At 47.6% G+C, this 68,101-nt stretch overlaps 5 protein-coding genes and 2 long non-coding RNA genes across 11 annotated transcripts; 3 read left to right on the plus strand and 4 right to left on the minus strand.

Annotated features, from left to right (window-relative positions):
• Positions 1–7,386: 7,386 nt before the first annotated feature.
• Positions 7,387–9,186, plus strand: LOC101162107 (olfactory receptor 142-like). The gene has a single exon (XM_004086600.3). The coding sequence runs from the start codon at positions 7,851–7,853 to the stop codon at positions 8,778–8,780; it is 930 nt and encodes a 309-aa protein (XP_004086648.1). The 5' UTR covers positions 7,387–7,850; the 3' UTR covers positions 8,781–9,186.
• A 395-nt stretch (positions 9,187–9,581) lies between these two features.
• On the minus strand, positions 9,582–13,776 carry pgm2l1 (phosphoglucomutase 2 like 1). Of its 4 annotated transcripts, XR_002874460.1 has the most exons (15): positions 13,169–13,776; positions 12,824–12,991; positions 12,539–12,645; positions 12,183–12,267; positions 12,008–12,091; positions 11,735–11,931; positions 11,471–11,660; positions 11,305–11,402; positions 11,056–11,236; positions 10,888–10,981; positions 10,688–10,817; positions 10,420–10,609; positions 10,192–10,325; positions 9,931–10,118; positions 9,582–9,867 (listed from the first exon to the last, which is right to left on the minus strand). XR_002874460.1 is itself a non-coding variant. In XM_023961702.1 (14 exons), exons 1-14 carry the CDS (start codon positions 13,271–13,273, stop codon positions 10,016–10,018), a joined length of 1,839 nt encoding a protein of 612 aa, XP_023817470.1. In that variant the 5' UTR covers positions 13,274–13,776; the 3' UTR covers positions 9,582–10,015. The 4 variants fall into 4 exon arrangements, 3 of the variants coding, with proteins under 3 accessions (XP_023817470.1, XP_011471543.1, XP_023817471.1); XM_023961702.1 differs by having other exon boundaries at positions 9,582–10,118; positions 11,471–11,633; XM_011473241.3 differs by having other exon boundaries at positions 9,582–10,118.
• Positions 13,777–14,756: 980 nt separating this feature from the next.
• Positions 14,757–15,235, minus strand: LOC111948445. The gene is made up of 2 exons (XR_002874456.1): positions 15,184–15,235; positions 14,757–15,009 (listed from the first exon to the last, which is right to left on the minus strand). It is a non-coding gene; the product is annotated as an uncharacterized LOC111948445 (long non-coding RNA).
• A 7,733-nt stretch (positions 15,236–22,968) lies between these two features.
• Positions 22,969–25,316, minus strand: lipt2 (lipoyl(octanoyl) transferase 2). Of its 2 annotated transcripts, none has more exons than XM_023961659.1 (3): positions 24,926–25,316; positions 23,997–24,355; positions 22,969–23,927 (listed from the first exon to the last, which is right to left on the minus strand). In XM_023961659.1, the coding sequence occupies exons 2-3, from the start codon at positions 24,303–24,305 to the stop codon at positions 23,532–23,534; spliced, it is 705 nt and encodes a 234-aa protein (XP_023817427.1). In that variant the 5' UTR covers positions 24,306–24,355; positions 24,926–25,316; the 3' UTR covers positions 22,969–23,531. The 2 variants fall into 2 exon arrangements, with proteins under 2 accessions (XP_023817427.1, XP_023817428.1); XM_023961660.1 differs by having other exon boundaries at positions 22,969–23,733; positions 23,801–23,927; positions 23,997–25,036.
• A 357-nt stretch (positions 25,317–25,673) lies between these two features.
• On the minus strand, positions 25,674–26,919 carry LOC110014512. The gene is made up of 2 exons (XR_002289549.2): positions 26,420–26,919; positions 25,674–26,289 (listed from the first exon to the last, which is right to left on the minus strand). It is a non-coding gene; the product is annotated as an uncharacterized LOC110014512 (long non-coding RNA).
• A 102-nt stretch (positions 26,920–27,021) lies between these two features.
• Positions 27,022–33,364, plus strand: rnf169 (ring finger protein 169). The gene is made up of 6 exons (XM_023961658.1): positions 27,022–27,345; positions 30,850–30,917; positions 31,042–31,134; positions 31,224–31,324; positions 31,837–31,930; positions 31,997–33,364. The coding sequence occupies exons 1-6, from the start codon at positions 27,120–27,122 to the stop codon at positions 33,056–33,058; spliced, it is 1,644 nt and encodes a 547-aa protein (XP_023817426.1). The 5' UTR covers positions 27,022–27,119; the 3' UTR covers positions 33,059–33,364.
• A 3,302-nt stretch (positions 33,365–36,666) lies between these two features.
• On the plus strand, positions 36,667–59,889 carry ano7 (anoctamin 7). The gene is made up of 24 exons (XM_023961888.1): positions 36,667–36,948; positions 37,135–37,238; positions 42,584–42,635; positions 43,118–43,245; positions 43,429–43,536; positions 46,240–46,376; positions 46,460–46,517; positions 48,244–48,354; positions 48,428–48,593; positions 48,672–48,762; positions 48,865–48,961; positions 49,523–49,666; positions 49,738–49,875; positions 51,185–51,283; positions 51,360–51,462; positions 51,654–51,765; positions 51,846–51,900; positions 52,909–53,006; positions 53,551–53,684; positions 53,936–54,141; positions 54,208–54,353; positions 58,007–58,097; positions 58,189–58,308; positions 58,382–59,889. Exons 2-24 carry the CDS (start codon positions 37,155–37,157, stop codon positions 58,550–58,552), a joined length of 2,649 nt encoding a protein of 882 aa, XP_023817656.1. The 5' UTR covers positions 36,667–36,948; positions 37,135–37,154; the 3' UTR covers positions 58,553–59,889.
• Positions 59,890–68,101: the final 8,212 nt, after the last annotated feature.

The raw sequence follows: 68,101 nt of genomic DNA on the forward strand, positions 1-68,101 counted from the left end.
ACAAAGGAGCCAAAACAATTACAATCTTCTCATTTTAAGAAGGCAATGGAGCCAGGATCGTCTGGACCCACTGTTGTGGAATGGGGATGTGTGTGTGCTGAGGCCACGCGCGCACGCGTTTGTGTAAGAGACAGGAAAAGAGCGCGTGCAGCGAGAGAGAATGGGGGGGGCAGTGTGGGCGCGCATTCATGTTCAAATCTTGCATTCACCAAACTTGCCGGCCAACGAGGCTCCTCACTGGCATTACAGCCATTAATACATAATAAAGCTTTCCCCCCCCTGGCTGGGGGGTGAGCATCTTCAATGATTGGCATTCAAAAGGGTTCAAATTTGTGGGTGATTTATTTGACGGAGGAAATATCGCCTCATTCTCACAAATTCAAATGAAGTAGGGGATTCAACGCTACCAATTCTTTGGTTTTCTTCAAGCCAGACATTTCGTGGAATCGTTATGCTCACTCCCACTAAATAACCAATTTAAAAATCCGATAGAAAGCTTCATGTTGGACCTTATTTCTTCAGCTGCTGACAAGAAGTTCATCTCCCTCTTTTATAGAAAAGTGCTTTTATGTGATAACTTCCAAGACTCTCGATCAGGAGTGCTGTGGAAAACGATCTTGGGATTGATTTAGATGATGGAAGGTGGTACAAGGCCTTTGAATCTGTAAATAAATTATTGTTGAGCAACAGGCTGAGAGAAAACCAGTACAGAATATTGCACAGACTAAAATGCAGCCCTTACCTTTTACATAAAATCTACCCCCAGATCCCCAAAATATGCATCAAATGTAAAAAATGACAGGAACCTACTATCACTGTTTCTGGCTGTGTGCATTAATATCTAAAGTCTGGAAAAACGTTGCAGAAGAACTCACCTCAATACTACTCAAAACATTAAAACTAGATCCGGCCCTTTTCCTTTTGAAGATACCTCAGAAGAAACTTCCTGCTCCTGGTGAGACGATGTGTTCTGCTGCAGTGGATCAGAGAGAAGCCTCCCACTGTTACCCAATGGTACAAAGAAACGGTTCAGATTCTTCCAATGGAACATCTTAGTGCCTCCTTAAGGGGGAATGATGAGCATTTTTATCGCATTTGGAAACCACTTCTGAACTATCTTCCTGATGACCTTATTGGTCTGCTACAAAAGGGATGCTCCTCCTTTGTCTTCTCAAGAAACTGGTGAGGAGGTGAAGCAGTTTAGATCAGATAAAACAGATGGTGTTAAGTGATGTCCATGTGCACTCCCTATCTTTCTCATTACTACAACTTGTGTAGCTGACTGAGTTTACCCTGTGCCGACTGGTTCATTGTTGTGTTATGTAAAATTTTAATAAAACACTGTTAAAAAAACAAAACAGCAATAGTGGTGGTAAATATATCTGGAAATGTTCTTAAGTGGTTTTACTCTTACCTGACAGATCGACACTTTTATGTAAGTATGGATACGTGCTCTTCAAGAATCCACGAAATAAGTTGTGGGGTTCCCCAAGGGTCGATTTTAGGGCCAATACTTTTTAATTTGTATATGTTGCCTCTTGGGGAGGTCATCAGGAGACATGGCGTTGACTTTCACAGCTATGCTGATGATACACAGCTTTACATCGCCGTGTCTCCTGATGACCTTGAACCTGTCAACACTCTTTTAAACTGCATTTTAGATATTAAGTCATGGATGGCAGAAAATTTCTTACAGCTCAACCAGGACAAAACTGAAGTTTTAATCATCGGTTCTGAAGACAAGAGAGAGATGATTTTACCACATCTTCATAATTTTAAATCTTCTCAATGTGTGAGAAACCTGGGCGTACTTTTTGACTCTGAGCTAAATTTTATCACACACATTAAAAATGTCGTTAAGACAGGATTTTATCATCTCAAAAACATTGCCAGAGTCCGCCCGTTCCTCTCTCTTGCCAGCACAGAGGTGCTAATGCATGCTTTTATTTTCAGTCGTTTAGATTACTGTAATGCCCTGCTCTCTGGTTTACCCATAAAGTCTATTTCAAACTTACAACTTCTACAGAACTCAGCGGCAAGAGTTCTGACGAGGACCAGAGGGCGGGAACACATTACACCGATTTTAAAATCGCTGCATTGGCTCCCTGTGCGTTTCAGGATTTAAAATTCTTTTAATGGTTTATAAATGTTTTTATGGTCTTGGGCCTTCTTATTTAAATGATATTATTTTAAAATATGAGCCCTCGCGGACCCTGAGGTCCTCCGGTGCTGGCCTCTTAGTTGTTCCCAAGGTGAGGACCAAAACTTATGGTGAGGCTCCGTTCTGCCATTATGGTCCTCGCCTGTGGAACGGCCTTCCGGAGAGCCTCAGGGCCGCAGAGACTGTAGAGGTTTTTAAGAAGAGGCTCAAGACCCACCTTTTTAATTTAGCTTTTAGTTGATTTTAACTGCTAATTTATTCTATTAGTTTTAGTATAGGCTATTTTATGTATTTATTTTAATTTTACGCATCTTATTCTCAATTTTATGTTTTTTTTTCTTCTTTTTTATGTTTTTAATTTTAGCATCTTATGATTTTAGCCCCAGTGTTTGTTGAGGGGATCTTTTCCTCCAGGGATGCCGGTTTGGTCAGCGGTTGTTGCTGCAGTTGTTGCCCTTGCTGGGGCGGCTGGGGTCTAATTTTACAGCTTTTGGCTGTGAGGGGGACCCCGGTGTTGTCCCGGTCTGGGTGGGCACTGTGGCGATGTTCCGGTGGCCGGGCTGGCTCCTGGTATGAAAGGATTCCCAGATACTGTTTCCTCACAGCAGAGCTAAGCCATACTTGTTTATTTATTTATTTATTTATTCTTTTACAGTTACATAGTCATATTTCATTGTACGTGGGAGCCATGGGTCATGTGGTTTAATGGAGGGGAGTGGGAAGGGTGAAGGGTGGGTTGGGGTTTTTATTGTAATGTTGTGTGTTTACTGTTTTTAGTGTTAAAGCGCTTCGAGCTGCACAAAGTGCATGAGAAGCGCTATTTTATAAATAAAGTTTGATTTGATTTGATTTGATTTGAAATATCCTCATCATCCTCCTCTTCCTCCCTCTCACTCATGGTGCAGAAATAATTAAACATAACTCGACAAAACACAGTAAAACAGCTAAACAACTAAACACATTTGGTCACAAAGCCACACTTAAACCCAAATCTGTCCAGACAGGCAAAGGGAATGGTATCCCACAATCCTTTGCGGTGCTAATCTAACAGCAGCACCAAAGTTACACCTACTTAATTGAATTAATTTGAGTTAAAGTAAAATAACTGTCTGATAACTACGTGTTATTTTTAAACTGACTTAACTAAAAAATGATTTATCTTAACTGAAGCAAATAATTAAGTTAGATCAAAGTAAAAAAGTTTCTTTCCAACATCCATATGTGGTCTTATCACCCTCTCACGGTGGAAAAAGTATTATCTGAGCTTCTTCATCCACTAAATCATCTTCAAATGGACACGCCATGCTGCTTCACCTCTCTGAAAACAAACTAACCTTCAACTAAACCTGCTCCAGACCAGGTTATGTTCAGAGCATGAGTTGCTATGGCAACTTGACCTACCCTGAAACATACCTCCATTTCTGGAACCAAAAGCTGAGGTTATCCACTTCCTTAGCCTCAAACTTACCGTGGGAGCTAGCATAACCTGCTTTCTGGAATCCCCCCCTGAGTAGATCCTCATTCAGTTGAGTTCATTCTATTCAGGTTGTTGGTAAAACCGTTTAGTTTGACCTTTTCTCCTGGAGATCCTGGGATCCAGACGTCACCCGGGTCTGCAGGCTAGAGAAGAACAGGACTACATAAATGTCTTGAAAGGGGGGCCCTTTGTCTTCACCTGGGTGGGGGGGGTAGTCTAGTCTTCACTGCTCTCCTGGGTGAAAACAGGATTTCGAAAAAGGGTACTTGAACCCGTTTCTGCTCCAGAACCCACAGCTTGTCCTGAACCTGCTACTGGTCCAGAACCTGCTGCTGGTCCAGAACCTGCTGCTGGTCCAGAACCTGCTGCTGGTCCAGAACCTGCTGCTGGTCCAGAACCTGCTGCTGGTCCAGAACCTGCTGCTGGTCCAGAACCTGCAGGTTTAAGGCTGGCTTCAACGTACTGTTAAAGGTCCTGCTCAGCTGCACTTCATGCTCTTCCCCCGCACCAACAGGTTATCTGATCACTGGGGCTTAAACTTCTTCCATCGTTGCACCAAAGCGGTGGAACGCTGCTGCACGGCAAATCACAGCTGCTCCTTCTGTCAGTATGGAGGCCTCTCATCCTGAAACTACTGTACAACCATATATAGACTCTCTAACGCCCTGAGTTTAAAAAGACATTCAAAGAAATTATTTTCACAAAAATAGTCAAAACACAATGCATTGTGGTCTTTTTTCTTCAGTCTAGTGAGCGTCAATGCACTCTTTGCAGAGGCTTCTGGGAAATTTCTAGTGACTGGATTTTGGAATTGTAGATTGAGACGGTTCTACAAAAGGAACGCCAGATAGTGAGTAGTAAAGAAATGTGGACTCACCTTTGAGTCTGTTTGGGTTGATTTTCTTGGTTTTTCAATAAGTTTGAATGATTTTTTGTGTCCCACAATCCTATAATTTTAGATGATCAGAAGTTAGGCCACACCCCTTCTCGTGTGAGGGGGTGTGGCCCTGTGGTAAATAAGAAGCTCAGCTCTCAGAGGGTAGTTGGGTTTCTGCTGCAGGAGGTTGAAGTCAGAGATCATGTCTGTAGAGCGATGCATCACTCTGACAAAGATCCACTGTGACTGAACATGAAAGACCACCTTGACCTGCAGGTGTGCGTTTGTCTGCAGGTGTGCGTTTGTGTCCAGATGTTTGTCTCCAGGTGTTTGTCTGTTTAGCTGTAGAAAACTGAATCTTTGTTTCTGGCCAGACTGAACGGATAAACTGTCTGCAGTTTAAACATCTTTTTTTCACTAAAATGTCTTCTAAGCTCGATGGTTTGTCGTTTTGTGAGTCCAGGTTCTGTTTGTGGGTCTTCAGAACGGTCTTTGTCATGCAGAAGCCACTTGTTCATGTCACAGGGGTTCTGCTAAGTGGAACTGGGGACACGGCGTCAGCGTTCCGTCAGGTCGAGTTCTTGTGTCCTTCATGTTCTCCAGTCAGCTTCAGGCCTTCAGTCTCCTTCCAAGGAGCCAAAAACCTGCAGGTTTCTGACATTTTTCTGCACAGGATGCTGCTGTTCTCCCAGAGCTTGTCTGAAGGTTGGTCTGCAGGTTCTGGTGGTCTTAAAGTCTGACCCTGTCTTTGGTTCTTCCTGGTGTCTCTCCTCTGAAAAACGCCAGCCAGGTGGAAAATGTTGCTTTTATTTTGAAAAGCAGCGCCCAGCTCCACCGCCGTGCGTTATGAAGGGCTTGGAGACGATGGTCCTCAGAGATTAGGAGCCGCTGACAGAACGACAGAGGGAAATGCTGGCATTGTGGCGCTGGTGTGGTCTTTGTTGCCATGGCGATGACGAAAGAGGCCCTTTTGGATGTTGGTAAAACATTTTAGAAAAGGAGGTTATGTGATGACCAGTGGGATGTAGAAAGGACTGAGGAAGGTAGACAGGAGTACAAGGAAGCGCAGCGTAGAGTGAAGAGAGAGGTGGCAAAGGCCAAACAGAAAGCTTACGATGAGCTATATGACAGGTTAGACACAAAGGAAGGAGAGAAGGACTTGTACAGGCTAGCCAGACAGAGAGACAGAGATGGGAAGGACGTGCAACAGATAAGGGTGATTAAGGACAGAGATGGAAAGGTGCTAACAACCCAAGAGAGTGTACAGAAAAGATGGAAGGAGTATTTTGAGGAGCTGATGAACGAGGAAAATGACAGGGAAAGAAGGGAGGAAGATGTGGTTGTTGTGGAGCAGGAAGTAGCAGAGATTGGAAAGGATGAGGTTAGAAAGGCTCTGAAAAGGATGAAGAGCGGAAAGGCCGTTGGTCCTGATGACGTACCTGTGGAGGTATGGAAGTGCCTAGGAGAGACAGCAGTGGAATTTCTAACAAGGTTGTTCAATAGGATTCTAGAGAGTGAGAAGATGCCTGAGGAATGGAGGAGAAGCGTTCTGGTCCCGATCTTTAAGAACAAGGGTGACACGCAGAACTGCAGCAACTATAGAGGAATAAAGTTGATGAGCCACACAATGAAGCTGTGGGAAAGAGTAGTGGAAGCCAGGCTTAGGAAGAAGGTGGAGATTTGTGAGCAGCAGTATGGTTTCATGCCCCGTAAGAGCACCACTGATGCCATTTTTGCTTTGAGAATGTTGATGGAAAAGTACAGAGAAGGTCAGAAGGAGCTGCATTGTGTGTTCGTAGATTTAGAGAAGGCGTATGACAGGGTGCCAAGGGAGGAGCTGTGGTACTGTATGAGGTCGTCTGGAGTGGCAGAGAAGTATGTCGGAGTAGTTCAGGACATGTATGAGAGAAGTATGACGGTGGTGAGATGTGCTGTAGGTCAGACAGAGGAGTTCAAGGTGGAGGTGGGACTACACCAAGGATCAGCTTTGAGTCCTTTTTTGTTTGCTATGCTGATGGACAGGCTGACAGACGAGGTAAGACAGGAATCTCCCTGGACAATGATGTTTGCGGATGACATTGTAACTTGCAGTGAGAGTAGAGAGCAGGTGGAGGAACAGCTAGAGAGGTGGAGGTTTGCTCTGGAAAGAAGAGGTATGAAGGTCAGTCGTAGTAAGACAGAATACATGTGTCTGAACGAGAGGGATCAAGGTAGAAGCGTTAGGTTACAGGGGGCTGAGGTGAAGAAGGTGCAGGAGTTTAAGTACTTGGGGTCAACAGTTCAGTGTGATGGGGAGTGTGGAAAAGAGGTGAAGAGGCGAGTGCAGGCAGGTTGGAGCGGTTGGAGGAAAGTGTCAGGAGTGTTGTGTGACAGAAGAGTGCCAGCAAGACTCAAAGGAAAGGTGTACAAGACAGTGGTGAGACCAGCTCTGCTCTATGGGTTAGAGACGGTAGCAGTGAGACAGAGACAAGAGGCTGAGATGGAGGTAGCGGAGATGAAGATGTTGAGGTTCTCCTTAGGAGTGACCAGGTTAGACAGGATAAGGAACGAGTACATCAGAGGGACGGCTCACGTTGCCTGTGTTAGCGACAAAGTCAGAGAAGCCAGACTGAGATGGTTTGGACATGTTCAGAGGAGGGATAGTGGATATATTGGTAGAAGGATGTTGGAGATGGAGCTGCCTGGCCGGAGGGCAAGAGGACGGCCAAAGAGGAGATATATGGATGTCTTAACAGAGGACATGAAGTTGGCTAATGTTAGGGTAGAAGATGTCCATGATAGAGTGAGGTGGAAAAGGATGATTCGCTGTGGCGACCCCTGATGGGAAAAGCCGAAAGAGAAAGAAGAGGTTATGTGATGACCAACAAAGACGAGATGTTGATCTTCTTAGATGGGATGTTGACCTCCTTCAGAGTCACTAAAGGGGCGGAGTCAGCTCTCTGTGGAGCAGAGACTGAGCTCCATCAGCGTGTCGACGTTCCACTGAAGGCTCAGATGGTTCTCCGTTCTGCTGCTGACTGTCCAGGCGGGGTTCTTCTGAGGGTTCTCCGTGGACACGGCTTCGCGTGCTGCTTCACAGAAAACCTTCATTTCTGTTTGGATCCAAAGGACCAAGCTGAAAACCTGGGAAGGCTCGGTTGTTCTGGTTCGGTTCTCTTGCAGCTGACATTCTTGGAGTCTCTGTTCTCCACACAGAGAAATATTCCAGAGTTCCTCTGAGGCTCAGACCCTCCTGGTCTTTCTGAGCTCCACAGGAACACTGAGGTTTGTTGGTTGGTCTGACCCGTTTGTCTCCTTCCAGAACCCGGTTTCTTTTTTGCGACCTGGATGGACTGATGGAGAACAACTCCCAGATTGTGTTTGTTCTGCACGGCCTCAACCAGTCCCTGCTGAACCGGCAGGTCTCCTTCGGTCTGGCCCTGACGGCGTACCTCTTCACCCTCTTCGTGAACCTGACGCTCATTGGCACCGTGCTCCTGGAGAAGACCCACCTCCACCAACCCATGTACTTCTTCCTGTGCAACCTGTGCATAAACGGCATCTGTGGAGCGTCCAGCTTCTACCCAAAGCTGCTGCATGACCTGCTGGCCGACGCCCACGTGGTCTCGTACGCCGGCTGCGTGGCTCAGATGTTCGTGGGCTATAGCTACATTTTCTGCGAGTTCACCAGCCTGACCGTCATGGCGTACGACCGCTACGTGGCCATCTGCTCGCCGCTGCGGTACCAGGAGCTGATGACGCTGCAGAAGGTGGCCCTGCTGCTGCTGCTCACCTGGACCTTCTCTCTGCTGGAGACCGCCGTGGGTCTGGTCCTGGTCCTTCAGCTGCCACTGTGCGGCAACCGCATCTCCAAGATGTTCTGCACTAACTGGGAGCTGGTGAAGCTGGCGTGTCAGCCCGCGTCCTACGACGACGTGTACAGCTTCTTGATCACAGTGCTGCACCTATCGCAGGCCGCACTCATCGTGGTTTCCTACGCCCAGCTCATCCGGACCGCATCCCGCTCCCGCTCTGACCGCAGGAAGTTCCTTCAGACGTGCGTCCCGCACCTCGCCGCGCTGCTGGTCTTCACGGGGTCGCTGCTGTTTGACGGCGCCTTCTCGCGGTATGGCGGCACTAGCATCGAGATGCTGCAGAATGCGCTGGCGGCAGAGTTCCTGGTGGTGCCGCCTGCCCTGAACCCCATTATTTACGGCATGAACCTGAAAGAGGTCCGGTCCAGGATCTACTTCAGGTTCACCACCAGACCAAAGCTCTCCATGTGATGTCTTGACCAGAGGGTACCATAAAGATGGCCTCTGTCCATCAACACAACCTCGCTGCCACCCACAGCGCCCCCTGCAGTCCACAGAAAAAAACGATCCTCAGGCTGACCAGCGGGGAACTCCAGCACCTAACCGGAGAGTCCAAGCTAGAACTGAATGAATGAGTGGATTTCTGTTCCTGAGTCCGGACAATCAGACTGACATTCTGCGGTTCTGCTCTGTGATTGGCTGCTTCTGTGGCACATTTTGAACCAGAATTTTAGTCCATCAATGGATTTCATTAAAGCTTTATTCTTATCTCTCAATAACTTCCAAATAATTCTCCAGAAATAAAATAAATCACAAAGTCTTTAATAAAAGCAGAGCTCATGCTCGTGGTTGCTAATAAAGCTCAACAGTCTGTCCTGTTCTGACTGTAGAGACGGTGGACGTGACGTCTCTGTGGAGACAACTGTCTGTTCTTCGATCAGACTGACGGATATTTGATGTTGAGGCTCCAACTGTTGTCCTCTGAGGTCCCCGTCGGATCTCCAGCCTCTTCTGAACTCGTCCACACTGGTCTTTTTCAGACGTCTTCCAGATTTGAAGCTTCCAGGGATGAAGGCGGGACGGAAAGGCATTCTTTCAGAAAGATGGTTAATCAGCTGGGATTTGTGAGTAAAACAGGGCACGCCTCTACTTTAACCCCGCCCCCAGGTGTCGTGGTTCTCCCTGACCCCTGGTCTGTCTGATGCTTTGACTCCGATCGATACGGTTTATTTCTGTCTCCATAATGGAGTCTCACAGCCAAAAACAGACCCGTTAGATCAGCAGGTTTTATTAAAGAGCAGCAGCTCTTCTGAGACAACGGCGCCGCCAGCCTGAAGCTCCGCCTACGCCAACAAGAACGACAAACAAAACCTGAAGCTAATTCAAGAACCATTACAGAAACATTTACAAACATTCCATCCAAACAGTTTATGGAACACGTCTTTGGTTTACAGTCTCTCCAGGTTACAGACAGCATCCCGGGGTAGGGGGCGGTGCTCGGATCTGGACTTTTACCCCTTTGGAATAAATAGAACCAAGTCTCTTCCCTGAATTGGGCCTAAACATAAAAAAACGTTCAGTGGTTCTGTCCACCAAACATGCCGGCCCTGCTGCGACTTACCCATAATGCACCACACTGAAAGCAAAGCAGTTTCGACTCTCATTCGTTTGCGAGTGATGTCAATAACAGAGGTAAGGAGGCGGGGCTAAACACAGCGGCCAATCAGCTTATTCTTCTGGGGCTCCAGGAACTCGTCCAGCAGGGCGGCCGTGACTTTCTGAAGCTCCTCCTCCAGCGCGACCACGTCACTGCGGCACAGAGAACTCGCGCTGTGATGTCATTTTTTCAGAAGTCGAAGGAAATTGACGAAGAACGGCTGACCTTTGCCCTGGGGCAGCGCAGAACTCGGTGTAGAACTTGATCTTCGGCTCGGTGCCGCTGGTCCTCAGCGTGGCCACGACACCGTTCTGCAGGTGGAAGGTGACCATCTGGCTGCTCCTGGTCACGGGGAGCGTCTGTCACGGGATACGGACAGGTTTCACTCTGGAAAGTTCTGGTCCGGGATCTGAACCAGAATTCTAGAGGAGGCGGAGTCAGCCTGTGACTCACAGATCGAAGGTCGGGTTGGCTGCTGTCGTAACCTGTGGTTACGTCTCTGACGTGGACCACCGGCACGCCGCCGCAGGTCTTAGGGTACAATTCGGCGCCGTCAAAGTTTCGAATGCGGCTGAAGATCCTCTGGATGGTGGGGGGGTCGCGGCAGATGACGTAGGAGGTGGTGGACAGGTGATACCCGTACCTGAAGACAGGAGCACCAACAACTGTCCTGAGGATCCGAGCGGACCGAACCGGAACAGGAGAAACCTCAGCGGCTCACGTCTGGTAGATGATGTGCAGCTGCTGCGCCAGACTCAGCCCCCCCCTGTGCAGGTACGCCGCCATCTCTGCAACAACTGCGGCGGTGCTCACGCCGTCCTTCTCTGGAACCATGTCTCCACACAGGAACCCTGCAGAAAGCCCGCTTTCAGCGGCAGGTTCTCCTCAAAGCCCGATCCAAAACCGGGGGAGGGGTGTTACCAATAGACTCCTCGAAGGAGAACAGGACCCGGTTCCCAGTCCTGGAGAGCTCATGGATCCGGTTCCCGATCCACTTGAAGCCGGGCAGCGTTTCCTGTGGAGCAGAGTACCGGATCAGGAACCGGGTCGGCGAGCCCGGACGCTCTCCCCAGAGTGGGCGGCTCTGACCTCGAAGCGGAACCCCTCGGCGCGGGCGAGCGCCTGCAGGATCTTGGAGGACACGGCGGTGGCCAGCATGTAGATGCTCCGCCCCTCGGCTGGGTCGGCGCCGTTCTGCTTCCAGTTGAAGAACATCCACCAACCCAGCAGCGCCGCCAGCTCGTTCCCCGAGAACACCTTCCAGGAACACCTGAGGTCAGCACAGAGGTCACACATCTGACCCCGCCTCCAGGAGTGACCCCCACCAGCCTCGGGTACCTGTCACATCGCTCCGCCACGGCCAGCCGATCGGCGTCAGGATCCGTGGCCAGGACGATCCCGGCGTCCTCCTTCTCCGCCAGACGGAAGGACAGCTCCTGCATGGGAGGGCGGAGCTTTAGGGCTGTAGCCCCGCCTTACAGACACCAGCCTAACCCCCACCTACCAGCACGGGCTCGCCCTCCTCCGGGTTTGGGCAGCGCACCGTGGAGAAGTTCGGGTCAGGGTCCTTCTGCTCCGGGACCGGGATGGGCGGGGCCAGGCCGAACACCTGGAAGGCCTGCTGGACGAAGGCGTGTCCCACGCCGTGGAAGGAGGAGTGCACGACTCTGAGAGGAGAGTCACCATTGGCTGCCCTGTTGGAAGCGTGCACAGGGTCAGACCCGTGCACACTCAGGACACACGTGCACTGACCTGTGGGAGGGGTCACCTGTGGAAGCAGAGGGAGGACAGACGGTCCATGTAACAGCTGTTGACCCGGGTCAGGGGGTCGGTGCACAGCGGGCTGCGCTGCCCCGCCTCCTCGTCCCAGCAGGAGGCGCTCCAGGGCTCCTGCTCCTCCTCTATGCAGCGCAGGATCTCCTTATCCTGAGGGGAGGCCACCTGCGCACCGCTACACCAGTACACCTGAGGGGTGGGGGCATCAGCTATACACAAGGCTGTTCCAGGATCTGACCCTCTGGAGGCGGGGCCTGTTTCTCACCTTGTAGCCGTTGTCCTCTTTGGGGTTGTGTGACGCGGTGATCATCACGCCGGCGGCCGCCCCCAGCTTCTTCACAGCGAACGGCTGCGAGACAGCAGAAGTTCCCATCATGCACCAGTGCAGCCTAACGACCACCAAAGCCTCCGCAGGAAGTGATGCGTCAGCACCGGCTTACCACGTACGGCGTGGGGACGACCCCGGAGAACAGGTGGACCGGAACGTCTCTGCTGACCATCACAGCGGCCGTCAGCTTCGCCAACCTGCACAGGAAGCACATGGTCAGAGGCGCGCGGCGCCCGCCGGCGGCTCCATCGTAAACCGCTGGGCCTCACAGGGCACACGGGCTCTACGTAGGGGGCGGGGCCAGAGAAAAGATGGGACTGAGTGACATGGAAAGCCAGGGGGCGGGGTCACCCCGTCCTGTTCTCTGTCCACGGTCTGGACCCGGTACCGGTGCTGCAGGGACGCCGCTGCTTGGGTCCGGACTGGAACCAGCAGGCAGAACTGCATCAGTCCGGACCGCAGACTCACCTGAGACTGCTGCAACCGCTCTCCTGCTGCCCCCTGGTGTCAAAGCCCACGACCACGCCCCTGCTGCACAGGTCCGGGAAACACCTGCGCAGGTAGGAGTGCAGACCCTGAGGAGGGGGGGTCAGAGTGAGACACAGCTGATGGAAGAACAGAACCTTTGAGCTTCCCGCCTTCTGCTCTGTCAGAACCACCAGAACACGTCCAGTGAACAGACTGACCTCCCTCAAGACGGACCGCTGCATTCTGGGAGTTGCAGTTCCACCTGTGCGGGTCAGCTCCGCTCACCTGGGTGGACTGGATCACGGTGAGGTCGTTGATCCGGTTGAACCCGGCTCCCATTGGCGCCCGGAGTCCGGCTGTGCCGAAGCTTAACCGACCGCAGAGTCTGGACCGGGCATCATCCAGCCGGCCCGCATCCAAGAGGGAGTCCATCTGAGCCCGGGTCCGGGGGTTCTGGAACGCGACACCCAGAGTCAGAACACCCCGCTCCTCCTGGATCAGAACCAGCTCCAAAAGCCAGAACCTCCAACAGGACGGGTCAGCACCATGACCTTTAACTGCATGAGGCCCGGCAACAGAACCAGGCCAGCCGGAACCACGTGTCGGGTCAACCAGGCTCGGTTCACCTACCCGGTCCCAGCAGAACCAGCGCTGCACGGCTGCGTCCAGTTGCGGGTCCCCGGTGTTCCGACTCGGTTCGCCGTTCCGGTCTGCGCGCTTCCCGCCGTCCTCCATGACCGACCGGAGCGGCACGCGGGCGTCCGCCACGACCACTTCCCGCCGCCTCACCGGCTCTGCCACATGATTTCCCGCGTTGGTTCGGGGTCCACGCAGCGGCTGCGGGGTGGCTACGGGACCGGTTCGGCGAACAACAGCAGGGCTTTCACGGAACCAAAACGTAACCGGAGAGCCGGCGGTGAAGTGAGCGTCAGAACGACAGCTTCCGGTTCCGAGGTTGAGGGAAAAGATGAGCCACTTAGAAACCGGCCCTGTGTCCGAATTACCGCCCTAACCCCTAACTACTAAAACCCTATATAGTGCGGCACTATATAGTTCTCTATATAGTTCTCTGAATTTTCAAAGTAATTCGGACACCCGTGCTCACTAGTTTTCTCTTTCGGGTGTTTTCAAATGGCGCTTGGCACGGAAACAAAGAGGCGCATTACCGCCACCACCTGGTCTGGAGGGGAACTACTTCTATTTAACGCGGAGAATGACACCCATTTGTCAAATTAAAAATATAATAAATATGAACATTTTATGAAGACTATTTATGAATCTGCTGTGTTCTGATCATGAAAAATGTGGCTGATTTATAAATAATAAAATTACAAACACGTTGGTGGTGATTTTATGTATTTGTTAATAAATAACCCCCCATGTTATTACTCCATGGCAATATTTATTTTTATGCCACTGAACGATTTACGGGCTCTTGCGAGGAGGCATTTTTTTTCTGTAGTTTTCTCTTCTACCTTACTGAAAATAGCTTTATATATGAATCTGTCTGTGTTCCTGGCAATAATTCAACCGTTTTTCATGGGATCAAACCAAAAATGAGCAGATATGCAGCATCACAGGACGGCAAGGAGAAGCAGACGTCTCAGAAGATTTCCTCTGGATGCCCTGGCCAGACATGAACAACCTGTGAGTTAAACTTAAAGTTTTTTTATTAGTTCAATTTAAGCATTTGTCACTAATTGTGCTCAAGGTTACACAGTCTGCTAGGTAAGACTTTTTAACATTATTTTTCAACACTGGACTATGAACTGTATAGTCTAACTACATGAAACACTTGTGAGATCAAAGTTTAGTATTTTTTATTCAGAGTCAATCCATATCACTTGTTTTAAACCAAAATACTTTAATTTTTAAATATTTATATAAAAATCCAAAAACCCAGCCAAAAAAAAAAACACGAGATTTTCCAGCATTTATAAATACGTCATAAACTAAAATGTAAGACATCAGAATAAAATGAAACATTCAAAAAAATCAGATTTAATTTTCTCAATGAAATAATTATTTCTCTATTTTACAGGGTCTTCCACGTCTCTACTGCTTCGCCAACATAAAGGTGTCTGTCGTGGCCCTTCACGCTGACGCTCAGTCCCACACAAGACCAGATCGGTTGACCCGCAGGACCATCGAGCATCTGGTGGAGCAGCTTCGGGATCCTCACACTCTGGGGGGGGCACAGGAGACTGACGTCCTGGTGTTTCTTTTCTGGCTGGCATGTGGCACATCATACAGTGTGATAGCCAGGGCCTTTGACATGCCACGGTCCACTGTAAGTGACGTTGTCCACAGGACGGCAGACCGCATCCTCCAGCTGATGAGCAGGGTCACCCAGCTTCCCAGAAGGAATGAACTGCCATTAGTCACCTCTGGTTTTATAGCAGCTCGCTTGGTCTTCCACCTTCCAAAAGGTCGTGGGGAGCATTGAGGGCTGCCACTGAAGAATAAAGGCCCTAAAAGAAAATGCAGCTTGTTATTTTAACAGGAAGCTTTTTTATTCCATTCAACTGCAGGCTGTATGTGACTCTAAGCCAAATTTAGAGATATTTTTGTTGGGAATCAAGGATCAGTCCACAGTTCACAGGTTCTACGTAAAAGCCCAATTTATGTAAATCAAACATACCCACCTGAAGGATCATTTTGGGTGATGGTGGGTATCCCTGCATTGCTCATCCCATCACGCTGCTGACACCCTACAGGGAACCCATGAGGAATGCGGTTCAGGCCCGTTACAACCAGCACCACGCCAAGGCAGGCTCTGTGGTGGAGAGAGAGCATTTGGCAAATGAGGAGGAGAGCAATATTTCTGGGGGCACTGGAAGTAAAACCAACCTTTGCGATGAAAATCATTGCCTGCAGTTCAATTCTGCACAATCTGTGCATCAGAGAAGGGGACTGCTGGGAGCCACAGATGTTGAGCCACACCAGGAACCAGTAGGACGGGTAAAGAGGCGTCCGTCTGCGAGGACAAATCTCTGCTTTCCTTTCAGCTCCAACTGTGACACACATGACTCTAGAAGACCAGGATTATTGTTAACACATTACACCGGTTTTAAAATCGCTGCATTGGCTCCCTGTGCGTTTCAGGATTGATTTTAAGATTCTTTTAATGGTTTATAAATGTTTTTATGGTCTTGGGCCTTCTTATTTAAATGATATTATTTTAAAATATGAGCCCTCGCGGACCCTGAGGTCCTCCGGTGCTGGCCTCTTAGTTGTTCCCAAGGTGAGGACCAAAACTTATGGTGAGGCTTCGTTCTGCCATTATGGTCCTCGCCTGTGGAACGGCCTTCCGGAGAGCCTCAGGGCCGCAGAGACTGTAGAGGTTTTTAAGAAGAGGCTCAAGACCCACCTTTTTAATTTAGCTTTTAGTTGATTTTAACTGCTAATTTATTCTATTAGTTTTAGTATAGGCTATTTTATGTATTTATTTTAATTTTACGCATCTTATTTTCAATTTTATGTTTTTAATTTTAGCATCTTATGATTTTAGCCCCAGTGTTTCTTGAGGGGGTCTTTTCCTCCAGGGATGCCGGTTTGGTCAGCGGTTGTTGCTGCAGTTGTTGCCCTTGCTGGGGCGGCTGGGGTCTAATTTTACAGCTTTTGGCTGTGAGGGGGACCCCGGTGTTGTCCCGGTCTGGGTGGGCACTGTGGCGATGTTCCGGTGGCCGGGCTGGCTCCTGGTATGAAAGGATTCCCAGATACTGTTTCCTCACAGCAGAGCCAAGCCATACTTGTTTGTTTGTTTGTTTGTTTGTTTGTTTGTTTATTTATTTATTTATTTATTTATTTATTTATTTATTTATTTATTTATTTATTTATTTATTTATTTATTTATTTATTTATTTATTTATTTATTTATTTATTTATTCTTTTACAGTTACATAGTCATATTTCATTGTACGTGGGAGCCATGGGTCATGTGGTTTAATGGAGGGGAGTGGGAAGGGTGAAGGGTGGGTTGGGGTTTTTATTGTAATGTTGTGTGTTTACTGTTTTTAGTGTTAAAGCGCTTCGAGCTGCACAAAGTGCATGAGAAGCGCTATTTTATAAATAAAGTTTGATTTGATTTGATTTGAAGTTTGAGTTAAGATGTATAAAAATAAATGTTAACATATAAAACGAAAATGTAAATATGTACATTTGATATTTATATGAAAATCCTTTTGAGATTGTTAAAAATGGCTCAGATTTAAATAATGCATTTAAATAATTCATTTTTGTTCATGCATTTATTAAACAAATTGCAAAAACAACGACGACGTTACATTTTGTGAACAATATTTTAAACTCAGGTAAGCTTAACAGACTCTCCTGTCACTCTTTGTCCCTTCTTGCTCTCTCCTCCTCTCCTCTTTCAACAACCTTTTCCCCAACATGACAACGATTACAGTTTAATGATAAATAAATACAAATCTGATCAAGTGTCTCTCACTCCCATCTGGCACGAGCTTGCCTGATAACAAACAGGCTATCTTTCTCCATCCACATATGGATCAGATTTTCCTCATCCTCGTCTGTCCCTACATATATAAACACATTTTAAAAATGTGTTAATAACTTATGACTACGGTTAGAACTCACTGCTTTTTGATGTACTATCAACAGCGTTTGTTTTTAGCCTTCAATGCTAATTCGCGCTAGCGTTAGCTTTAGCATTACCGAAATTGATGAGCTTCAAAACAATGTAGATAGTCGATTGAGGAATATAACATATTAAACAAGTCATCTTACGTATTTACAAATATATTTTACAACATATACAAGATACTTTTAAATATACTTACATTTTTAAGTCCTCTTTCTAGCGCAACCGTCCGCCATCTTTGAATAATTCAAACGCAGTGTATTGTGGGTCACACGCAATGCATTCTGGTATGAACGCAGTGCATTCTGGGCAATATTCGCCGATCGAGTGAGCATCGATCCACACTGGTTTTTCGTAGGGGAGGAGGCAAGATGGCGGAATGAACGAACGTACTTTGCGGGCTCCGGTGTAAGAGTTTTTTTTTCTGTCCTTGTTTGTGAGTTTTTTTTGCATTCTATAACCAAGAACACTGAATTTTTTTCTAAGTTTCTATTTAAAGTTTGTGAGAGGAATCGCGGACTACCGTAAACTTGTTTTTTTCTTCCTTTTGAAAATCGAAAGTAAGCTAACCGAAATGCAAATGGACGAGCACGACTATTATTCCCAGTCCGATATTCACGAGATGACTGAGGAAGCTGTTGAAGTCACTACAGGGGATGGAGAAAGGTCCAAAGAAAAGTTAGTGAACCTTGCACACACTCCAGTCAAAGCACCTCATCCTAAAAAGCAAAAGAAAGGGAGCGGGCAGAACTTGCAGGATGAAAGTATGTTCGAAAGAATTATGGAAGCCGTGGCCGCCCTGACGGAGAAGGTCGACATGCAAACGACCAAAATGGACGAACAGACAGCCCTACTGAAAAAGTTTGATGAAAGAATTGATGCCAACTCAGAAGCTATAAAAAGGAATAAAGGAGTTCTAGAACATCTGGAGAAAAGAGTGGCTGAACTTCAAGGAGACAACAAGCGGCTAAAGGAAGCGGTGGCTGAGCATGCTCGCTACAAACGGAGGTGGAATCTGCGGCTGAATGGTTTGGCTGAGAAGGATGGAGAAGACATCAGAGAAACCGTCATCGGCATCTTGACCAGGGTGGTTCCCATCGGCGCGGACCGCCTGCGAGAGGCAGTTGACACGGTCCATCGGTTGGGAAGAAAGGGGAGCGCGGCGACTTCCAACAATACGCCGCGGTCAATAATCCTGCAGTTTGTGTCCAGAGTGGTCCGGGATGACATTTGGAAACGGTCAAGAGAGGCGAGAGTCTGCAAGGAAATGCACGTCCCCTTCAAAGAAGATTTCTCCAAGGAGGACAGGGAGGCGAGAGCCAAGCTGTGGCCGCTGGTCCAAGAGGCGAGGAAGAGGGGTCAGAGGGCGTTCCTGAAGGAGGGGGACGCGCTGATCGACAATCGAAGAGTGGACCCTCAATAGATTACAGTCAGTGAGAGTTAGTGTTCTGTTAGTTCATGTTCTTGGTGAAGAATGCTCATTGAATTGTCTGGTAAGGACAATATTGTTCATTCCTGCACATCTTCTGCGGTTGCTGTGCTATTGGTAATTCTTAAATGTTTTCTTTCATTTCTTTAAACACTAGGGGGCTTAAAAACAATGTTAAGTGAAAAGCTATTTTTTTATTTTGTAAGGAGCAGAAAGCAAAATGTGTTTTTTTGCAGGAAACCCATTCAGTTGAAGAAGATGTAAACTTCTGGAAATGACAGTGGGGTGATTCTATTTATGTCAGTCATGGGACCTCTCATTCAGCTGGTGTTATGATACTTTTAAACAAATTCCCGGGAAAAGTTATTAACCATTTTGGGGATACCTATGGCCATTGGTTGATATTAATATTTGAGTTTAACGGTGAAATGTTTATTTTGGTTTGTGTATATGGTTATAATGAAAGAGCTAAAAACAAAACACTCTTCTCAGACTTATGTAAACAAATTCTAGACCTTAAACACGCTCATTTAACTGATAATGTCATAGTTGGAGGTGACTTTAACCTGGTGCCAGACCTTTGGTTAGACAGACATCCACCTAGAGCACAATGTCACAAGTTTGATGATCTGGTGGTTGAATTTATGAATGTTGTCAATTTAGTTGATTATTGGAGAATTCTGAACCCAGTGACCAGGCAATATACATGGTTTAATGCTGCAGGAAATGGACAATCTTCAAGGTTAGATTATTGGTTAATATCTTCATCATTAGTAAAATATATTGATAAATGTTCCATTTCTGCTTCACCCTTAACAGACCACTGTGTTGTTTCTTTATCCCTTCAATGTAATAGGTCAGTAACTGATTTAATTCAAATTTGGAAATTCAACAATATGCTTTTGGAAGACTCCTGTTTTTGCAACAAGGTTAGAGAATTAATAACAGAAGTTGATGCTTTGGACATGTCACCTGTGAGTAAATGGGAATGGTTTAAGTTTAAAATTAGAAGTCTTGCAATTGATTTTAGTAAAAGTGCTTTAAGATTGAAACGTCTAAAACAACAAAATATTTTAAGAAATATTAATGACCTATGTAAAAAGATGGATTTGTCGACTGAGGAATTATTAGAATTAAATAAATTACAAAGCGAGTTAGACATTTTGTATATTGAAAAAGCTAAAGGTGGATTTGTAAGATCCCGAGCTCGCTGGATTGAAGAGGGAGAAAAAAATACCACATATTTTTTTAATCTTGAAAAGCAAAGGCAATTAAAAAAGCAAATTAACAAACTATCAGTAAATAATTTTGTTTATGAAGACTAAAGGGAAATTAACAAAGAAATACACACTTTTTACTCCAATTTATATAAGTCCTATCATTCTGAAGCTGACTGTGAAATTTTATTCGAAAGCATTGAAGGATTGAACCAAAACATTGACTTAGAATTTAAACATTTTATGGAAAACGATTTAGACATTGAGGAAATGGATGCTGCTGTACTAAAGATGTCCTCTGGGAAATCTCCTGGCTTGGACGGTTTAACAGCAGAATTTTATAAATTCTTTTGGACTGATATAAGACGTTTGTTACATGAAGCTTTTCTAGAATGTATCTCAGCAGGGAGCCTTTCTAACACAATGAGACAGGGGTTCATCACTTTAATCCCCAAACCTAACAAAAACACTTTATATTTGGATAATTGGAGACCAATGACTTTGTTATGCAATGACTATAAACCTTTAGCTCATGTTTTTGCAGAGCGTCTAAACAGAGGACTGAAGGATGTAGTGGATGAGTGTCAGTCAGCATTCATTAAAGGAAGAAATATCCATAATCACATTAGGTTGGTAGTAGATTTATTGGATTATTGTGACTTTGTTGACCCAGATAGTTTAATATTATTTCTAGATTTTTATAAAGCATTTGACACATTGGAGCATTCCTTTTTAATTAAAGCCCTGAAATTTTTAGGATTTGGTGATAAATTTTGTAATATTATTAAAATGTTTTATAATGATATTTATAGTTCAGTTTCCTTAAATCCAGGAATTACTCCCCGATTTGTAATTAAAAGGGGAATCCGACAAGGTTGCCCCATCTCGCCCAAACTGTTTATATTAGCTACTCAGTTATTAACCATCCTCATAAAACACAGTCATGATATTCAAGGTATTTCTATTTTTGAAAAGCAATACAAAATGAGTCAGTTTGCAGACGATACTGCTTTACTTCTAAAAAACGATGCAGAGGTTGTTAAAGCTCTAAGTAGGCTTCAGTTATTTTCCAAAGCATCAGGATTGAAGCTAAATATTTCCAAATGTGAAATTCTCCCCGTTCACTCGTGTCAGCACCAAGCTATTGAAGCCATTAGGGTTGTTCATGAAGTGAAATATCTGGGTGTGTTATTGTCTAAAAACACAATAAGGAGGGAAGAAGTCAACATTACAAACCGATTGTTTGATATAAAGAAAAGTTTGAGTCGTTGGTTGACAAGAGATTTAACTGTTTTTGGGAGAAATCTGTGAACCAAAGCAGAAGGCGTCTCTAAGATTATTTATCCCTGCTATTCTTTATACATATCCCCTCCAAACATTAAGAAAGTTAACTCTATTATTTTTCAATTCATATGGAAAAACAAAACACATTATATCAAACGTTCCCAACTGGTCAAAGGTCATGATAATGGTGGCATCAAGGCTCTGGATTTTGAAGCTATGGTCGGTACTTTCAGAATTCATTTTTAAAGCTCTTCTGGTTGATAGTAACTCCATGTGGTTTCATATTCCAAGATCCATCTTTAAACATTTAGGAGGCATAGACTTCCTTTTGAAATGTGATTTTGAAGTCAACAAGATTCCGTTCATTTTGTCCAACTTCCATAAACAGGTTCTTCAGTTTTGGAAAATGATATTTAATCCCAATTTTACCTCATGGATCAACATTATGGAATAACAGAACAGTATTAGTTGGTAGGAAATCTATATTCAAACAGGATTGGTTTGACAGAGTGACGGTAATTTATTGACCTTTTCTTCGTTTATAGATAAATACAGTCTCACCTGCAGCTTTAAAGAATTTAAAAAAGTATGTCGAGCTATTCCTGCTGCTTTGATTCATTTAATAAAGAACACTGTTTTCACTCCTCATAGAACAATTATCTCATTACCAAAATTACAGATAAATGGATGTAATTTCTTAGATTTTAAACTAAATAACAATCTGTTGAACAACTGTTTAAAAGATAGGATTTATCATGTCCATAATCGAGCCTCTTTTAGATCATTCTCTTATTCCAACAGCCAATCTCTGTTAGTTAAAGCACACTCAAAGTATATTAAATGGCCTGTTCTGCCCAAAATAAAAGAAACTCATTTCAAAATAATAAATAAATATTATCCTGTCTCCGATTTTCTTCAAAGCAGATTTAAATTTGACGTGGAATCTTGCATTTTTTGTAACTCCAATGAGGAAACGCTGGAACATTTGTTTTTTTCATGCGATTACTCCAAAGAGTTCTGGACTCAAATAAGGAATTGGATTAATTTAAAACTGAATATTCCCCCTTTTGGTATTTCTGATGTCCTGCTGTTTATGGAAAATATTGATGATTCTTTCTCAAATTTCATTAATATCATCTTACTTTTAGGAAAATACCATATCCACTGTTGCAAGTGGAGAGGTTCCAAGCCCCCCTTCCCAGGTTTTATTAACGATTTTAAATTATATTATTCCTCACTGAAAAGATTACAATCCTCGGTAGGTGTTAAAATAATATCTAAACAAATTTCTTTGTGGCTTTTATTCTAGTGTCTGTCCTGTGCTATCATTTGGCTCCTGTTATTTTTTATTTGTATTTTTTGTAAGTGTTTCAACACTTAATGTTTATGACTGAGAGTATTTTTTACCCCCATTAGTGTTTTTGTATTTTATGATGTATTCATCCTCTGCTGGAGTTTGTATGTTTTGTATTTGAAAAGTTCAATAAAAAAAAAAAAAAGACTGGTTTTTCGTAGAGAATTCTGGGAAATTTCTAGTGCACATGATTTTTGAACTGTAGATTCGGACAGCACTACAAAATGGCGACCGCACTATATAGTGCACTATATAGGGGTTAGGGCGGTAATTCGGACGCAGCCCGGATCTCTACTGGAAACCAGGACCAGGAGAACCGGAACCGGTCTTACTCCTGAACACAGAGCTCCAACAACAAAAATACTTCTTAACACTTATACTTCTTGAAAGTTTCTGTGTCGGTTTCGCTGAAAGGCGGGAAAGAACAGAAAGAATCAAACGCAACGCAGACCCCCCCCCCCCCCCCCCAGCTGACAAATGTTCAACCAAAAAAAGTCAAACGTAATATTTGAATGTGCTTATAGATATTTAACACACAACTTAGAGGAAGGAAAAGGTTTTTATTTCACTCAAACCACAAACAATTTCCTGTTCAAGGAAGAAACTGACCGGAAGTAGAATATTTCACATACATGGGGCCTAAAACCTGCAGTTTCCTTTTCTGCCAGCAGAGGTCGGGCAGGACTGTATTCTGAAATACAAACGGAAGTTTCCTAAAAACCAGGGAGAGTCACACACTGGATCCAAAGTTTATTAGAAAACCGGTTTCTGGTTCGGTTCTGAGGCACTTGGCGGACAAGCACTGAACAGAACCCAAAGGCCTTGGAGAACACGGCGCTACTTCTTCTCATTCTGGAGGATTGCTGAACCTCTGGTTACCATGGCGATACGGAACCACCTCCTGGTCGTGTCAGTGGGACCCCCCCCCCCTCCTGCATTAAAAAGTGACATTTTTCTTGGCTCTGGTTCTGAAATCGGACCTGACCCGGTCCTGTGCGCCTGCCCAGCCTTTAACCTGTTAAGCCCGCCCTCAGTTTCAGATGGGTTCTGCAGAAGTGGGTCCATAAACCCACCGGGCTTTGCCTCAGGCGTCCTCGCTCAGCTCACAGTGGAAATGCTCGCCGAAGGCGGCCAGCAGGTGGGGCGTGGCCTCGTGCACGCTCACGTCTCGCCGCAGCTCCCTGCTGAGCGACGTCACGCCTTTGCCCTCGATGCCGCACGGAACGATGTGGGAGAACCAGGACAGGTCCGTGTTGCAGTTCAGAGCCAGACCGTGGGACGTGACGTAGCGGCCGCAGTGGATCCCTGCCGGCAGAGCCGCGGCCCGTCAGGTGGGGTTCTGCAGAGGGCGGCGGCGCCGGCGCGTACGTACCCATGGCGCAGATCTTGTTGTCTCCGACCCAGACTCCGGTGTGTGGGGACGTGGTTGCCGTGACGCCGAGGCTGCCGCACGCAGAGACGACGGTCTTCTCCAGCTGAGCCACGTACCACCGCACGCTCTGGGGGGGGGGGGACAGGACACGGGTCACGCTGCCGGCGCACGCCGCCGTGCACACTGCTCTACACACCTTTCTGAAGCCGCTCAGGTCCAGGACCGGGTAGCACACCAGTTGACCCGGCCCGTGGAAGGTGATGAGCCCTCCTCGGTTGGCACGGTGAACCTCGGCCCCGAGCAGGCGAAGCGGATCCAGCCGGGAGGCCGGGTACGGTTGGTGCCGAATGCCTGTGGTGTAGACCGGAGGGTGCTCGCACAGCAGCAAGGAGTGGGCCGGGCCGGACCGATGGCGGTCCACGTAGACCTGCTGCAGCCGCAGACCCTCCTGATATGATACCAGGCCCAGACGGACCACCCTCACCAAAGGCCTGCTGCCCTGCATCCCCCCTCTGGACCCGGTTCAGGTTCCCTGTTGGTTCTGTTCAAAGTTTCCTGTTCAGTCACAAAAACACATGGTGTCATGTGACTGACCGGAGACCCGGGATAGGCTCCAGCAACCCCGTGACCCCAAAGGAGAAAACTGTGAAGAAAATGGATGAAGGTGTTTTGTTGGTTTCTGGTGATCAATGATCCGATTGACCTTAAAGTCTATCAAGATCTGAGAAACGTTTGTTCAGAAGAATCACATCAAACCATCACTTCAGAAGTTTAGACTTTCAATCACGTCCAGAGAACAACAGCAAAGGATTGTGGGATTTCTTCAGGTCCAGAACGGTGGTTCTGCTGCTGAAGAACGTCAAAGTTCAGCAGAACCTCAGAGAACCCAGCTCCACAGACAGATCCTCCATGAACCAGAACACTGCAGACCCGGTTCTGAAGCAGACTTCTCTGTTCAAAGTCCACATGTTCTCAGAGCTGTTCGAGACGGTTCGGGTCCAGAAGCAGGTGAGGTTCGGACCTCTGCGGGGAAACGGGCTGTCAGCTCGGTCCCCGCGTGCGCATAGCGACAGCGCCGCGTGAGCCTGATGGGACAAACACGAGGGGTCCGAGCTCCCCGGTTACCTGTGTGACGTCACAATCGTGTCAGTCCTTCACGGACGCCATGCGCAGCGCCCTTGTTTGTTCTGTTTTGGAATTCATGTCAGCTTCCGGTTACCTCTGACCGGAAACGTGACACCTTTCAAAATAAAATGTGCAGTTTGGAAGGTTGAGACTGGAGGCACGTGCGGCTCTTTGGCTTTACAGAAAATACTAATGTTAAGTTCGGGGTTTGTGGTTTTGGTGAACTCGTTTCAGTTAAGGAACTTTAATAATTTATATTTTCTTTTTAACATGTCAGATAAGGGATCAAAGTGCAGATAAACGGCTAAATGTACCGCCAGAGCGGTTTATTATTTCAATAAACTTCACATATTCTGATCTGCTGCTGCTTATGGGATCTAGTTGCTGCTCAGAGGTAAAGTTTTCAAAGAATTAAATTTACTTATATTTATTTCGATATTTTCTAAATAAAGTGTTGACATGTTTACATTCACTCATAAAAGGAGAGAAAGGATAAATGTGCATTAATGTCATAAAGATAGAAGACGCCATGTTTGACCTTTTTACGGTTTTAATTCCAGTAAATCTGCTGCAGCAGGAGGAGGATGTGATTAAACGCAGGCTGTCTTTTATTTTGAAAGGGACTTCTGTGTGCTGCTGTCAAAAGTAAAAGTTGAAATTGTTTTCATGGAAAAATATAACAACGTTGCAATTTAATTATTGTTATAATTTAAGAGTCATGCGTTATAAATAAACGTTTTAACACACAGGAAGACATAAATAAAGTTTATTTTTAAACGATGAAGCTGAACTTTGTGGCTCTTGCTGGTTCTGGTTCTGGTCTGGACCAAATGGGTCTTTTAGCAGTAAAGGCTGCAGCGTCCCGTCTGGTTTGTTTGTGTTAAGTTTCAGCTGCACTGAAACTCATGAAAACAACGTCTGTAAATGAAAATCCTTCAATGACAAACATGTCATTCTAAAGATGAATAATGTCAATAATGTAGAAATGAAAATGAACTAAAGGAAACTCCCCCCCCCGTTGGCACTCTCCTCATCAGCTCTCCAGCTGTTCCAGGTGGACCTTCTCCAGCGTTTGTTGCCCTCCATGGTGCAGGACCTGGTCTCACCGTACGGCGCCATCGTTGTCTACAGGACTACAATCCGCCACGAGTGCCAACCTGGGTTCAAGCTCACTCCATCTGGTTCTGCCTGTCACCCTGACCTCCAGCCACGCCACGCCTCCACGTCTCCACGCCACACAGTCGGATCGCCATTCTCAAGGTTCAACATCCTCTGCCTGGTCAAACCCGTTCTCTTCTCCGTTCAAGCCAGATCCCACTCACCACTTTCTTTCTTTTGAGGCAGTTTTCATGAGTTCTGTTCTCCTGCATGCAGTGGAAGAAACACACATGTCACGTTTACAAAGAGTAAAATCCAAGCTGAGCGCAGTTTTGAAGGTTTTTACAACTCAGGAAGAGGAGTTTGTGTTCCTCAAAGAATGAAGAGATAAATGACCTTTGATATTGGAACAGGATTGGTTGATTTTCATGCCTTATGCATCTGCTGATGCTCCGTGTTTTCAGAGTTCAGGAATGAAGATGTTCTGGAACATCTGGAGTCATGGACGGATCTCCGGTCTGACGTGTTCTTCCAGAGGAATGTGAGCTTCACACCAAGAAGGAGGAACTCCTGACATCACATGTCATCTACTCATCATTTACCGCAGCTAAATCAGGTTTCTGCCTCTGTGAGGCGTGTGACGCAGGTCGGAACGGGTGGAGGAAGGTTCCAGGTGAGACCAAAGGAAAGCTGAAGAAGACTGCGGAGAGAGCAGCCAGAGACTCTGAGGCAGAGAAGAAGATGCTGAGGTTCTGTTGGGACCAGGATGGATCATTGAGGATCAAATCGTGGATGTTCTGGAGATCCAAGCAGATGGAGACGTTTGAGAGGAGCAGTGATGATGAGGATGAGGATGAAAGGATGCTGAGGTTGGAGACACCACGAAAGAGGGGGAAGACCAAAGAGGAGCTTCATGGATGAAGAAGAAAAAAAACCCGCGTTTAGGAGACGCTTTTATTTTGAAAGTCTGAGCCGAGCGTGGATCCGGCCGGCTCGTGCCTGCTGCATTGCCGCTCTACGGTTGGCTGCGAGCACGCGCGTACGCGCTGCGCTTGCGCTGCTCTCTCTGGGCGGGGTTTGTTTTGAAGAAGGAAAAATGGCGGCCGCGGACCCAGCCGAACCTCCCGGTGGTTCGGTCCGTTCCTTCTCCGACGTGACCCCCCTGCTGTCCGGGAGCCGGCCCGGAACCCCCCCGCCGATCGGGGACTCAGCGATCCGCGCTGAGCTTCCCGCCTGCCCCCCGCGGCTGACCCGGAGACCCCCGGGCCGCAGGAGGACCGACCCCGACAGAGCGGGCAGGAGGGACGGCGACAGCTGCAGGGGTGAGTCGGAACGGGTGTCCGGTCCAAACCAGACCGCCGCTCTGCGGTCCGGGACCGAACAGACGGAGCGGCGGCTCCGGGACAAACTCTCAGGAAGTTTCAGACAAACGAGGCCGAAATTCAGTCTGAAGAATCCGAGAGCAGCTGCTCAGGTCCAGTCCCGTCCGATTCCTGTCATGGACCCGCGAAGGTGGTTGGTTCTGGTCCGGCTGGAGGTGTACCCGGCGCCGCCTGCTGCTCCGGGACTCACGAGAGAACATGCCCAGACTTGTCTGAAGGAGATCCGGATTCAGGTTCTGAGTCTGTGGACCGAGTTCAGCTGCCTTCACTTGCTCTGTTAGTCCTTAGGGTCTGCAGGTCCTTGAAAGACCCGGATCAGAAACCGGCTCTTTAATCTGGGACCCGGATCAGGAACCATCAGACAGGAGAGATCGGAAGCCGCAGACATTCCAGCACATTTCTTCCATAAATACTCGGGAAGAACTCGGTTCCAACCTTTTTCTCCTGATGTGAAGCTCATGAAGCTCCAAGCTCCAGGAGCTTCAGGAGCTTCGTGAGCTTCAGGAGCTTCGTGAGCTTCAGGAGCTTCGTGAGCTTCAGGAGTTTCAGGAGCTTCATGAGCTTCAGGAGCTTCAGGAGCTTCGTGAGCTTCAGGAGCTTCGTGAGCTTCAGGAGCTTCGTGAGCTTCAGGAGTTTCAGGAGCTTCATGAGCTTCAGGAGTTTCAGGAGCTTCAGGGGTTTCAGGAGCTTCATGAGCTTCAGGAGTTTCAGGAGCTTCAGGAGTTTCAGGAGCTTCAGGAGTTTCATGAGCTTCAGGAGCTTCAGGAGTTTCATGAGTTTCAGGAGCTTCACGAGCTTCAGGAGCTTCAGGAGTTTTAGGAGTTTCAGGAACTTCAGGAGTTTCAGGAGTTTCAGGAGCTTCAGGAGCTTCGTGAGCTTCAGGAGCTTCGTGAGCTTCAGGAGCTTCGTGAGCTTCAGGAGTTTCAGGAGCTTCATGAGCTTCAGGAGCTTCAGGGGTTTCAGGAGCTTCATGAGCTTCAGGAGTTTCAGGAGCTTCAGGAGTTTCAGGAGCTTCAGGAGTTTCATGAGCTTCAGGAGCTTCAGGAGTTTCATGAGTTTCAGGAGCTTCACGAGCTTCAGGAGCTTCAGGAGTTTTAGGAGTTTCAGGAACTTCAGGAGTTTCAGGAGCTTCAGGAGTTTCAGGAGCTTCAAGAGCTTCAGGAGCTTCAGGAGTTTCAGGAGCTTCAGGAGTTTCAGGAGCTTCAGGAGCTTCAGGAGTTTCAGGAGCTTCATGAGCTTCAGGAGCTTCAGGAGTTTCAGGAGTTTCAGGAGCTTCAGGAGTTTCAGGAGCTTCATGAGCTTCAGGAGTTTCAGGAGCTTCAGGAGCTTCATGAGCTTCGGGAGTTTCAGGAGCTTCAGGAGTTTCAGGAGCTTCAGGAGTTTCAGGAGCTTCAGGAGCTTCAGGAGTTTCAGGAGCTTCAGGAGTTTCAGGAGCTTCAGGAGCTTCATGAGCTTCAGGAGTTTCAGGAGTTTCAGGAGCTTCAGGAGTTTCAGGAGCTTCATGAGCTTCATGAGTTTCAGGAGTTTCAGGAGCTTCAGGAGCTTCAGGAGCTTCAGGAGTTTCAGGAGCTTCAAGAGCTTCAGGAGTTTCAGGAGTTTCAGGAGCTTCAGGAGTTTCAGGAGCTTCAGGAGCTTCAGGAGCTTCATGAGCTTCAGGAGCTTCAGGAGTTTCAGGAGCTTCAGGAGTTTCAGGAGCTTCATGAGCTTCAGGAGTTTCAGGAGCTTCAGGAGCTTCAGGAGCTTCAGGAGCTTCAAGAGCTTCAAGAGCTTCAAGAGCTTCAGGAGCTTCAGGAGTTTCAGGAGCTTCATGAGCTTCAGGAGCTTCATGAGCTTCAGGAGTTTCAGGAGCTTCAGGAGTTTCAGGAGCTTCATGAGCTTCAGGAGTTTCAGGAGCTTCAGGAGTTTCAGGAGCTTCAGGAGTTTCATGAGCTTCAGGAGTTTCAGGAGCTTCAGGAGTTTCAGGAGCTTCAGGAGCTTCACGAGCTTCAGGAGCTTCAGGAGCTTCAGGAGTTTCAGGAGCTTCAGGAGTTTCAGGAGCTTCAGGAGTTTCATGAGCTTCAGGAGTTTCATGAGTTTCAGGAGCTTCAGGAGCTTCACGAGCTTCAGGAGCTTCAGGAGCTTCAGGAGTTTTAGGAGCTTCAGGAGTTTCAGGAGCTTCAGGAGTTTCAGGAGCTTCAGGAGTTTCAGGAGCTTCAGGAGTTTCAGGAGCTTCAGGAGCTTCAGGAGCTTCAGGAGTTTCAGGAGCTTCAGGAGTTTCATGAGCTTCAGGAGCTTCAGGAGCTTCAGGAGCTTCAGGAGTTTCAGGAGCTTCAAGAGCTTCAGGAGTTTCAGGAGCTTCAGGAGCTTCAGGAGTTTCAGGAGCTTCAGGAGCTTCATGAGCTTCAGGAGTTTCAGGAGCTTCAGGAGTTTCAGGAGCTTCAGGAGTTTCAGGAGCTTCATGAGCTTCAGGAGTTTCAGGAGCTTCAGGAGTTTCAGGAGTTTCAGGAGCTTCAGGAGCTTCAGGAGCTTCAGGAGCTTCAGGAGCTTCAGGAGTTTCAGGAGCTTCAGGAGCTTCAGGAGTTTCAGGAGCTTCAGGAGCTTCAGGATTTTCAGGAGCTTCAGGAGCTTCAGGATTTTCAGGAGCTTCAGGAGCTTCAGGAGCTTCATGAGTTTCAGGAGCTTCAGGAGTTTCAGGAGCTTCAGGAGTTTCAGGAGCTTCAGGAGCTTCAGGAGTTTGAGGAGCTTCAGGAGCTTCAGGAGCTTCAGGAGTTTCAGGAGCTTCATGAGCTTCAGGAGCTTCAGGAGTTTCAGGAGCTTCATGAGCTTCAGGAGCTTCAGGAGCTTCAGGAGCATCAGGAGCTTCAGGAGCTTCAGGAGTTTCAGGAGCTTCAGGAGTTTCAGGAGCTTCAGGAGCTTCAGGAGTTTCAGGAGCTTCAGGAGCTTCAGGAGCTTCAGGAGTTTCAGGAGCTTCAGGAGCTTCAGGAGTTTCAGGAGCTTCAGGAGTTTCAGGAGCTTCAGGAGTTTCAGGAGTTTCAGGAGCTTCAGGAGCTTCAGGAGCTTCAGGAGCTTCAGGAGTTTCAGGAGCTTCATGAGCTTCAGGAGTTTCAGGAGCTTCAGGAGTTTCAGGAGCTTCAGGAGTTTCAGGAGCTTCAGGAGTTTCAGGAGTTTCAGGAGCTTCAGGAGCTTCAGGAGCTTCATGAGCTTCAGGAGTTTCAGGAGCTTCAGGAGTTTCAGGAGCTTCAGGAGTTTCAGGAGCTTCAGGACCTTCAGGAGTTTCAGGAGCTTCATGAGCTTCAGGAGCTTCATGAGTTTCAGGAGCTTCAGGAGCTTCAGGAGCTTCATGAGTTTCAGGAGCTTCATGAGTTTCAGGAGTTTCAGGAGTTTCAGGAGCTTCAGGAGCTTCAGGAGTTTCAGGAGCTTCAGGAGTTTCAGGAGCTCACTCAGTCTGATCTTCTGTCTCCCCAGAGTTCTTCATCTTACCAGCCCTGCCAAAGTCCTCAGACCTTCTCACAGGCCTGACAGGGAAAGTCAAGGTAAGTGAGCATCAGAGGAACAGCAGCCCCCCGCCCAACCCCCCCCCCCCCCCCCCCCCCCCCGATCCATTTGTCATCTTCATCACCTTCATCCTCTTCCTCTCTGGGTGCCGCCGTGTTTCAGCTGCAGCCGGCAGATGACTGGGACGAGGCCAGAAGGAGGAACCTCGTGACCTGTAAGGACGAATGTGTCTCCGGCGGTGGGAGGGACGAACCGGTGAGGAGCAGGAGGGAAACACTCAGAACCTCCCAGAACACCAGAACGGGTCTGGATCCATTCATCTTTTGTTCTGCTGCCTTTCTCAGGGAGTTCTGTCTGACTCGGAGAACGAGGAACCCATCAGCCGCAGGATCAGGAACATCTCAGTCTTCATAAGGAAAACCAAGACTTCTTCAGCCCTGAGCAGGTGGGTGAAGCTGAGATTTCCAGCTGTAAAACGGACCATGAACGCAGCCCAGAGACAGCATCTCCTGAGGGGTCCAAATGCCCCATGAGTCCCAAACACCCCGCAGGTCCTAAATTCCCTGTGGGTCACAAACGCCCCATGGGTCACGAACCCCTCTGTGGGTCCTGAACGCCCGGTGGGTCATGAACGCCCACCGGGTCAAGACATCCCCGGAGGTCCCAAACGCCCCATGGGTCACGAACCCCTCTGTGGGTCACAAACCCCACCGGGTCACAAACTCCCCGCAGGTCCTAATTTCCCCGATGGGTCACAAACGCCCCGGTGGGTCCTGAATGCCCGGTGGGTCCCAAACGCCCCATGGGTCACGAACCCCTCTGTGGGTCACGACCGCCCACTGGGTCACAAAGTCCCCGCAGATCCTAATTTCCCCGGTGGGTCACAAACGCCCCACCGGGTCACAAAGTCCCCGCGGTGCCGCTGGATGCTGACCTGTTCATGTGTTTCCTCCTCAGCGGCGCTCAGAGAAGCCGCAGCTGCACCGACCCGATGGAGGAGCGCAGTAGAAAACAGAGGGGTCCGGTTCTGCCGGCAGCTGTGGTGGAGAGGGTGAGTTTATCAGAGCCGATCTGACCCGATCCGGCCGGGTTCTGACGATCTGGTTCTTTGTTTCAGGTGGGAATCGACCACAGTTCTGCCGCGGGGATCCTGCTGTCTTCTGAGAACAGCCGGTCGGTGTCGGCTCCCGTCTCGGCTCCGGACCAGAGACCCGCCTGGCGGGCCGTACTGACGTTTTCCGCCCCGGTGGGCCCGACCGCGGCGCCTGCGGAGCGCTCCGTCAGCCCCGAGAGCAACGACAGCATCTCGGAGGAGCTCAACCACTTCAAACCCATCGTGTGTTCGCCGTGCACGCCGCCCAAGCGCCTGCCGGACGGCCGCCTCGTGGAGCCCACCATCGTCAAGTCCACGCCTCGGAACCTGACCCGGGGGCTGCACAAGGCCACGAGTTACGAGGCCAGCGCCTCCATCCTGCAGAAGTGGAGGCAGATCGAGCTGGACCGGCAGAACCTGAAGGTGAACTCGAAGGCCACGCTGACCAGTCCCGTCTCTGACCCCCACAGCAGCAGAGGGGAGGACTCAGGGGGCGGAGCCACAAGGAAGCTCCAGTGGAGGGGCGGGGACGGCGTGCGGGTTTCCAGCAAGCGGAGGTTTGTGTTGGAGCCGCAGGTGGGAGACACGGAGCCCCTCCAGAAGCAGTCAGTGAAGATCCGGGTCCCAGCCATCCGCTTCAGCCGCGGCTGTTCGGACCTGCAACCCCCTGGCGACGCTCCGGAGGCCTGCAGCGGGGGCACGCTGTTCGGTCGGACACGCTCGTTCTCGCCGCGCTCCCAGAACTCGGGCTTCCAGCTGTGCACGTTTGTGCCAAAGGACTCACAGAGTCCCATGAAGGACTGCATTCAGACGGCCCCCAGGAGGGGCAAGAAGAGGAAGCAGAAAACAAAACACCTGGACCTGGACCTGGAGCAGGACGTGGACCTGAGGCGGAGCCGCGAGGCGTCGGAAGAGCGCCGCCAGGTCCAGCAGGAGCGGCAGGACTGCACGCTGGCCCTGAAGCTGCAGGGACAGCTGGACTGCCGGCTGAGCCCCAACGCCTACTTCCTGCGGTCCTGGGCGTCCACGCAGAACCGCAGGAGGCGGAGCCTCAGGAGGTCCCGACACATCAGCAAAAAACGCTGAAGGAGCAGACTCATGACCAGAACCACAGAAACTGAGGCTCCGGCGCCGTCAGAGGGGGTCTTCGGTCCGCCCAGCGACCATGACCTCATCCTGACGACAAACGTGGAGCTCACTGCTCCCCCTGCAGGTTCTGGGAGGAACTGCGTTTGTCACAGAGACTGACGTGTTTCTGTGACAAACGCAGCTTTCAGGGATCAATAACGACACATTTGAACCATTATTGATCTGTTTCTGTTTAAGCAATCAATGAAGACGTTAATACTGATCAAATGTCCAGAATAAACAGGACTTTTCTGACGGAAATAATTCTTCTGAGTTGTAACCTTTCGGTTTCAGAGATTTAGAAGCTCTTTTGTTTTTCCTGCTTCCTGTCGGCGGGAAACAGGACCGGTGATGTAAGATGTACCAGGCTCTCTCATTGGTCAGGCGTCCTCTGTCCAGATCTGGCGTCCTTCACTTTTCTGGACCTCTGCACACAGGCGGAGCGTTTGACCACCAGGGGTCAGCTGGAGCAGCAGCTGTTCCACTGCCGGCGGTTACCCAGCATGCACCACACTCCCGTTCAGCAGCCAGAGGAAGGCCCAGCTGGCTGTACCTGATAAATGCAGGTGGTCCAAATGAGAACTCCTCCATGTCTTCAGTTTGAGCTGCAGAACCAGAACTCGGAACCGTGAACCCCCAACGTTCCAGAGCACATCATCAGAACGGTTCTGTTCAGTTCACCTGACTTCACCTCAGTGTACCCATACACTGGGATGTGGATGCATACTTCCCAGAATTCCACGGGAATGTCCTGTTCTCCAATGTCTGCCCAAGAACACCCCCATCTTCCATTAAGCTGCCCCCCCTCCACACATTGGAGTCTTTGTCCCGTGGGTTAGCGGTTGGGGGGGTGGGGTTAGTTCACATTCGGTGATAAAAGACGCCGTCACCTGCTGAAAGCCCACAATGCATTTGGTCGTTTTTGTTGAGGTTCTGTTCGGAAATCAGAACCGCCTGCTTCAAAGCCACCAGTTCTGGGACTCAGACCTCCGAGTCAGATCCTGGAGGACCGCGTCCTACATGTTTCCAACTAACCGCTGCTGAAGCTCCTCATTGGCTGGACAGACCTGATCCAGGTGTTCAGAGCAGGTGAGGGAGGACTCCTTTAGGCTGTGTTCAGACAGAAGCCAACCAGAGTCGGTTTCCTCCGATAATCCAGAACACCTTTTCAGTCTGAATACACCCAACCGGACCCCGGTCCAGGACCGGGAACCGCTGTGGGACCCATCTCTGAAGGTGGTTTCCAATGACACTGAGCGTCGGTTCACTATGAGATTAGACAAAACGTCTTCGGAGCGGAACAACTGGACCAAACGGCGGCCGTAGCCGGTGGTCACGTGATCTAAACAGACGGAATGCAGCAACCGATGATCTGCAGACAAAAGCAACGATTGTCGTGTTATCAGACAGAAAAAAGGATCCAACTGTTTGTTTTAACACGGCTGAAAACGCTTCTGACACGTGTTTCTGTGACTCGTTACGCGTCACGCCTGTCCGGCGCTGCTGTGACATCATCCTAAAATTCTCTTAAACACAACGCCACAACACCAAAAAGATGAGACGGCAGCTCATTCACATGTGCCTGGATGAATTCAGACTCGCTTCTCACGGTTCTCCCATCAATCTGTGTGTCAGGACGTTGTCGGCGTTCCTTCTGAGCCGTCATTTCCTCAGGAACCGCCCCGCAGCACGCCTCCACCGGACCAAAGCAAAACCTGTTGATACAGACCTTCACAACTGATCAGCCGAATCTAAAGATTGACTCAGGGAAATGACTGCAAAGGACTTCCATTATTTCTGTCTCTAGTGGCTTTGCTCCGCCCTCACAATTTCTGACCAATGAGTGAAGAGATCTTTAGTCATGCGGTGTTGTTTACAAGCTTGGGTTTGAATCTGGGGGGTATTCCAGAAGGCCCGTTTAAACTAGCCTGACTTTAAGCCTGAACTCTGGCTGAAATCCGCCTGAACTTGCTTACTCTGGGTATGTCGGTTCCTAAAGACCGGATATGAGTTAGTGTGATTACGCTCCACTTGGTAACCCTGGGTTAACGCACGTGCACAGCAGGTACAGTAAGACATTCTCAATGGATCGACGATTTCTGGTGTCACCATGGAAACGCATGGAAAAAAAAAAGAAAGCGGAACACTTGAGTTGAGACGGAAGTGAGACGGAGTCTGAGATTTTAATGACGGCGGATAAAGTTTATAAATCCATCAAAAAAGTAACACGGCTGCATCGTCAAAAAAAAGAGTTTCTGCTTGGAGAAAAAGAACAGACAAAGTTTCTGATCTTGTTTCCATTTTCCCTGTGACGCATATATATATAAATAAACTTAAATAAATTTCTTCTATTAGTAACAAATAATTTAGTTAAATTTATTCAACCTAATTTCTTACATCGATAAAACTCAGTAATTGTTTATACAACTCAAATTTACGGATTTATCTAACTAAATGTCATATTACTCCAATTCAATTCATCTTTTTTCCATCTTAATTATAATTCTTGAACTCTCATATGTTTAAGTTTGAGTCTGCAGATATACTCATTTATATAATAATAAAAAAGATGGAAAAATATGCACGTTGCGCAGAAATTCATTAAAGAATTTTCTGTCATTGTCATTACAGCAATAATTGGTAGGGGTGCTATATAAACTCATCTTCTCCTCCCTCTCACTCATGGTGCAGAGACGTAAGCATAGGACAAAATAACTCGGCAAAACACAGTAAAACAGCTAAACAACTAAACACATTTGGTCAAAAAGCCACACTTAAACCCAAATCCATCCAGACAGGCAAAGGGAATGGTATCCCACAATCCCTGGCAGTGCAGATCTAACAGCAGCACCAAAGTCACACCTACTTAATTGTATTAATTTGAATGAAAGTAAAATAACTGTCTGATAACTACGTGTTATTTTTAAACTGACTTAACTAAAAAAAGATTTATCTTAACTGAAGCAAATAATTAAGTTAGATCAAAGTATAAAGTTTATCTTTCCAACATCCATATGTGGTCTTATCACCCTCTCACGGTGGAAAAAGTATTATCTGAGCTTCTTCATCCACTAAATCATCTTCAAATGGACACGCCATGCTGCTTCACCTCTCTGAAAACAAACTAACCTTCAACTAAACCTGCTCCAGACCAGGTTATGTTCAGAGCATGAGTTGCTATGGCAACCTGACATATCCTGAAACATACCTCCATTTGTGGAACCTAAAGCTGAGGTTATCAACTTCCTTAGCCTCAAACTTACCGTGGGAGCTAGCATAACCTGCTTTCTGGAATACCCCCCAGGAAAGGCCGCTTGATGGCAGTCTGAATACAGACCAGACTCAAGGTTCAGGACTCGGTCCGGATCAAACTTTTACAGTCTGAAGGCGCCCTGTCAGCTTCATACTCTTATTTTGAAACTCTAACATGGCATCTCAAGCTTCCGTTTGGTTTGGAGAGAATCTGTCAAATGGATCAGGGTTCCAACAGTCCTGCTGTCCATCTCTGCTCAGTCTGCAGACCTGGACAATAACAGAGTTTCTTTGTCTAAAGTGGGGTTCAACGGTCAGGTCGCTGGTTCGATTTCCTGCCATCCTGTTCAGAGGAGAATTGGATGTTTTTTTTCTGCAGGTCTGAGGAAGTCGGACCTCCAATCCATGAACTGAGCGATTGTCTCATGTCAGGATGTTTGTGTCTCTGACCAGCAGGTGGCAGCCTCACCTGCATCACATTTCAGTGGGCGGGGGGAGAACCAGTGGGCGGGAACGAAGCCTAAAATTCTGAGCTGCTGCTTCATTCTGTTCACCTGCAGCTCCTGGAGGTCCAGCTTCTCTGCAGCGGCTCACAGGTGAGGAAGAGGAACTTTGTCTGGACTCAGAAACTTTTCAACATTTCTGATCTTTGAGTTTAAAAAATGATTTCAAGTCTGATGAAGAACAGCGGCACTTTCTTACCAACTATTTCACACAGAGAACACATGACCAGAGAGTGTGTGTGTTTGTGTGTGTGTTTGTGTGCGTGTCTTGTTCCACAGAACAAAGTAGATGTGCAAGGATGAGGGAGAAGGAGGACAGAAACACACTTATCGCCATGGAAACGAGTCCTGCTAGCAGCTATGGCAGCATTAGCGGTTTACCTGTAAGTGTGACGTTTGACCAGTTTGTCAAAGTTATTTCTGAAAACACAAGACAGGATCGAAAACAGCCAAGAGCTCAGGAGGATTTCCCATGAGGACTCTCTGCTCCAGCAGCTCTGTGGATGTCTGTCCGACCCCCATCTTTATTCAGAATTGGGTTGTCCTGGTTACATGGAGAGTGAAATACCTGCAGGTCACTCGTTTAATAGTTCTTAGTATATCAGTTGATCTCTGCTGTAGCCACAGGAAGGTCTGTCTTTCAGGATGAAATAAGCTCCCATTCCAAACCCTCTCTTCTGTCTGGTGAGGTGATCTGTTCTCCTAATGGAAGACGGAAAAATCCCAACACCACTAATTAAACTGTGTAAAAGAATGATAGGAAAGTAGGTTCATTCAACAATTCCTCCATGTTTATTATTCTAACAGCTGCATTCTCATATCATAAATAGACAATTTCCTTTCCGAGTTTCTGTCTGTAAATCACTTTCACAGTCCTGTTATAGTGGACACTCAGAAGGAAGGACCTGTGGATTCTTCAGTCTGCTTAGGTGTTTTGGTCACAGTGGTCAGGGGAAGTGATCGGTAGGTGGCGATGTCTTCCTCCACAGCAGCCAGCAGCGAGCCGTTTAGGCTGTCGGAAGGCCACATCTATAGCCGTGGTTCTATGTGCAAAATCTCTTTGATCGGATCAAAGATCGGATTAGAACTGAACTGTGTACATGGGCCATTAAAAACTTGATCCGGTTATAACAGACGTTTACATTCGCCACACTATCCGTCAGGATAGATCATTTGGAAACTCTCTAAAATGCCGGAATAATAAACAGACAGACGTGCAGCATAGAGCGAGATGATCTTCTAAACAGGTTTTTATTACCGTTATGATTATTAGGAAGCGCCTGTTCGCTCATCATTTTATTTTTAATCCGTGTGGTCACTGCTTTTTTGTGGCGGAATGGAGCCGGTAGAAGGGTTAGGGTTAGGCTAACACACGCCAACAACAACATTTAGCCATGGATGAACATTAAATCCATGTGGGAAACGCTGCAGTCTGCATCTTTGCTGCACGTAAACATGTGGGGATAACTTCAGCCTTTTTTCTGTCTGGACACGACTGGGAACCCAAATCCACCTGATTGTTGACACGGTTTCTCAGGACCGAGCGGCATTTCTACTTTGAAAAGCTCACACAGCGCCCCAAAGCCGCTCCTCTGCTCTCAGACACAGTTCTACCGGGAGACCCGGTTCTCCGGTTCTCCTGACTTTGGCTGCTTGCTCGCTCAGAGCGGCGGGACGGACTGCACATCAGAGCGCACTCATAACAAGAACAGAACATAGCCCCCTCCCTGCCTGCAAACACAAAGCTGCTGTGATCAGAGACACGTTAGCTGGCGTGGAGCAGCCGGTCGGTCCTGTTGGCGCTCCAAAGCCTTGGAGCCTACTGATGAGCCACCGTCATCAGTAGGTGATCCCCTACTTCTGCTCAGACGTGTCTTTCACCGTCTTCTGGAAGTGGTTTGAAGGTAGATGGATTTAAAGTTGTACATCTTTTAAGAGTCACATGTGGCTGTGATAACAGGTTTGTTATACAGGCAAACTAGTACTGACCATCAGGGTGCACAGGTATTGAAAAGAACGCATTACTGATATCGACAACGGAAAGATGAGTGGTGTCATGTCCGAAGTTATTTAACAAGGTGTGGGGATCAAGGACACGAGACGCTCTTTGAACAACGTTGGTTGACAGCTTGCAAATCTTGAACCGTTCTCCATCCTACTGATGGACGTTGCTTTTTAACGGGAAAATGCGAGTGTTGCACGGCGAATCTTCACACTGCACTATGACCCCTGCTTCTATTAAGTCTGAAAAGACTATTCTAATACCTTCTTTAGCATCAGGTTTTGATGGGTATTGGCGAACACATGGTCTGAAATGGCCTTTTGGTTTATTGTGAACTCACTGTGCTCCTTTAATGAGACCCACATCGGAGCCCCCTTTAGACCACAAGCTATCAGGTAAATCGTTCAGTTCTTTTTCTTCACTTTCTGTCCAAACCACTTCTGGATCTTGAATGTGTAGGTGCCCCTTTCTGGACACAGTCCAGAAAAGAGCCACATTCCTGGCTTGATGTGAACCCAGTCTTTAGCACAATGACACTGCATTACCACACCGCCCAGTTCTTCCCATGTGGCCATGTGAGGTTTTAACATTGAAACGTCTGGGGAAATTGTCATTCTGAAAAGTTTAGACACTTCAGGACTCAAAAGAGTGACATTGGTATCTGCCTGTCCATCTCCATCTTTATTGTGACTTTTTGTCATAGTAAAGATGATTTTTCAGTATTTTGGCTGGTGGCACTTTTTTTAATTTATCCGTGTACTCTTGATCTGGTCCTGGTTTTGTTTTAACCCACATAGTCACATGTAGGTCTTTTGGTTTCCTGTTTGTTGACCCCCACTGACGCTTTTTCTAACAGATTTTCTGGAACATTATGTGGAGATCAGTAATGGTCCACCTCATCATAACTGTGACACACCATTAGATCTTGAAATTCCCGTGTTCTTTTAACCGCTGACTGGGCATGGCGATTGGGGATTGAGCCTAGTCCCAAGGCTACCATGGCATCTCTGCCCAGCAGATTTGCTGGACATTCAGAGGAATACAACATTCTACAGGAATCTCCCTCTGGATCAATCAGCCCGACGGGTTCAGTCAGGGTACAGGAATTAGGTACAAGAACTCTTTTATTTGATGTTCTAACACATGTACATTGCACACTGTTCTACATGCTCCAGAATCACACAAACATGTCATTGTCTCTGACATGTACCGTCAGTCTGATTTCTGGCCTCTCTGTTGTTACAGAAAAGGTTTCCTGCAGGTTTGATTCAGTTTCTTCTAGATCATCTTTTTGTTTGTCACCCTTTTTTCTCTCATCCTCCTGTTCCACGGCCTTTCCCTGGTCTAGTCATGCTGACACGCTGTTGCTTTTGTTGACAATCTTGGGTAAATCGTCCACGCTTGCCACACCTCCAACATGCGTCGTCACTTCTGTCTGCACTTCTTTCTGCACTCGTGTAACCACCAGAACCACGTCCTCTGCTTCTTCCTCTGAAATCACTACGAACGCTTCCGCTCGTCCGCCTTGAACAATACATCACATGCACTCACCATCATTGCTTTCACATTTTCTTCTGACTGCAAACCTTTGAGTAGAATTCACATACTCCTGTAATCCTGCAGCGGGAAACCGGATCAGGTTTTCCTCAACCCATTGCCTGATAGGTGTTCTGGAATTCTGATGTACTGCGTTCTTTACTGTTGCTTGTACACGCCACTCTCTTCCTGATCTTCAGCCAAACCACTATGACTTTAAACACTCCTTCCATACTCTGTTCATGTCATCCTCAATGGTTCATTATCTTTCTGCTTTGTTCTGGTACTTTCAATGTAATTGGGTCTTCTCCTGTCCCTCTGTACTACTCTTTCACCTAATTCTCGCACACGGTTAGTTAGTGTCATGGTTTGAGTTTGTTGTCTTGTTTTTAGGTCTTGTTTTGTCTTGTTTGGTTCTGTTTCCTGTTTTATTTTGAAAGTTCTCCTGTCTTGTCTTGTTTCTTGAGTTTTACTTCCTTTGGTCCCCATCTGCCCTGATCGTGTTCACCTGTGTCTTGTCTGCCCTGTCTGTATATAAGTCTTGTCTCTGCCTTCCTCCTGTGCTGGTCCATTAACTTCTGGTCGTGTGTTTTACGTCATTCCTGTCTAGCGTCCTCGTTTCATGTCCCTCGCCATGCCACAGTGAGTTTTTGTTTTGTGTTTGTCATCCTTCTCTGCAGCGCCTTTTGTTTGTTGGACATTAAACCCTCTAGTCCTGAACCCGTTGGCCTCCCGTCTCTGCGTCTGGGTCCTACCGGCTCTCGAGCCAGCCCCCACACATGACAGTTAGTTCATTAGCCTCATGTGGTAGTGGGCGGTTGTTACCACCCATGGGGTTCCAATTTCCCTCAAAATGACCCCAAACTTTTCCCATTGTGGGCATGCAGGCCCGCTGCAGCTCCTGTCCATTCGGGTGATGTGTGTCCCTAACGGCTTCCTGTACAAACTGCTCTGCATCCTGTGCATAAGAAGTAACTGCTTCCACAGGCTTTTTAAAATCCTCCTGGTTTCATGTTCTATAACCAACATGGTGGGATTATGACCATCACCATGTGGGTTGGGAAGATATTCCCTCTAACACACACATACACTCACTATTTTTTAAACAAATGTGTCCCGCTCACGCCCTGAACTGGCATTAAGTCTTTTTCACTTAGCTCACGCCCCACAGTTCTTTAGAGTCCTCTACCTTGTGACCTCTCATTCTCTCCACGCATTTCACTGTGGTGCAAATCGGCCAAATGGTACTCACCACTCCTGCTCTGCTCCTCGGAGTCCCCTCAACTGTCGGGGTCCCAGTCGGTGAGAGGAAACTCGCCCCGTAAAGGGTGTCAAGCGGTTGCTTACTGAAGCGCACCGGGCGTGGCCATAGTCTTCACGAGGTCCTGACCCCGATTGGACCTCCGCTCAGTTTGGAATCCGGCTCAGAAGGACGTATTTGTCAAGGTTGTTTCTGAAAACACAAGACTGGATCACAAAACAGACACAAGAGCCCAGTATGATGTCCCGCGAGGACTGACACTTTTTGATAATCCTCATTTTTATGATTTTTTTTCTTTAGTTCAAATTATTCAAGTTATAAACCGACCATTAAGGTGTCTCATTATGAGTAGGTGGAGCCTGCCATAGAAACGGTGACTCAGACCGCCTCTGACCAATCACTGCTTAGTGATGCCGTCTGGCTCCAGCATGGCGACTGAATCCACTTCATTTGGTTGGAGCTGGAATAAACCATTTTCTATGGGCGGAGGGTTTCCACACACACTCAGTCCAGTTCTCTAATACCGTTGATGGTTCCAAGTCTGAGATGTTTCTTTGGTGTTTATGGAAACAGGAAGAGAAGGTCTGCTGCATCCTGTCCAGGGAATTTTCAGAGTAACATCTAGATGAGAGGGCAGTCTTTGGACTTTCTGAACGGGTTCATGAAGAGCCATGTTTGGACCATGCAGCAGATCCAGACGTTCTCTTTTATTTTGAAGAGACTGTGTTTGTGGCGGGAAGTCACAGCCTCCACCTTCAGGGTTCTTTGGTTCCCACAACAGGAAAAGGACTCTGAGGCGGTCCTCATCTGCCATCCTTACCAACAATGAGGGCGGGAAGTCTGTGAGCAGAGCGGAGAGCAGGGCAGCGATGAGTGATGAGTCGGCATTCGTGTTTAATCAAGAGCTGAATCTTTCTTTCCTTTCCCAGAATGCACCAGTGTGTGACAGGAACGTCTTCAGCGACAAAGTGACCCGAGTTGGTGAGACCTGGTTTTTGGTGCATGGGTTTAGTTCTGGTGTTAGTTCTGTTCTTCTTTCTGTTCCTCATCAATCTGGTTCTCTTACTCTGATTTTCATCACCGTGTTCTTCATCATCGTGTTCTTCATCACAATGTTCTTCATCCAAATGTTCTTCATCACCATGTTCTTCATCACCATGTTCTTCATCATAATGTTCTTCATCATGAAGAATTTGTTGTTGTTGTAATTGTTGATAGAGGGACCTGTGACGGATAGTTCACTTGTCCAGGTGTTGCAGGGTCACCTGCAGCCCAGCGGGGGAGGACACTTCCTGTTTGCTCCATGAAAGACCTCTCAGTTTTTCTAAACTTACAAACATTTGAAGAAAACTTTATTAATACTTGCACAACAAACACTTCTCACACTGACGGATTTCACTTCCTACATCACCGTTGGGGGGGTTCAGGTGTGAACAGGTGTGCCCTCTCCTGTTTCTGGTCAGACTTTGTGTTGGTGTGGGAGGAGCCTCACTGCTCTAATGAGGACAGCTCAGCGGCTGACCCCACCCACGTGCAGTGGAGGGAGGAGTTTTTGAGAAGGCTGGAGGGTGTTGGACTTCTGCAGGAGAAGGTGAGCAAAACAAACCGACTTCCCCTCTTTCTGAGACGGACAGCTGAACACCTGAAAGTCTGAGTTTGCAGAAGGTTTCTTGTCTAGAAATGTTTCCTTCCAGTCCTGAGCTGTTCCTGTTCTGCATTATCTTAAACTGGACCACTCCAGTAGAACACAGCATGACGGTTCTACTGTCCACAGACGGAGGTCCCCCAGATGAAGAAGAGGGTCTGCTTTGTCCTCCTCAGCGCTCCATGGGACGTCCTCTGCTTCTACGCCGAGGAGATCAGTCTCAGAGTTCCTCTGCAGGTAATCCCGGGTCCTCTGCTGCCGTCCCATTGATGACGGCGTCCTCACACGGATGTCTCTTCACATGGATGCGTCTTCACACGGACCCGTCTGTGTGAGGACATGTCCTCACACGGACGTGTCCTCACACGGACGTGTCCTCACACGGACGTGTCCTCACAGGGACGTGTCCTCACAGGGACGTGTCCTCACAGGGACGTGTCCTCACAGGGACGTGTCCTCACACGGACGTGTCCTCACACGGACGTGTCCTTACAGGGACGTGTTCTCACAGGGACGTGTCCTCTTATGGACGTGTCCTCAAACGAACGTGTCTTCACACAGGGACGTGTCCTCACAAAGACATGTCCTCACACGGACGTGTCCTCACAGGGACATGTCCTCACAAAGACGTGTCCTTCAACGAACATGTCTTCACACAAACGTGTCCTCACACGGACGTGTCCTCACATGGACGTGTCCTCACATGGACGTGTCCTCACACGGACGTGTCCTCACATGGACGTGTCCTCACATGGACGTGTCCTAAAATGGGCATGTCCTCACACGGATGTGTCCTCACACGGATGTGTCCTCACAGAGACGTGTCCTCACAGAGACGTGTCCTCACAGAGACGTGTCCTCACAGGGACGTGTCCTCACATGGACGTGTCCTCACAGAGACGTGTCCTCACAGAGACGTGTCCTCACATGGACGTGTCCTCACATGGACGTGTCCTCACATGGACGTGTCCTCACATGGACGTGTCCTAAAATGGGCATGTCCTCACACGGATGTGTCCTCACACGGATGTGTCCTCACAGAGACGTGTCCTCACAGAGACGTGTCCTCACAGGGACGTGTCCTCACAGGGACGTGTCCTCTTATGGACGTGTCCTCTTATGGACGTGTCCTCTTATGGACGTGTCCTCTTATGGACGTGTCCTTACAGGGACGTGTCCTTACAGGGACGTGTCCTGACAAAGACGTGTCCTCACACGGACGTGTCCTCACACGGACGTGTCCTCACACGGACGTGTCCTCACAAAGACGTGTCCTCACAAAGACGTGTCCTCCAATGAACATGTCCTCACACAGACATGTCCTCACACGGACATGTCCTCACACGGACGTGTCCTCACAGGGACATGTCCTCACAAAGACGTGTCCTTCAACGAACATGTCTTCACACAAACGTGTCCTTACACGGACGTGTCCTCACACGGACGTGTCCTCACACGGACGTGTCCTCACACGGACGTGTCCTCACATGGACGTGTCCTCACATGGACGTGTCCTAAAATGGGCATGTCCTCACACGGATGTGTCCTCACACGGATGTGTCCTCACACGGATGTGTCCTCACAGAGACGTGTCCTCACAGAGACGTGTCCTCACAGGGACGTGTCCTCTTATGGACGTGTCCTCTTATGGACGTGTCCTCTTATGGACGTGTCCTCTTATGGACGTGTCCTTACAGGGACGTGTCCTTACAGGGACGTGTTCTCACAGGGACGTGTCCTGACAAAGACGTGTCCTCACACGGACGTGTCCTCACACGGACGTGTCCTCACAAAGACGTGTCCTCCAATGAACATGTCCTCACACAGACGTGTCCTCACACAGACATGTCCTCACACGGACATGTCATTCACATGGACGTGTCCTCACACGGACGTGTCCTTACAGGGACGTGTTCTCACAGGGACGTGTCCTCTTATGGACGTGTCCTCAAACGACCGTGTCCTCACACAGGGACGTGTCCTCACAAAGACATGTCCTCACACGGACGTGTCCTCACACGGACGTGTCCTCACATGGACGTGTCCTCACACAGACGTGTCCTCACACAGACGTGTCCTTACAGGGACGTGTTCTCACAGGGACGTGTCCTCTTATGGACGTGTCCTCACACATACGTGTCCTCACAGGGACGTGTCCTCACAAAGACATGTCCTCACACGGACGTATCCTCACATGGACGTGTCCTCACACAGGCATGTCCTCACACGGATGTGTCCTCACAGAGACGTGTTCTCACAGGGACGTGTTTTCACAGGGACGTGTCCTCTTATGGACGTGTCCTCACACGAACGTGTCCTCACACAGACGTGTCCTCACACGAACGTGTCCTCACACAGACGTGTCCTCACACGGACGTGTCCTCACAAAGACGTGTCCTCACACGGACGTGTCCTCACAGGGACATGTCCTCACAAAGACGTGTCCTTCAACGAACATGTCTTCACACAAACGTGTCCTTACACGGACGTGTCCTCACACGGACGTGTCCTCACATGGACGTGTCCTCACATGGACGTGTCCTCACATGGACGTGTCCTCACATGGACGTGTCCTCACACAGACGTGTCCTTACAGGGACGTGTCCTCTTATGGACGTGTCCTCTTATGGATGTGTCCTCACAGGGACGTGTCCTCACAAGGACGTGTCCTCACAAAGACATGTCCTCACACGGACGTGTCCTCACATGGATGTGTCCTCACAAAGAAATGTCCTCACACGGATGTGTCCTCACAGGTACGTGTCCTCATAAAGACATGTCCTCACACGGACGTGTCCTCACACGGACGTGTCCTCGCAGGGACGTGTCCCCACAGGGACGTGTCCTCACACAGACATGTCCTCACACGGACATGTCCTCAGACAGACTATCCTCACAGGGACGTGTCCTCACACGCATGTGGCCACATTGTCCACACAGGTGGTCAGCACTTCAGACGTGAACTGGTCTCAGAAGATCCTGTCCAGGCTGTCCCTGCCAAACCCCCTGGTCCAGGATGTGCCCAACCCCCCGCCGGACTTCTACACCTGCCAATTCAGGACCAATAAACTGCAGAGGTGCTCCCCCCCTTCCCTGTCCTCCTCCCTCTTCTATGAGAGGATTGACTCTGTCATATTCAACCACTGTTGTCTGTCTGCAGGTTTTTGGGGAGCGAAAACCAAGAAACCTTTTTCAAGACCACCCAGAGACACCAGGTGGTGAGTTCAGGTGCTTTTCTTTTTGTCCACCAGCATCATGGACAGAGTCCAGCTACCCGAGAAGCCGACAGGGATTCAGCGAGTTCTGAAGATGGGTGGGCGGAGCTTCATGCTGATCCATGTAGCGGAGACCTTCAGTAAGCGAATAACAAAACCAAGGAATCAGCTGGAATCTCCAAGCTTCTCTGGTTAACGGCGTCGGTTTGGTCAGGAGAACCGATACTTTCCTGCAGGAGAACCTGCGGCTTCACTAAGGTTCTTTCATATCTTTTGGATCCGGGCATCACTGAAATTCTGAGCACAAGTCTTTCGGCTGCTCCCTTTAGGGGGCGCCACAGCAGACCGTCTTCCTGTCCTCTGCATCCTCCTCACTGTTCCTCCTCTCAGCGAGTCCAAACATCTCCAGACTGGGTGTTCAGGTTCAAGTCTCTGGAAGCTCCAGGACGGTCCGGGCCCTGTTTCTGGATCAGGGGTGTTGGTTGGGGGTTCATTTCTTTAAAGGTGTGGAGCGGTAAACCAAGATGGCAGGTTTGATTCTGGCTCTGCCCACCTCAGTGTGTTATTGAGCAAGGCAGCGCAGCCTCCATTGGTCCTGGTCAGGTCCTAGCATAATACCCCCGTCACTGTCAGTGGGACTGTCCCTGTGAACTTCAGGAAAGGTGGAGAGGTTCTGTAGAAGTCCAGAACAATTTCTGTGTACAGACGGGGGTGGAGCAGGTTCCACCCAACCAGGATTCAGTTTCCCTGGTTCCTTCAGGAGAAAATATCTGAAATGTGAAATCTTCTCTGAAAAAGGACTGCAGATCGTTCACTTGATCTAGAAGACATGAATGAAGTTTGGTCTCCTGGAATAATTCAGCTGAAAGCTCCTACCGGTCTGACACCGTTTACCGGTTTTACCGGATGAGCCGGCGTCTTTGGATCCGCCAGTGACCCGAGCTTAAAGGTTCAGCAGAACTCTGCAGATGGCCGGTTCCTTCATGTCTTCAATCAGCGGTCCAAACAAACTTGACTATGGTTGTCCAAAAACCACTGCCAACACGTTAGGACCTCAAGGACCCACTGGAGATCAGGGATTTTCTGCATACTTCAGTGATCCACTGATGGGACATTTTTGGTAACTTTTCAAACAAAGAGAAGTTTAAAAACCAAAAGAAAGAACAGATCAGTCTGTGGTCTGCTTTATTTTCTTGTTACGTTAGGGCGAGAGGAAAGAACCTGAGCAAAACTTTGCAGGCGTTTCATCAACGTTCTGGTAGGCACAGCTTTCCACCTCTGCAGCCCTGGGAGATCCGGGATGTGTCCGTCAGCAGGCGGATGCTGCAGAAGCCGACGCCCCTTCCTCAAACAATCTGTGCAAACATGCAAAGATGTCAGTGCAGATAAACGCTGCTCAGCTAAACAAACAGCAGCTCCTCTGATGGAAACTCAGTCCGGTTCCATGCTGTCCTCAGGAGAACTCTGAAGTCTGTTCTCCTTCATTTTCAGAACCAAACTGCAGTACCTCTCTCCACCTGTAGGTGTCACAATGACATGTGTCACGTGACTCTGATCATGTGATAGACTGACAGCAGACAGTAACCTCACACAGAACCAGAGGAACCTAGAGAGATTGTGGGCTGGCCATAGAACTCATTCTGAGGCAGGAGTCCGCCTCCTGAGGAACCCGTTTCAGATCAATCGGGTCCAGACAAAGCGGGATGAAGTGTCTCTTGTGTTCCAACAGCTGTATGAGATCCTGGCCAGGACCCCGTACGGTTCTGTGCGGAAGGGGGAGGTGGGGATCGACCGGCTGGTGAACGAAGGGGTCTTCACCGCTGCGTACCCACTGCATGAGGTGAGACCTGAACCCTGATCAGAAACCAGAGGCTTTCCTCTCAGGTCCAGGATCTGTTAACCTCCGTGTGCAGGGTGATTTCCAACTACCCACCCCCCCAGTGGACCCCCAGTCGTTGGGGCTGAGGCAGATCCTTTATGCCTACTGGGCTCGGTGGTCCTGCTGGAGACGATACCAACCTCTAGACCACATCAGAGAGTACTTTGGGGAGAAAGTTGCTCTGTACTTTGCGTGGATCGGTAAGTACGGGTGACCGCCTGCTTCCCAACACCCCCTGCAGCCTCTCAGGTTGCTATGGTAACTGTGTTTGCCCACAGGCGTCTACACTGGCTGGCTGTTACTTTCTGCTCTGGTTGGGACTGTGATATTCTTGATGGGATTTTGGATCATGGCTGTCGATGTTCCAGCGTGAGTACAGAACTTCAGAAGATCTCAGTCCTCATGGAGATCCTTTCAGTGAAGCGGACAGTCCTCAATCAGGACTCGGTAATGATGCTGATGTTTCCACAGGAAGGAGGTGTGCGACAGCGGAAACACCTTCATCATGTGTCCCATCTGCAACATCTGCTCCTACTGGAACTATTCCAACATCTGTCACACCTACAAGGTACCAACCAGTGCTCCAGCCAGGACACCAGGCCGATGGTTTCCTCACGCCATTAGCATCAGGCATTAGCTTTGTGATGCTAGCTGAAGCACTTTGTTTTAGGGGAATCCCAACAGCAGCTCTGTAGGTGGAACTGGACTGGTTCTGGTCGGGTTGGAAGCCTTGAAAGCAGTTTTCAAAAGTCTGATGAGTATTCAGAGCCCAGATTCACAGGTCCGGGTCGCTGTGGTCCTGGTTCAGATGACACCCCCCCCACCCACTGATAAGTCGAGGGGGGGTATGTCATCTGATCTGGCAGGGGGGGGTGTAAAGGAGTGTGAGGGTAAAGGAGGAGTTAGCAGATTGTCAGAATCTTTTGTGTTTGTGAACGCTGAGTCCAGGTTCTCTTTTGGGTCCCTGTAGATCCTTTCAAGCAAAGGTCAAGGGGGGCGGTCGTCTCACACACAGCTTCCAGCTCCTCCAGGGGGGAAGGTTGTGGAGGATGTGTAGGGGAATGTGTTTGATGTGAAGAGAGCGGCTCTGACCGTCGGCTCTGTGAGGTTACCGTTGCTGTTCCTGCAGGCGGGTCTGCTGTTCGACAACGCAGGGACAGTCTTTCTCAGCGTCTTCATGTCTCTGTGGGCTGTCACCTTCCTGGAGTACTGGAAGAGGACTTCCTCTGCTCTGTCCCACCGCTGGGACTGTTCGGACTTCCAGGACATCGCGGTGAGACCCCGTCTGACCCGCCCACCACCTGAAAACCATCAGAGCTTAAACTGGCCCTCCATCTTCGTCAGGAGCGTCCTCGTCCAGAGTTTACCGCCATGGCGCCAATGACCACAAGGAACCCGATAACTGGAGCAGAAGAGCCGTACTTTCCTGAGAAGAAGAGGCTCAACAGAACCCTGACAGGCTGCATGGTCATCGTCCTCATGGTGAGTCTTCTGATCCAACAGAACATGGTCTACCTGCAAAGCTCTGATCAGCTCTTCAGGGATTCCTGATGCACTGGAACCAATATTTCTGACCCAAACAGGGTTCTTTTTAGGGAGATTCTTTTTCTCTAAAACTGTGGGGGGGTTTCAAGACCAATGGGGGGTTGTTCTACGAAGGAGGGACTCAGGGTAAAGCTTGATCATTTTATGTATTTATTTGGAGTAATTTGGCTTCTGGTCGCGGCGTTTCAGCTCATAGACGTTGTTTGAAAAGGGCTCCTCCATCAGCTCCTCCACTCTCCACTCCTCCTGGTGGAGCTCCGTAGTGTGGACCAGATGAGACGTTCCTTCAAACTTCACCTCCACAGCTACAGAATGACAGTAGATAAGGAGAAGAGGGCGGAAGGCTCCCTCACCAACAGGTGATCGCTTCAGAGCTAGATGGAAGAGCTTTCCAGTCTGATCCGGATGACCGGCGAACAGACTAACCTTGCCGAAGACGCCAACTTTCATATGGATGGTTACATCATTACAGGCAGAGACAGTCAAAATGCAGAGGTTGGTTGGGGGCGGAGTTTGCATGGGCATAAAGCAGGCCTTCTTATTCCCGGTCCTGGAGATCTACCACCCTGACTGTCTGCACCTGGTCCAGGTAATCAGCAGCAGGCGGTTCAGGGAGATCTGGAAAACAGGAACCAGGAATGAGCAGGCCTGCTGTAGGCAGGAATTCCACCTTAAGGGAAACGGAAAGCTGCAAATGTTATGAACTAATGACTTTCAGACCCAGTTTCCTCCCACAGAATTTACACAAAGAACCCTCATCTTGATGTGTCCCCCTCCCCCCAGACTTGAACCTAGATCTAGAGAGCACAAGAGAGAGTCACAGCAGGGCCAGTCAGCGTTCCCAGTGGGCGTTTTCGACTGATGTGATATTTCCACACACCGTTCTAGTCTGAAACCAGTTTACTGCAACAAGGGGTCAGAACAAACTGGATCTTGGTTCCAGATACATTACTAGAACAGACATCTAAACACCACGTCCATCACTTGGACTATCAGGCAGATATTGACCAGAACAGTGACTGGTAAAGATCTGGACATGCTCTCAGACCGCCACACCTCCCACATCATGATTAATGAAACATAAACACGGAACCATCTACTCTAATGACTAAGAGTGGGTCACTAAGAACCCGAAAGAGCATGAAGATGAGGTTTCTCCAGAGAGGAGGTTCATGACTCCATGAGGCAGCGGCAGGAAGTGGGTCTTCATCACGGTCAGAGCAGCTGATCTCCTCCATGTGTGCAGGTGTCTGTGGTGCTGATGTTCCTCATCGCCATCATTCTCTACCGCACCATCCTCAGCATCATCATCCACAGGTCCAACAACAGCTTCTTCAGCGTCTCTGTGAGTACATGCCTGACAGGAAGAGCGGCCCGGTTCATTCTGCAGCGTCACGTCTCCTTCGTCTTCTGCCTTTCAGGCTGGGAGGATTGCCAGTCTATCCGGATCAGTGTTGAACCTCCTTCTGATTCTCCTGTTGTCCAGAGTTTACACCTCCCTGGCCCACCTCCTTACCCGCTGGGGTGAGTTACCCTCTATTCACCCGCAGACGATGGAGGCAGAAAGTCCTTTATTTGTTCTGATGGTTTCCTCTGGTGCTCACTGAAAAGGTCCAGCAGTCACACCGGATCTTTGATGTTCTGGAAGGTTCTGTGTGTGAGTCTGGACTATACTTGGTCCTCCTGAACCTCATGTCTTGTCCTCCTCCTATCAGAGATGCATCGCACTCAGAGCAAATATGAAGACATGTTCATCCTCAAGGTCTTTGTCTTCCAGTTTGTTAACTTCTACTCCTCTCCAGTTTACATTGCTTTCTTCAAAGGCAGGTAAGAGCCAATCAATGTACACAACGTCTTGTCACATGACCCGTGAACCCACAGACTGAGGCCATGTCTTTGTGTTGCAGGTTTGTTGGTTACCCCGGAAACTATAAGTCTCTGTTTGGAGTTCGCAACGAAGACGTAAGTGTCTCTGTGTTTGACATGAAGACATGAGTGTCTCTGTGTTTGACATGAAGACATGAGTGTCTCTGTGTTTGACATAAAGACATGAGTGTCTCTGTGTTTGACATGTGTGTCTGCTGGTGTCGTATTTTGAAGGTTCTCGTTCATGAAGGTCGAAGGTTTCTGATGATTTTGTCAATGGATCAGGATCCAGTTTTGGTCCAACAGGGTCTTACGTATGACTTTGTCTCTGAAACAGAGATGAATCCAATGTCTATGAGTTTGTTTATGGTACAGTCCACCGCAGCGCCATCATGTTCGCGTACTTCCTGTCTTGATTCCTCCGCAGTCAGGAATGTTTGAAAGCAGCAGGATAATGAATCTCTTTGATGCTGAACACTGACACGCGTGTTTGGGGGGAATAATGTGACGGCAGGTCGACCAGAGTTTCTGAGCCCATGCTGCACACAGAGGTGAACCCAACCCTGTCTGGCTGGTACCGCTCGGCCTCCCACACAGGTGCAGGCTCCTTCCTACCCACTGAGGTGGCGCTCCACGTCCCAGTGGATGGATGACCGCTCAAATGACACGGCATTGGCTCTTTAGGGTCCTTTGAGAAGGGCATTCCACCTCGTCTCTTTGGGACGTGCTCGTCTAGGTTCTGTGGGATTTGGGGCTGGCTCCAGAAAGGACCCAGGTGACGTCAGGCCAAGTGATTTAGCGGACCTGACCTTCAATTGTTCTATGAGTGTCATTCCAACTGATTGGTCTGATTGTCACCTGGCTTTAAATGTCTGCCATGGGGACCCAGACAGCTGAGCTCCTTTGGCTCCAGTCATCCAACATGGAAGCCACTGAGGAGTCGCTCCCTCCTGATCCCAGCCCCCGGTGGTCTTTGGAGAAACGGCAACATTTGGTTCTTCTTTGTTTTTCAAATGCAGGAACGGAAGGTTGAAGGTTTGAGACCGACAGAAAGTACAGATAAAAGTGTAGCTAAAGGTTCTCTGCGTTCTGCGGCTGTTTCAGTGCGGAGCAGGAGGATGTCTGATGGAGCTGGCTCAGGAGATGCTGGTCATCATGGTGGGAAAACAGCTGATCAACAACGTCCAGGAGTTCATCTCCCCGTGAGGCCCATCGCCACACACAGACACACGGAGTTTGACACCCGGCTGAATCTGCTGACTCAGCGTTACATTCAAAGAGCTTCGTCTGCGGTCCTGATGATCCGGATCGAGTGTTTTCAGCCAATCAGAAACTGATCCAAAGAGTGTTTGACGACCTGCACACTTCCAGAGGATCAACTGATACAAACTCAGAGGAGTCAATGATCCTTTTCATGAGGTTTTATTATAATGTCAGAGATACCATAAACATGATGATATCTGTTGTGGAGAAATCTTCAACGGTAGTTTTTTATGAAACTGGTTCAAATCGTTGCGTCTGTCAGTCACAGCGTTCCCTAACCCTGCTGACGAGGAGCCGATCAGAGGAACATGGAGAACATTCAGGACCAGGGTTGGGGAACGCAGCTCCGTCAGCACCTTCAGCCTCTCAGGATAAAACCTTAAACCGAGCTACAGAATCAGTCAAAGGAGTAATCAGATTACTGATGAACACACTGATCAGAGGATGAAGAAAACTGAACCTGCAGGACTCTTTATTTGGCAGGAAGGTGATGTCGTGGTGGCAGAGGATGAAGATGAGTCCTCAGGTGAAGAAGAAGGGGGAGGAGCTTTCCCCGTGGGAGGCAGACTACCAGCTGCTGGTCTGTGAGGGCCTCTTCGGGGAATACCTGGAGATGGGTGAGTCGTGCAGCTTCTTCTCCTGAAGGGGCAGACACCTGTCTCACTGGACGCTGGTCTGACCTCTGAGCTCTACGGATGTTTAGGGTTCATAGTTCTGCAGGAACCTGAAGAAATCCCCTTTTGTGGTTGAGTCAGATCTTGGAAAAGGTTCTCACTCCTTTGCAGAACAGACGTTAGGACGTGAACATCTGACTGACAGCGCCCCCTGCTGGTGTCAGCTCCCCTCTGACCGTCTTTGCCCTCCTCAGTGCTGCAGTTTGGCTTCGTCACCATCTTCGTGGCGGCGTGTCCTCTGGCTCCTCTCTGCGCTCTCATCAATAACTGGCTGGAGATTCGCTTGGACGCTCAGAAGTTTGTGACTGAATATCGCCGCCCGGTGGTGGAACGAGCTCAGGACATCGGCATCTGGTTTCCCATCCTGCAGTTCATCACACACACGGCGGTCCTCAGCAACGTGAGTTGTGTGGTCCTGATCCGGAGCAGGTCTGTCTGTTTGTGCGCTTTAACCTCCTGTCTGCAGGCCTTCCTCATCGCCTTCACCTCCTCTTTTGTGCCGCGGTTGTACTTCCGCTACACCAAAGACAGCTCACTCAGTGGCTACACCAACTTCACTCTGGCCACATCGCCACACAGCTTCAACCAGCAGCACCTGAACACATCATGCAGGTACACACTCTACAGGGGCGGTGGTGGGAATGAATGATGGACGGATGATGGATGGATGAATGGATAAATGATGGATGATGGATGGATGGATGATTGGATGTTGGATGGATGGATGGATGGATGGATGGATAAATGAGGGATGGATGATGGATGGATGGATGATGGATGGATGATGGATGGATGATGGATGGATGGATGGATGATGGATGATGGATGATGGATGGATGATTGGATGTTGGATGGATGGATGGATGGATGGATGGATAAATGAGGGATGGATGATGGATGGATGGATGATGGATGGATGATGGATGGATGATGGATGGATGGATGGATGATGGATGATGGATGATGGATGGATGATTGGATGTTAGATGGATGGATGGATGGTGGATGGATGATGGATGGATGATGGATGGATGAATGGATAAATGATGGATGGATGATGGATGATGGATGGATGGATGGATGATGGATGGATGATGGATGGATGAATGGATAAATGATGGATGGATGATGGATGATGGATGATTGGATGGATGGATGATGGATGGATGATGGATGATGGATGGATGGATGATGGATGGATGAATGGATGGATGATGGATGGATGAATGGATAAATGATGGATGGATGATGGATGATTGGATGGATGGATGGATGGATAAATGATGGATGATGGATGGATGGATGATTGGATGTTGGATGGATGGATGGATGGATGGATGGATGGATAAATGAGGGATGGATGATGGATGGATGGATGATGGATGGATGGATGATGGATGATGGATGGATGATTGGATGTTAGATGGATGGATGGATGGTGGATGGATGATGGATGGATGATGGATGGATGAATGGATAAATGATGGATGGATGATGGATGATGGATGGATGGATGGATGATGGATGGATGATGGATGGATGAATGGATAAATGATGGATGGATGATGGATGATGGATGATTGGATGGATGGATGATGGATGGATGATGGATGATGGATGATTGGATGGATGGATGATGGATGGATGAATGGATAAATGATGGATGGATGATGGATGATGGATGGATGGATAAATGAGGGATGGATGGATGGATGATGGATGGATGATGGATGGATGGATGGATGGATGAATGGATAAATGATGGATGATGGATGGATGGATGATGGATGATGGATGGATGGATGGATGGATGATTGGATGTTGGATGGATGGATGGATGGATGGATGGATGGATAAATGAGGGATGGATGGATGGATGATGGATGGATGATGGATGGATGATGGATGATGGATGATGGATGGATGATTGGATGTTAGATGGATGGATGGATGGATGGATAAATGAGGGATGGATGATGGATGGATGGATGGATGATGGATGGATGATGGATGGATGATGGATGGATGAATGGATAAATGATGGATGGATGATGGATGATGGATGGATGGATGGATGATGGATGGATGATGGATGGATGAATGGATAAATGATGGATGGATGATGGATGATGGATGATTGGATGGATGGATGGATGGATAAATGAGGGATGGATGGATGGATGATGGATGGATGATGGATGGATGGATGGATGGATGATTGGATGTTGGATGGATGGATGGATGGATGGATAAATGAGGGATGGATGATGGATGGATGGATGATGGATGGATGATGGATGGATATATGGATGGATGAATGGATAAATGAGGGATGGATGGATGGATGATGGATGGATATATGGATGGATGGATGATGGATGGATGGAGGGATGGATAAATGATGGATGGATGATGGATTGATGATGGATGGATGGATGGATAAATGAGCGATGGATGATGGATGGATGGATGGATGGATGATTGATGGATGATGGACGGATGATGGATTGATGATGGACGGATGATGGACGGATGATGGATTGATGATGGACGGATGATGGATTGATGATGGATGGATGAATGGATAAATGAGGGATGGATGATGGATTGATGATGGGTGGATGGATGGATAAATGAGCGATGGATGATGGATGGATGGATGGATGATTGATGGATGATGGACGGATGATGGATTGATGATGGACGGATGAATGGATAAATGAGCGATGGATGATGGATGGATGGATGGATGATGGATGGATGATGGATATTTGGATGGATGATGGATGGATGATGGATGGATGGATGGATGGATGGATGGATGATGGATGGATGGAGGGATGGATAAATGATGGATGGATGATGGATGGATGGATAAATGAGGGATGGATGATGGGTGGATAAATGAGGGATGGATGATGGATGGATGGATGGATAAATGAGGGATGGATGATGGATGGATGGATGGATGATGGATGGATGGATCTATGGATAAATGAGGGATGGATGATGGATGGATGGATGGATAAATGAGGGATGGATGGATGATGGATGGATAAATGAAGTGGATGATGGATGGATGGATGGATAAATGAGGGATGGATGATGGATGGATGGATGGATAAATGAGGGATGGATGATGGATGGATGGATGGATGGATGGATGGATAAATGAGGGATGGATGATGGATGGATGGATGAATGGATGATTGATGATTGATGGATGATGGATGGATGGATGGATGATGGATGGATGATGGGTGGATAAATGAGGGATGGATGGATGATGGATGATTGATGATTGATGGATGGATGATGGATGGATGGATGGATGATGGATGGATGATGGGTGGATAAATGAGGGATGGATGGATGATGGATGGATAAATGAGGTGGATGATGGATGGATGGATGGATGAATGGATGAATGGATAAATGAGGGATGGATGATGGATGGATGATGGATGGATGATGGATGGATGGATGGATGGATGGATGGATGATGGATGGATGGATGGATGGATGGATGGATGGATGGATGGATGATGGATGGATGGATGGATGGATGGATGGATAAATGAGGGATGGATGATGGATGGATGGATGATGGATGGATGGATAAATGAGGGATGGATGGATGATGGATGGATAAATGAGGTGGATGATGGATGGATGGATGGATGGATGAATGGATGAATGGATAAATGAGGGATGGATGATGGATGGATGGATGGATAAATGAGGGATGGATGAATGGATAAATGAGGGATGGATGGATGATGGATGGATGGATGATGGATGGATGGATGGATGATGGATGGATGGATGATGGATGGATGGATAAATGAGGGATGGATGATGGATGGATGGATGGATGATGGATGGATGGATGGATGAATGGATGAATGGATAAATGAGAGATGGATGATGGATGGATGGATGGATGGATGGATGGATGATGGATGGATGGATGGATGGATGATGGATGGATGGATGGATGAATGGATGAATGGATAAATGAGAGATGGATGATGGATGGATGATGGATGGATGGATGATGGATGGATGAATGGATGATTGATGATTGATGGATGGATGATTGATGATTGATGATTGATGGATGGATGATGGATGGATGGATGATGGATGGATGATGGGTGGATAAATGAGGGATGGATGGATGATGGATGGATGGATGGATGGATGGATGGATGGATGGATGGATGGATGAAAATGACCCGTACTGCTGCTGTCCTCCTCTGCAGGTATCGGGGCTTCAGGGACGTGAAAGGGGACTTCTTGCCGGAGTACTTCCACCTGCTGGCCATTCGCCTGGGCTTCATCATCATTTTCGAGGTCAGTCTGTTCTTGGTCATGTGAATGTGTTTCAGATCTGGTAAAACTTCTCCGTTAAGGTTCTGGTGGCCTGATCATCTCCTTCTCCCAGCATGTGGTCTTCTTCGTCGGTTCCCTGATTGACATGATGGTTCCAGACATTCCTGAGGAGGTGGAGATGAAGATGAAGAGGGAGCACTACATGGCTAAGGAGGCTCTGGCTGAGAACCAGGTGCGTCTGCTCTTTGAGGACTTCTTCTTTGGTTCTGGTTGGGGTCACTTCAGTGTTTGCTCTGTGTTTGCAGTCTTTGGGGAAGATCAAGATTCCAGGTCAGCAGATTGATGTTTTGACAGATGTGCTGCAAAGCTGTGGATCCAGGTTCTCCTCTCCCCAGAGTGACTGTCCTCCTCTGGATCAAAGGGAGGTTCCAAAGAACCAGAACCAAAGCGCAGCTACTGAGAAGAAAGACATCTAACATGGTTTCTCCTCCTGAGTGAGACTCGGACTAAACCGAGAGTGGATCCACTATAGAAGAACTCGAGGAACGTTGGACCTTTATAGCTCAGAAACTACTGGACCTCAGGAGAAACCTTTAGATAAAGTCTGCAAAATACCAAACTTCCTAAGCCTTCTTCATGAGACCTGCTGCAGCATCACAGATTCTTCCTCTCTTCAGTGGATCTACAGGACGTCAGCCATCAAGTTGAACAAAAATATTCCTCAAAACGTCCCAAGGTTCACCTGAAGGTCTCTGAACTGTTCTCCTCCAAGACCTGCAGACCTGCTGAATGCCTGATCCAGAGATGGAGGAGTCTGCTTTATGAACATGGAGGTCTTCAGTTTTCTGAACGGGACAGAATTCCAATGATCGGTCCATGACATCCGCCTCCAAAGGACCGTGAAACCTCGACCTTCAGCCGGGTCAACCCAGTAATCAGAACCAGAAGTACAAGCCCCAAACCAGCTGCAAGGTTTAATGACCAAAGAGAAGGTGGACAGGTATCCCATCTGGCCCGATCCAAATCAATTCATTTCCGTTTTATTTCTATAGCCCAATGTTACAACAACAGTCGTCTCAATGGGCTTCATACCGGTATGAGAACATAAAGTCATGGAGTTCAAAAGGTAATGGCCAAACTAAGCTAAACTGGCATCTCTGCCCTTAGACCCTCCTCTGTGAGGAATAACTCCTAAAAAAACAGATTCCAGGAAAAAAACGAGGAAACCTCAGGGGTGCCCACATGAAGGAGGGATCCTCCCCCAGGACGGACAGGCGATTTACCAGAACTTTTAGAGAAGAATTAACTTATCTAACCCTACAACTACAGATATAAAGTCCAGCAGACGAGCTTCATCCAGATGGAACTGGGGGACGGCTGGGGGTGCCAGACGAGCCTGAGGGGGGGTCCACAGCCAACTGTAGGAGCAGAGAGGAGGTCCACGGTCAGGGAGTTGAGGCTATTTAATCTGAGAGGCTGGTTGTTCCGTTGAGGGGCGTCTTTCTTCGATGATGTTACGTTCATTGGCTCAAACCCTCCAAAGTGCCCATTGAGAAAGTCCTCTTCCTCCTCAGGAAGGGTCTGTGGAGCTGCTTAGTGTCTTTGAACAGTGTAAACAAAGTAACTCTACAATGTGCTTTGAACAAATAAAGTCTGCAACAGTCATGTGTGAGTGTATGTGTGAAATTGTCATTTTTCCATCGCACCTTCATGTCAATCAAATATATGATCTCTTTCTACTTCTACACTGAAATATTTTAAACATATGAAAGTATTAAATAATGTCTGAATTAATAAAGAACCACGGATGATTCTTCAGTCTCTGAGCGGAGTTATTTGAACCCTTGTACTATTCTATGACCCCCCCCCCCCCCCTTCCATTGAGGTGTTCTCCCTACCATGACAAAGGTGGATAAAGGTGGAAAGATTTCATGTAATCCATGGACACCAGTGAAGATCACAAATCATTGAAGAAAAAAGGTTCAGAGCTCTGTCTAGTGGGTCTAGATGACCCAACTCCCAACGGTAAAGTGCCTAGGATAGAACAAGGGTTAACAGGGAAACTAGAACTTAAAATGTCCTCTGGGTGTCAGTTTAGAGTTGTTATCAGGGGGCTATTCCAGGAAGCATGTTTAAACTCCCCTGACTTTAAGCCTGAACTCTGGCTGAAATCCTCCTGAACTTGCTTACTCTGGGTATGTCGGTTCCAACAGACCGGATATGAGTTAGTGTAATTACGTTCCACTTGGTAACCCTGGGTTAATGCACGTGCACAGCAGGTACATAAAGACATTCTCAATGGATCGACGATTTCTGGAGTCACCATGGAAACGCGTGGAGAAAAAAAGAGAGCGCTATACTTCAGTGAGACGGAGTCTGAGATTAATGACGGCGTATGAAGATTATACGTCCATCAATAAAGTAATACGGCTGCATCATCAGCAAAAGAAAGAGTTTCTGCTTGGAGAAAAAGAACAGACAAAGTAAACACACGAGTTTCTGATCTAATTTCTATTTTCCTTGTGATGTATATATATTTATATTTATATATATATATATGCGAGCTACCCAAGCTACCCAACCGGCTGGGTAGCTCGGTTGGTAAGGTGCAGGACTGTCATGCAGGAAACCCGGGTTCGATTCCCAGGGTGGAACGAACAATTAATGGGGGCAATTACCATAACAATGGAAATGGGGCAATTACCATAACCAAGACGGGCAATTACATCACCCAGTGAGGGTCCTTGGGCAAGACCCTTAACGCAAATGCCTACCTCACAACATGAGAGGCAATGAACCACATGCATGTAATGCCGGCTCAGACGTCGCCCGGCCAAACAAGGTCTGCGTCAGGTGCTCTGGTTCCCCAGCACCCTGATGGAAAGTGGGCTACTGGAACAAGACGGAAATGGACTAAATGTGAGAACAAGGTTCAGTTAGCATGCTACTACTCAAGTAATCCCACCCAGAGGGGTTACATGCAGAAAATGAGGAATGAATGGATGCTTCGAAACCCACAATCAAAGCTAACTGCCAAACAACTGGTAGCTCAGTGCTCTAACATCCACAAACGGAAACTCCTATCACAACTTGAGATTGAAGCGATACAATACAATGCCACGGGAGAGCCAGTACAACAGGTCAGAGAGGAGGTTATGCCACACTCCCACCCTGAGATTGGGTACACAGCCCCAACAACCACAATTACGCTGAGCGAGGCAGCAACTGACCTGAAAGACAAGATCATGTCTACAATGAACACTAGGCAACCCCGACACCAACTACAACGGTTAAGTGACGTACCTGAAAGTCTAATGGAAACTGTGAATGAAGCATTGAGGGCAATTCCTACCACAACCATCACAGAAACCAATGAACTGGTTTACACTTCAGCAGCAGTGATCCTTGAGATGCTTGGCTACAAGAGCAACCATGGAAGAAAACAGTACCCACCATGGAAGCAACGGTTAGAGGCCAAAATCAAGGCAACTCAGAAGGATGTGAGTAAGCTGACAGAGGCTCAAAGAGGTACAATGAGAAAGCAAGTACGTAAGAGATACAGCCAGATGCCCATACCTGAAGCACTGGAAACTGCCAAATAAAGGCTCCTAGCCTTGAGCAGCCGCCTAAAGAGGTACACAAGAGACAATGAAGCCAGACGGATAAACAGGCTGTTCGCAACTCAACCTGCGAAAGTGTACGCTCAGTGGCAGGGTCAAAACAGCCGAGCAGACCCACCAAGGCTAGAAACTAAACAGTACTGGAAAAGTATATGGGAGAACGAGACAGCACATAACAGCAATGCCCAGTGGCTGGTCTCTCTGAGAAAAGAACATAGAAACCTCCCTGAACAGAATCCAGTAACCATCACAGTGGCAGACATCCAAGAAAGAGTCTCAGGTATGAAGAACTGGACAGCACCGGGCCCTGACATGATACATGCCTACTGGCTAAAGAAGCTTACCGCACTCCATGAGCGCCTGGCAGCACAAATGAACCAGCTGCTAAGAGATGGGACTCACCCCGAATGGCTAACGGAGGGGCGAACGATCCTGATCCAGAAGGATCCCTCAAAGGGTGCAGTCCCATCCAACTACCGGCCAATAACCTGTCTGTCCACAACATGGAAGCTGATGTCAGGCATCATTGCAACCAAGATAAATAGGCACATGGATCAATTCATGAGTAACACACAGAAGGGCATTGGTAGAGACTCCAGAGGAGCCAAACACCAACTCCTGGTCGACAGAACAGTCGCTCAAGACTGCAAGTCACGACACACCAACCTCTGCACAGCCTGGATTGATTACAAGAAGGCCTATGACTCAATGCCACACACATGGATCACTGAATGCTTGGAGCTGTACAACATCAACAGGACTCTAAGAGCCTTCATAGGAAACTTAATGAAGCTATGGAAAACCACCCTTGAAGCCAATGGGAAGCCACTTGCACAAGTGTCCATCAAATGTGGGATATACCAAGGTGATGCTCTGTCCCCACTGCTGTTCTGCATAGGTCTCAACCCCCTCAGTCAAATAATCACCAAGACTGGCTATGGATACCGACTCAGAAATGGGGCCAACATCAGTGACTTCCTCTACATGGATGACATCAAGCTATATGCTAAGAGCGAGCGTGACATTGACTCCCTGATCCACACCACCAGGATCTACAGTACTGACATTGGGATGTCATTCGGGCTCAAGAAATGCAGCCGGATAGTGACAAAGAGAGGCAAGGTAGTCCACACAGGAGGGGTCTCACTCCCAGAAGGAACAATAGCAGACATCGAGGACAGTTACAAGTACCTTGGAATTCCACAGGCAAATGGCAACCTGGAGCAGGCAACAAGGAAAGCTGCAACAGCTAAATACCTCCAACGAGTAAGGCAAGTCCTGAGAAGCCAGCTCAATGGCAAAAATAAGACCCGGGCAATAAACAGCTACGCACTGCCAGTTATCGGATACCCGGCAGGAATAATAAGATGGCCAAAGGAAGAGATACAGACCACGGATGTTAAGACACGAAAGCTCCTTACCATGCATGGAGGGTTCCATCCTAAATCCAGCACACTGAGACTGTATGCTAGCCGCAAGGAAGGAGGCCGAGGACTAGTGAGCGTAGAAGCCACTATCCAGGATGAAACATCCAAGATCCATGAGTACATCAAGCTCAAGGCCCCAACTGACAGTGTGCTCAGTGAATGTCTCAGGCAATGGAGAGCAGAGGATACAGTGCTGGAGGACAGATCCTCATGGGAGGACAAACCCAAAATGGGAAACACCTCCGAAGGTGGTAGAGAATGAGAGGGCAAAGATCCTGTGGGACTTCCAGATCCAGACTGATAGGATGGTAATGGAGAACCAACCAGACATTGTAGTGGTGGATAAAGAACAGAGGAAAGCCGTTGTGGTGGATGTGGCACAAGCGATGGGAACATCAGGAAGAAGGAACATATGAAACTGGAGAAATACCAGGGACTCAGAGAAGAACTGGAGAAAGCCTGGAAAGTGAAGGTGACAGTGGTGCCTGTGGTCATTGGAGCACTGGGGGCAGTAACCCCCAAGCTGGAGGAGTGGCTACAACAGATACCTGGAAAGACCTCAGACCTCTCAGTCCAGAAAAGCGCAGTGCTAGGAACAGCTAAGATCCTGCAGGACCCTCAAGCTCCCAGGCCTCTGGTAGAGGACCTGAGCTTGGAGGAGAAACCACCCGTGGAGGGTGAGAGGGGCGTTTTTTTTTTTTTTATATATATATCTATATATATATAGATATATATATAGATATATATATAACTTATCCAATTTTGCCACCTTAAATTAATTACTTCTATTGGTAACAAATAATTGAGTTGAATTCATTCAAACTAATTTTTTACGTCTATAAAACTCAATAATTGTTAATACAACTCAAAGTTACGTATTTATCTAACTAAATGTCATATTACTCCAATTAAATTCATCTTTTTTCCATCTTAATTAATTATAATTCTTGAACTCTCATATGTTTAAGTTTGAGCCAGCAGATATTCTCATTTATATAATAATAAAAAGAACAACTGAACATGTGAGTAGTGCATTTATTCATTAAGGAATTTTCCAAGGTAATCATTATTCTGTTGCATTGTAGTGGTGCTATATAAACTCATCATCCTCTCCCTCCCTCTCACTCATGGTGCAGAGACATAAGCATAACAGGGTAAAATGACTCACCAAAACACAGTAAAACAGCTAAACAACTAAACACATTTGGTCACAAAGCCACACTTAAACCCAAATCCATCCAGACAGGTAAAGGGAATGATATCCCACAATCCCTTGCGGTGCCGATCTAACAGCAGCACCAAAGTCACACCTACTTAATTGAATTAATTTGAATGAAAGTAAAATAACTGTCTGATAACTACGTGTTATGTTTAAACTGACTTAACTAAAAAAAGATTTATCTTAACTGAAGCAAATAATTAAGTTAGACCAAAGTATAAAGTTTCTCTTTCCAACATCCATATGTGGTCTTATCACCCTCTCATGGTGGAAAAAGTATTATCTGAGCTTCTTCATCCACTAAATCATCTTCAAATGGACACGCCATGCTGCTTCACCTCTCTGAAAACAAACTAACCTTCAACTAAACCTGCTCCAGACCAGGTTATGTTCAGAGCATGAGTTGCTATGGCAACTTGACATATCCTGAAACATACCTCCATTTCTGGAACCGAAAGCTGAGGTTATCAACTTCCTTAGCCTCAAACTTATCGTGGGAGCTAGCATAACCTAATTTCTGGAACACCCCCCAGGTATTCATCACTATTATCCTAGCTAATAGCAGAGAAGGACCGCCTCACTTCCTTGGTACGGGGAGGCCAAAATGGATTCTGCCATCCTGCTCTGACCTAAGTTCCACCTCAACGGAGCCCCGGCAAGATGGCGATGGGAGCAAACGTCCGGTAAGCGTCCTGCGCAACAAAACCTCAAAAACGTTACTTTAAGACAGAATACTTATAAAACCGACTCTCCACTGGATGTCAAGATAAAATAAAGCAACCTTTGAGCCAACTGAAGATCCTTAAAACGCCCAACAACTATACAAGCATGGCTAGTAAACCCAATGCTAAAGCTACAGCTAATGCTGCTAGAGCTAAAATGCTTTTTCCACATGATTACTGCACGCCTGAGGACATGGAAACAAATGCAAAGGGGACAAAAAACAGCGTGGAATCACCTTTGAAACCAGCAGCGCCACAAAAGAAGCCAAAACCAGATGAAACCTGCTCTCTCAGACCCGGAGAAGCCTCAAACGCCGCAATCCTGGCTGCAATTGAAAGCCTCAAAAGCATGATGACGGACTTTAAGTCGGAGCTGCAGCAAAACACTCTGACTATATCCGCTATCGCCAAAGCCGTGGAGTTTCACTATGCTGAAATCAAAGAATGTAAAGACAGAAATAAAAAGTTGGAAGAAGGAGTTAAACATCTGAAAGAGAAAAATGTGGAGTTGGAGCAGAGAACATCAGAGATGGAAAAGAAAACGTTGGAGTCAGAAAGATACAAGAGAAGATGGAACTTGAGACTGAATGGTGTTAAAGAAGAGAAAGGGGAAGACACTCGAGGAATTGTGGCAGATATCATCACAAAGATCGCACCACCCTGGACAGAGAAAGTGGACCACATTCTGGACACGGTACACCGGCTAGGCCCAACCGACGTCAACCGCCCTCGTCAAATCATCATTCAGTTTACAGGAAGGAGATACAGAGACGAGCTGTGGCGAATGACTAAACACCATCCAGTCTGTCGAGACCTCAACATCCGCTTTGCAGAAGACCTCATCAAAGAAGACAGAGAGGCAAGGAAAGCGGTCTGGCCCAAAGTTGAGCAGGCGAGAAAGAATGGTTGTAAGACAATGTTTCGAGGTCCTTATGCTTTCATTAATGGTCAGAGAGTCATTCCATGACTTCAGTTAGTCTTGTGATTTATTTAGTTAAGATGGTTATTGTAAATTCAAGGTTTTGTTGCTTAAAAGTTTTTGTTCAGTAATACTTTCAGCCTTATTTAGGTCTGTTAAGTTTGCCTTTTTGTTACATGCTGCACCTTAAAACAGGTATTTCTTTACTTTCTTTAAATGCCAGAGGTCTAAGAGATCTAACAAAGAGAAAAAGTTTTTTTTTATTTTGTAAAGGGAAAAATGTTGATTTTGTTTTTTTACAAGAAACGCTCTACAAATGAAGATAAATCATTTTGGTCTCAGCAATGGGGGGACAAGGTTTTTTTCAGCCATGGCAATTCCAGATCGGCAGGAGTCGCTATACTTCTCAAAAACTTCCAAGGCAAAATTGTTTCCCATATAGCAGATGCACACGGTCACTGGCTGATCATCATAGTAGATATTGATAATTTAAAATTCATCCTGGTTAACATATATGGCTACAATAACATCAAAGAGAATAAAAATTTATTGGAGCAAATTTCATTACAGTTGGACCAACTCAGATTAGCATATTCATCTAATGACATCATTGTGGGAGGGGACTTGAATCTAGTGCATGATGACTGGATGGACAGATTTCCCTCTAATTTTGATTCTAGTCACCCTAATGGAACATTTAACAATTTCTGAGACGGTCAAGGCTTAACTGACACATGGAGACACCTTAATCCAGGTATAATTCAATTCACATGGTTCAATTCCAATTATAAGTTAAAATCAAGAATTGATCATTGGTTAATTTCAAATCACTTGTTATGTCATGAAGTTAAATGTAATATATCAGCAGCACCGCTAACAGACCATTGTAGCGTAATATTGTACATTAAACCCAAAAACAGTATAAAGTACTTGAATAAGTACTGGAAATTCAACTCCAGCCTTATTAAAAATATTGATTATTGCCAAGAAATTAAATCACTGATTTCAGAAATAGAGACATCTGAGGAACTTGATTCCCCAGTCAGAAAATGGGAATACCTTAAATACAGAATTCGTAAACTCTCAATTTCATTTAGTAAAAAGTTAAAATCAAATCTGGATAAAAAAGAGCTGGAAATAATAAAACAGCTGAATGATCTTTGTTGTAAACTTAACCCGTCTGAGGATGATAGACAACAGATATTAAACCTACAATCTAAATTAGATGAGCTTTATACTCAGAGAGCCCGAGGAGCAGACATCAGATTCAGAGCAAGATGGATAGAAGAGGGCGAAAAATTCAGCATATTTTTGCAGCCTGGAGAAGAGAAGACAAAAAAGGAACAGCCTAAAGTCACTTCTAGTGAATGATATAGAAATTACTGATGAAAAGGCTATATCCTCAGAAATTTACAGATTTTATAGCCACCTTTACAGCTCTAAATTTTCAAGGACAGACTGTGACAACTTTATAAAAGAGATTACGCAACACATCCCCAAAATAGACGACAATTTTAAACAAACATGCGATAAACAACTTTTAATCTGTGAGCTTGATGCTGTCATTAGTCGACTCTCTCTCAATAAATCTCCTGGTTCAGATGGGCTCACAGGCGACTTTTATAGACACTTTTGGGAAGATATCAGAAATTTACTGCATCAAGTCTTTTTGGAAATCTTTGAAACTTGCACACTTCCAACCACAATGAAACATGGGATTATAGTTTCTATCCCAAAACCTGACAAAGATCCTAGACTTATAGACAACAGAAGACCTATCACCTTAAGAAATTCAGACTACAAATTATTAACGTACATTTCTGCCTCTCGTCTCCAGACGGGACTCTCAGAACTTACAATCTGGTTTTCTGAAGGGCCGTTCATTTCATAATAATATAAGACTGGTTATGGACATCATTGAATACCGACACCTTATAAAAGATAATGGATTTATTCTCTTTCTGGATTTTTACAAGGCCTTTGATTCAGTGGAGCATCCGTTTATAATGACAGCACTGGAAAATTTTGGTTTTGGTACTAAATTTAGAAACCTGATCTATGGTCTATATCAGAATATCAACAGCTGTGTTATCCTTCCTAATGGCACCACCCCAAGTT

This window comes from Oryzias latipes, chromosome 13 (assembly GCF_002234675.1).
Source record: "Oryzias latipes chromosome 13, ASM223467v1".
Taxonomy (NCBI): domain Eukaryota; kingdom Metazoa; phylum Chordata; class Actinopteri; order Beloniformes; family Adrianichthyidae; genus Oryzias; species Oryzias latipes.

What these genes read in the sequence shown, in the direction of transcription:
- pgm2l1 (XM_011473241.3), bottom strand. Translation starts at nt 13,273, where the DNA reads ATGGAGGACGGCGGGAAGCGCGCAGACCGGAACGGCGAACCGAGTCGG. An exon ending in TCGTCCCCACGCCGTACGTG is followed by an intron (nt 12,092 to 12,182) that starts GTAAGCCGGTGC and finishes GCTGTCTCGCAG; the next exon opens with CCGTTCGCTGTGAAGAAGCT. An exon ending in TCCTCCCTCTGCTTCCACAG is followed by an intron (nt 11,661 to 11,734) that starts GTGACCCCTCCC and finishes CGCTTCCAACAG; the next exon opens with GGCAGCCAATGGTGACTCTC.
- lipt2 (XM_023961659.1), bottom strand. Translation starts at nt 24,305, where the DNA reads ATGCAGGGCAGCAGGCCTTTGGTGAGGGTGGTCCGTCTGGGCCTGGTA. An exon ending in ACCTGAGCGGCTTCAGAAAG is followed by an intron (nt 23,928 to 23,996) that starts GTGTGTAGAGCA and finishes CCCCCCCCCCAG; the next exon opens with AGCGTGCGGTGGTACGTGGC.
- rnf169 (XM_023961658.1), top strand. Translation starts at nt 27,120, where the DNA reads ATGGCGGCCGCGGACCCAGCCGAACCTCCCGGTGGTTCGGTCCGTTCC. An exon ending in GGACGGCGACAGCTGCAGGG is followed by an intron (nt 27,346 to 30,849) that starts GTGAGTCGGAAC and finishes CTGTCTCCCCAG; the next exon opens with AGTTCTTCATCTTACCAGCC. An exon ending in ACTTCTTCAGCCCTGAGCAG is followed by an intron (nt 31,325 to 31,836) that starts GTGGGTGAAGCT and finishes TTTCCTCCTCAG; the next exon opens with CGGCGCTCAGAGAAGCCGCA.
- LOC101162107 (XM_004086600.3), top strand. Translation starts at nt 7,851, where the DNA reads ATGGAGAACAACTCCCAGATTGTGTTTGTTCTGCACGGCCTCAACCAG.
- ano7 (XM_023961888.1), top strand. Translation starts at nt 37,155, where the DNA reads ATGAGGGAGAAGGAGGACAGAAACACACTTATCGCCATGGAAACGAGT. An exon ending in TTGGACTTCTGCAGGAGAAG is followed by an intron (nt 43,246 to 43,428) that starts GTGAGCAAAACA and finishes TACTGTCCACAG; the next exon opens with ACGGAGGTCCCCCAGATGAA. An exon ending in TCTGTACTTTGCGTGGATCG is followed by an intron (nt 48,594 to 48,671) that starts GTAAGTACGGGT and finishes GTTTGCCCACAG; the next exon opens with GCGTCTACACTGGCTGGCTG.